General features: G+C 39.1%; 4 protein-coding genes across 6 annotated transcripts; 2 read left to right on the forward strand and 2 right to left on the reverse strand.

The window, feature by feature from the left end:
• Positions 1 to 18281: 18281 nt before the first annotated feature.
• On the reverse strand, positions 18282 to 22226 carry LOC128356256 (keratin, type II cytoskeletal 8-like). Its single transcript, XM_053316745.1, has 9 exons — positions 21787 to 22226; positions 20247 to 20455; positions 20080 to 20140; positions 19894 to 19989; positions 19615 to 19779; positions 19379 to 19504; positions 19059 to 19279; positions 18907 to 18965; positions 18282 to 18809 (listed from the first exon to the last, which is right to left on the reverse strand). The coding sequence occupies exons 1-9, from the start codon at positions 22159 to 22161 to the stop codon at positions 18676 to 18678; spliced, it is 1446 nt and encodes a 481-aa protein (XP_053172720.1). The 5' UTR covers positions 22162 to 22226; the 3' UTR covers positions 18282 to 18675.
• Positions 22227 to 39684: 17458 nt separating this feature from the next.
• Positions 39685 to 45912, reverse strand: LOC128356276 (keratin, type II cytoskeletal 8-like). Its single transcript, XM_053316766.1, has 9 exons — positions 45463 to 45912; positions 43364 to 43572; positions 42918 to 42978; positions 42676 to 42771; positions 42408 to 42572; positions 42106 to 42231; positions 41713 to 41933; positions 41586 to 41626; positions 39685 to 40509 (listed from the first exon to the last, which is right to left on the reverse strand). Exons 1-9 carry the CDS (start codon positions 45910 to 45912, stop codon positions 40187 to 40189), a joined length of 1692 nt encoding a protein of 563 aa, XP_053172741.1. The 3' UTR covers positions 39685 to 40186.
• Positions 45913 to 52552: 6640 nt separating this feature from the next.
• LOC128354981 (keratin, type I cytoskeletal 18-like) lies at positions 52553 to 56298 on the forward strand. The gene is made up of 7 exons (XM_053315111.1): positions 52553 to 53090; positions 54385 to 54467; positions 54723 to 54879; positions 54990 to 55154; positions 55242 to 55367; positions 55578 to 55798; positions 56005 to 56298. Exons 1-7 carry the CDS (start codon positions 52626 to 52628, stop codon positions 56042 to 56044), a joined length of 1257 nt encoding a protein of 418 aa, XP_053171086.1. The 5' UTR covers positions 52553 to 52625; the 3' UTR covers positions 56045 to 56298.
• A 1735-nt stretch (positions 56299 to 58033) lies between these two features.
• On the forward strand, positions 58034 to 70986 carry eif4ba (eukaryotic translation initiation factor 4Ba). Of its 3 annotated transcripts, XM_053315108.1 has the most exons (15): positions 58034 to 58085; positions 60456 to 60593; positions 61737 to 61942; positions 62880 to 62996; positions 63155 to 63209; positions 63344 to 63487; positions 63860 to 63991; positions 64170 to 64328; positions 64867 to 65188; positions 65312 to 65400; positions 65735 to 65996; positions 66125 to 66162; positions 69532 to 69661; positions 70177 to 70249; positions 70554 to 70986. In XM_053315108.1, the coding sequence occupies exons 1-15, from the start codon at positions 58073 to 58075 to the stop codon at positions 70629 to 70631; spliced, it is 1956 nt and encodes a 651-aa protein (XP_053171083.1). In that variant the 5' UTR covers positions 58034 to 58072; the 3' UTR covers positions 70632 to 70986. The 3 variants fall into 3 exon arrangements, with proteins under 3 accessions (XP_053171083.1, XP_053171084.1, XP_053171085.1); XM_053315109.1 differs by lacking the exon at positions 69532 to 69661; XM_053315110.1 differs by lacking the exons at positions 69532 to 69661; positions 70177 to 70249.
• The last annotated feature ends 1103 nt before the right edge of the window (positions 70987 to 72089 follow it).

Consider the following 72089-nt stretch of genomic DNA (forward strand, 5'->3'; position numbering starts at 1 on the left):
CAACTATTGCAAACCTTGAATATAAAATGATCAATATATTATACTAAGAGACTATGAAATAGAAACTTGAGAAGAACTTCAATCAGTAGCTTCTTTACTGTAGACATACAGAGTTCATAATGTTGTTCATCATAATCATTATACAAAACTCTCAAAATGAAATAATCCAACATTTGCTGAAATAGGCCAACTCAACAAAAGTTTAAATATATTTAACAATAGGAAATCATAAGTCTTTGAACTGTAGTTTTACCACCAATTATCAGATTAAAGTAAAAAGTGGTGTGGCGCGCATACACGGAGCAGACCCCTGTTCGAGTCCTGGCCGGCGGACATTCTGCCTGTCACACCCCCTCTTTCTCCTGTAATTTCCTGTCTCTCTACTATCAATTAAAGGCATCTATGCCAGAAATTATCTAAAAAAAAAAAAAAAAAGAAGGAAATTCCATGTGGTGAAACCTTAAAGCTGGATAGTATAACAGTTGTAGTCTGGGTTAAGCTGTTTACTCAATAATAATAATAATAATAATGAACTTCATATTATTATTACATTTATTCCCCAAATCAATGAAATGGTTGATTATGTGTTTAGAAGTATGCTTAGAAGTGAACACATAGATAGCCTCAGTAATATTTCTTTACTTGTTTAATCATAATGTTAACGTAGCTGAGGCTGGTATAAAGTGTAAGGTATAACGTTCATCATATTAACCATATTGTTAAAATGATAATAATTTATTAGTACAATTAGCAATAAACATACAGGACAGCTGAGGCTGGTTTGTATCTCTTCAACAAACTAAATTAAAATTTTGATCTCATTAATGGGCTAGCTAAATGTTTACAATTCATGTACTTATGGGTGCACCACATGTCATAGAAATCTATACAGTACCTATTGATACATTTCAGTAAAACGCTAAAAATGTCAACCTGCTGGTGGCACTGTAAGAAAGGTCAGGTCACACCAAAGTTAGGATCCTTAATGTCTCTACAAAATATCATGTCAAATCAACCAGAACTCCATTAGACCAACATCCCTAGATCCATGTCACTAGCACGGCTAAAAACGGCATTCTTTTGTTAATAGTTTTAATCTTAATTAAGCAAATCAACCAGCCATCAAAGCTATTGTGTATCTTTCTTACCAAATCTTATTCAGCTGCATTCTTGTACATCTCTGTTTCAATCAGCAAATTAAGTAGTCTCAATAAGATGTGATAAAACTCATACATTTTAACAGGTCCACTCAGGCTACCTCTTTTCTCAGCTGACCATCGCCTGTCCAGCCCCATCAAGCGGTGAACAGTCAGACACTGCAGGGTTAATCAGTGTCACTAATGGAGGCCGGGCTTCCTGGAGACAGGGCCATTGCCAGTGGAAGAAGGAATCATGAGGTATGGATTGTAGAGTCAGGAGGAATTTAAATCAGGTATCCATCATGCTTGGAGGACACTGAGAGAATGAAACTATACAGTGTTAAAATCAAACTGGAGAAGCTAATCAAAGAGAGATTATTATAAATGTAGCTTGTGCTGATTTAAAAATGAGTTATACTATGTGTCTACCTCATAGTAGCTACTGTTAGGAGATTTATATACTCATTGTTAATAAAACAATGGTGACATGATGATTCATTTTAAACCCTAACTAAAATGACATTCCTTTTCTATGGTGGCTCTGAAGGGCAAACGACAATGGCAAAAAGGAAAACACAACGACATTAACAAAAACACAACGGAAAAAAGAAAAACACAACGACATTAGGCAAGGCAAGGCAAGGCAGTTTTATTTGTATAGCGCATTTCATACACAATGGCAACTCAATGTGCTTTACATAAAACAGAAAAACATGTAATTTGAGAAACTTAAAACATACAATTAACCCCCACCCCCACCCCCCCCCCATAATAAAAACAAAGTACAGAAAAATAGCAAGACATTAATAAAATGATTGCAGCATAAAATAATAAATTAGCTTTAAAATCATTAAAAGGACATAGAGTGCAAATGAAAGATTAAAATGTAAAGTGCTTTAGAAGAGCTCAATCGTAAGCACAGGAGAAGAGAAATGTTTTTAACCTGGATTTAAAAGTGTTCACAGTTGGGGCTGATTTCAGTTCTGCTGGTAGTTTGTTCCAGTTGTGTGCAGCATAACAGCTAAAAGCTGCTTCACCATGTTTAGTTTGAACTCTGGGCTCAACTATCTGACCTGAGTCAGTAGATCTCAGAGCTCTACTGGGTTTATATTCTACTAACATGTCATTCATGTATTCTGGACCTAAACCATTCAGTGATTTGTAGACCAGTAGCAGAACTTTAAAATCTATTCTTGTGTTATTGTTAAAATCATTAACAATAACACAACACCAAAAAGAAAAACACAATGACATTAACTCCTAACAGAACTTGCTATGACAAGAATCATTGCTGATTGGCCGAAAACATGTCTGTCTTTTTAACAGGTGGGAAAGGCTGCTTGACGCTGTACCTGAGGGCTGTTGCACAAAAGCAGAATTAAGAAATCTGATGAAAAAATGAATGAATGAATGAATGACTTAGAGGGCATGGCCAGGGAAGGTGTCGAAGACGGGCACCGGTTTCAACAGCCTACCCAATCTGAATGTGTACCTTTATTCAGATTTTCAGCATATCTAACTGAATATAAGAACATGCTTCTTATGAAACAACATAGTGATACACAGATCATCTGTAGATGGTGAGTAAAGTGTTTCGCCGCTTGTAAATTTGTTTTTCCGTTTGTAAAAGTGTTTCGTGTCTTGTTAATTTGTTTTCTGAAATGTAAATTTGTTTCAGGACTTGTAAATGTGTTATGGTAATGTCATTTTGTTTTATGATATGTAAAAATGTTTTCCAAAATGTAAATTTGTCTCAAACTTTGTAAAAGTGTTTCACATGTTGTAATCTTGGTTTGCACCTCCCGGCCACCGTAGGTGAGGTGCTGAACTTTAGGACCCAGCAGTCTGCACAGAAAGCTCCTCTCAGTCCAAACACGGGGAAACACTGTCATAAAGAATGAAACACGTGAATGGGAATATTGATGCGGGGCGTATATGAGGCGTAATGCAGCCTTACCCACCTGTTAAAAAGACAGATGTGCTTTCTTCCAATCAGCAGTGATCCTTGTCATAGGAGGTACCTAACCTTTCCATTAGGAGTTAATATCGTTGTGTTTTCCTTTTTGCTGTTGGGTTTTTGTTAATGTCATTGTTTTTTCCTTTATGTCGTTGTGTTTTCCTTTTTGCTGTTGTGTTTTTGTTAATGTTGTTGTGTTTTTCTTTTTGTTGTTGTCATTTGCCCTTCAGGGCCACCGTACTTTTCAGATCTGAAAACCTTTCTGCAGAGTTGGCAGGCGAAGCAAAAGATGTGATTTGGTTTCTTTAAAGGTTTTATATAAATAGTCTTTTTTACTTTGTGTTCTTGTAATGAACAGCAGGTGGCTCAGTGGTTAGTGGTTTGGTTCTCCCTGTGTTTTCAGATGCTCAGTGTCCTTCCACAGTTGACAGACAGCCAGGTTATATGACAAACAGACTCTTAATTGTATGAACCTTAAGCATGTGTGAATCCAGGGTGTACATCACTTGCCACCTAATCTGTGCATAGACTCCAGCTTCTTAAACATGTAAGAACATTTTTTAATGGTCTTATATTGTCTTTTTAAAATTATTTTTGAAGCATTTTGCCTTTATTTGAGTGAGTGAGAGGGGTTTGACATGCAGCAAAGGTCAATGGCCAGAATCAAACTATTGGCATTTGGTTTATGTTGTATCCGCCTTAAGTACAAGTACCTCAAAATTTTACTTGAGTTAATGTTCGTAGTTAATTTCCACCACTGCATTTAAATGATTGAAACCAACCTGAAGCTTTCTAAAGCTGTTTTGCTGTAATAAATGAATCATAATTGTGCATTAAAATTGAGCATTCTAAACTTTGACACTAGGATTTTCACTTTTACTGCAAATGTATATCAGTTCTTAATATCTGCGGTTACTAATAATCGGTATCAGTATTGGCCCTGAAAAAAAACAACTTAAATGATAGTTCCCAGCAGTCAACAAGGGTCCAGTTTTATTGCATTAGTATTCAGGAACAGACGTCAGTAAAGACACCCATCCTCCAGTAATTAAAAGATTTTTTTTTTCAGTTAAAGGTGATTTAAAAGACATACTGTATGCTTTAGGCGCTCTGCATGGACCCTACTAATAAGCCACTGAGATGAGTCCCCATGAAATCCTTTTGTAAGCTATTTGCTGAATACTGAGTGAGCTCTCTGGTTGTCATTGAGATGCAAAGTGGCAGGGAGTGGAACCACTAAAGCGGTGGTCCACTGCTTGCAGCTGCTGTGCAGCGAACGCACCATTAATCTAAATCAGTCAGGGCCAAATTACCTTTACCCTGGCTCACTGGGATAATTAGGTTAGACAGGGGACAGTGATTTGGAACAAAAATGGAGGCAGTTTGTTGTGAAACTCACAGGGTTTTCGGCCAATTGTAGAATTCAACACATTCAAATGTATCGTAGTCCCTATTGTATATTATTATTCATATTCATTATTGTGTTGTGTTTTCTATTCAGTCAGCTCCAACCTAATCTGAACTACAGTATATGTGTCTTTACAAACTTGACTTCAGTTTGGCCTGACTGTGTGTGTGTGTGTGTGTGTGTGTGAACGAGCTTAGAGTTCAATTAGGATTCCTCCAACCTGTCAGATGCAACTCCTTTCACCTGTGATATTGGCATGAGGGTTAATTAAAATGAATTGACGCATGAAATAGGAATGTCCTTCATCACTTTGTGGAGAGAAAGATTATGTGGAGAGTGGAGAGTGAGATGAGGAGATTGTTCTATTGCTCTCCTTACATGTCAGCATGGTATACTACCCTACTGTATGTTGTCAGTGTGCACTCGTTAGCTAATAATGCTGGCTTTATTTTAGCTTTTAACTATAATCAGCAAATACAGGGAATAAACCAAATACAACAGTCATTTAGCCAAGCATTATCTGTGCAATCAAAGTCTGATAGAGCCTTATATGGATTTGGATTAATGTAGTTTATACTGAAACATCTCTGCAACTGTATTTTTAATCTCTGCCAGTGACTTTGTGTTGTGCAGTTATCAATCAATCAATCAATTAATCAGTCTATATTTATATAGTGCCACATAACAACAAAAGTCATCTCAAGGTACTTTACACATAGAGCAGGTCTAAATGGTACTCTTATTATTGTAGTATCGTACTACTTATCACTCAACATGCTCAGGGAGGCATTTCAATTTAGCTTAGAGTATGTCAAGCAAATGCTGGTATTGCTCTTTCATGTGTTTTAATACAATTTGGACAACATTGGAGTGCTACGGCATGAAGGCTTCATACTGACTTTAAACTCAAGAGGAAACTGAATTTTGAAATTTGATAAACACAATCAGTGAATTCAAGCAAGATTGAATAAAAACAAAAAGGAGGTTACGTAGCTGTGAGGTGCTTTCTCTCTGCCAGTGCTGCATTGAGTAGGATACAGTATACCCACCTGCTACCTTCTAGCTGGCATTAATTTTGTTGCTGAACATCAATTTCCGATTTCGATTTTCTAACACAGCTCATAGCTAAAGTCAAGCGTACTCACACACACACACACACTCTCACACACACATAGAACAAGTGTGGATAAAGCGCAATTATTTTTACACATTTCATGGAGTAGAGACCTCAGTGAAAGTTGGCCAGAGGCTGGTGAACTCCTGGTGGACTGGGACTGTCTGTATGACTGATGTTCTGTGGTCGGAGGAGAACAAATGAATTTTCTATATTTGTAGCTGATCACAGAACAGCATTCACAGCACCTCAATGCAGCATCTGTATAGATAGTGTAGAGAAACAGTGTGTTAACAGGAATGCTGTTCAACTGAATGACCTTTAAATCTATCATGTTTTCTCTCTCACTCTGTGATTTTTTCTAAGACATGCAAGTTCAACAATCTAGCAAGAAAAAAATACCATTTACTTAAAGTGAAAACTGCTTATAGTGATCACGTAAAATTGGGTCAAATTGATCACTATAGACGGATAATTATTTTTACCAAATTGTTTTTCTTTTCCACACATGCTAATTACCATCTAATCAGCATTTCTAGATTTATTTCCATATATATACCCTAAATAAACACTGTACGCAGACTACTTGATTAACATAAGAAAATTATTCAAATGGCACTTGTATAGGAATAATTCTGTCCCACACTTTTTGATCCATATAAGTAGTCGATCTCTGTCACCATGATCACTATACGGTTTCCACTGTATTACAAAAGCACATTTTTTCTTGTAAACTAATTGTAAAAACAGTATACTATGATAATAACTAATGAAGTAGTGGATGTAGTATGAAATTATTACACACGCTTAATTTGTGGTCTGGGTTTTACCACACCTGTCCAGTAGGTGTCCTCAGTGATGTTGCCATTGTGATCTTCTTTCTGCCTGCACAGCTGCTGCTCATTGTATACACTATGGTTTCCCCCTAAGGTTTGTTGGATTGTGTATGGTGCCTACAATAGCTTACGAGTTGAAGAATTGTACCTTACCTGCCAATTAATTCATCCTGTTGGTGATGTTGTCCCTTCCTGCTGATTTTGTCCCTCCCTTACTGACTGTCACCCTAACCAATTACCAGAAAACGACATGATTTTGGGTGCAAACTGTTGTGACACATCCACTGAATGTATCATAGGAATGCTGTACATATTGTAACATATTAGCTCCCTAAACTTTGCATATACTTTATCTCAAAAACTGGATCAGTGTGAATGGTGGAGTTTTAAGCTGCACATGTGTTCAAAATGTTAATTCCTCCCTTACTCTCTTCTGTTTTCTCTTCACCAAGGTGCTCATTTCTCTCTGATGGGTGCCAACGTATTGGCTTGTCAGTGCCTCTTTACGCACCCCTCCACCGCTGGCACCTCCCTGCTAGTGACACACTATCATTTTCCCCTCCAGCAGTTTTCAATTTAGATTGTTAAAACCAGCATGTTCTTTATAGACAGCAGGGAAGTAAATCTTGGAAACTGCTGTGAAAGCACAGTGACAGTGTTTCCTGTAAAACTTTTTGGTTTGACCCAGGGTCACGAGCAAGGCTGATCTGATAGAAGCTGACATCCCATTAGTCTTGCATAACCTTACTAACACTAGCCAATTTGATTTGGCTTTCTCTTGTTAGATTTGCTGTCTGATATAAAATAATCCTTTTTAAAGAAAAGTGTGAAGTGTTGGCCTCAAATGGTTTTGTAGCTTTTCAAAAACGATGCAGTTAAAGAGACAATACGTGCATGTAGTACATTGATACACATCAGCAATTGCAAACAAGAGTCTACATATATAGACAGAGCAAATTTAGTGCACCTTAACTGTTTAACTTAATTGTTTTAGTTGATTATGGCCAAATGATGGGTGGTCTGAAACCAGCATTTGAGCCTTGTATTCACACCGAGAAATTAGGATGAAAAATTATTAAAATAGGAATATTTGTTTTGAGAGAAGTCATAATGTAAGAATAATGTTAGTAATGTTCAAACACTAATGTTCATGCAGTTAGTTTACCTTCTGACCACATTTAAAGGCTGCATAAGCTGGAATCAAACTGTTTGAACAGAGCAGCTGCAGTTGATGGGAAGCTGTTGAGAGATCATATCCTTGCAGCAATAGCGATTATCAGTCCAAAATTGGAGCAAAAAAAAGAAGCAAAATAAAAAGATATGCTATAAAAATACTTTAATTATCTAGTTTACAGTTTATACAATTATATATATGAAACTACACATGTTAGTGACACCAAAGCATGTAAGAAAATACTTTGACAACTATAAAAAAGCTATGACAGCATCAATGAGTTTATACTTATTAAGAGAAAAGCAGTAGAAACTTGCTGTTAATGTTGCAAAATGATCTATGAGCAGCACAGTGCCTTGCTGAATGACGTTGTGTTATGTTGGGACAAAAGTTGAGCCCGGTTGAACTGATCTGGCTCTTTCAAATGAAGCCTGGTGAAATGTCAGGTGTTTGTCAGTGGTGTGGAGGTGTATGAAGTGATGACCAGGGGAGATTTTTCCCCTCTGGTGCCATAAAAAAGCTCTACAGGAAAGAGGGCAAAATGAAAACCCAGAACAATTACCCATTCTTCCACTATGGGATATCTATTACCTGATAAGGTCAGCGCTCATTTGTCTCCCTTAAACACCCCCGTCAGCTGCTGGCGAGGGGGCTAGCAGGGAGGTTGTGCTGTTATGATCAGACACTGGGAGGAACTGGACAGATCGCGATCACCGGGGCGCCTTAATGAACAGTGGGACTGTTTTTTATCAGCTCACGCCAGGAGAAATCCTCCATCACCACGACAGTCTGGACTCACCAGGGGCTTAATTGTGAAACGGTTTCTTCCAATTCAGCTAGAGAGCACAAGGAACAGATCCTTCATGTTCTGTTATTTGGTGGTTCTTGGTTCATTATACCTGGAAGGAGAGTTTGTCATTTGAATTTAGGCCAAGGCTGTGAAATTTGTTTAATCTGAGACATCTCTGTGTTACTGTACATAAGGTAAACTATCAAGGGGATTCAAAAGTAGATTATGTCTTAGTTCAATAAAGAGCTTTCTGTTTTTTTTAAATCATGTTGTAGACAAATCTTTAAGATAATACTCAGGAGGAGAATTGGGCTGTGCATAATGAAACCATGACTCAGAACCTATGTTTCAATTCCGATTTGCTCAGGAAATGTATTAAATACTTAAATATTAATATTATCTTGAAATTAATGGCAAAATGTTTCTGAATCCTCACATGATCTTCAGTCTCAAACTGCACTGTGACTCTAAGCATTAATGGCTTTTACACTATACAAAATAGTTTTCAAGTGTTTTACAGAACTTTAAGAAAGGTATGTAGTTCTCGGCTGATTTTAAAAATATTTTAAAACATTGAAAGTGGAGAGGTGACAGGAAACAAAGGCACAGATGGGTTCCCAGCTGTTCTCCAAGTTCTGTAACTTTCACCAAAAAAAAAGCCAAACAGAAGTAGGATCTCATTAAAAGTTAACAATTTAGAATTTCCTTTACGATTGTTTTCCACCAGCTCAGATTTTTATGCATGGTCTGTTGCTCCAGCTGTCGATAGAGATTTTCATGCAATAGATTGCAAAGTCAAAGACACCAATCAACATCAGCAAGCACATTGATTCGTCTGATAATGAGTTCAGATAGCCACATTCCACAGGGTCCCTAGGCATAACACATCAATACACACTTCATTTAAAACTTTTTGTTAAACAAACTTGTATTAAATTGTATCAAATCTAATGCTGGACATATTTAAACCTTTATCAGTTTGTAAATAACACTGTAAAGACTAATGCTGTATGGTTTCAAATGCTTTATCATGTACCTGCTTACAGTACATGACAAAATAAAGGACAATTAATGTTTAAAATGAACATTTTATGGTTTATCACCTTTAATGACAGTTAAGCTGATGTTGCTAAGATGACAGATGTTATAGTTAAAACATCCTTTATTCTAAGCTAAAAGAGCTGCTCATCAGGACTAGTGAAGCTTTGCAGGATACATGCAGTGAAATAATGAACCACTCAATGACAAAAGTGAGTGAGTTAAGCTGGTTGTTTCTGTGAAAAAAATAAGAAATGAGACAATGGTCTTTGTTTGTAGATCAATTGAAATTAAATTAAAATAAAATATATTCATTCAAATGTATTCTTTCACACCAGAAAAAACTGTTCTTGCAAGCTGTTGGGGTACATAATATCCTGCAGCATCATTAGTAAAAAAGATAAGGTACAAGCAGCAGCTAACTACCTAGTCAGCACTGTACAATGCATTTGGCCAATGTCCACTACAGTGTCTGTAGCAGTGCAGCTTTATGCTTCCCAAACAACCTTGCATTTGTGTGATCCAATTAAGTGAATTTGTCTTGTTAGCAGGTCATTGAGCTTGCAGTGTTGCAGTGTGGCACGCTGAGGTATTTCACTGTGGGGTTTTTTCTGAATCGTGCAGTGTAAAGGGTAAATATGAGGCTGCAACACAATCAAGCCTCAAGTTACATTATATCCATGCGTCAAAACTGTGCCAAAAGAGCCAATCTTTTTCTGGAAATGTGTAGATTGTTACTATTTACATCCAATGCAAAGGTGAGTGGCAATGCAGGAAGTAGTGTGTCCTTATGTAGCAGGGCAACAGGGTGTAGCATATTTGACTTTCATGTAGGAGACCAGAGTCCATGTTAAAATTGGCATCTTATTGAAGGTACTTTATCTAATCCTCTAACAGATGTTAGATGTAAGGTTGAGGCACACCTTACTGCACTTTCGTTTGGTATTTAAAAAGCGATAAGCTTTCTGATACCAAACTAAAAGTTATTTCTAGGTAGTGCAGTTCAGTAGTTCACCCAGTGCAGCTTTGACCTGTTGTAACATTTCCTGTCTAGTCCAGCAACTGCATGTGACATCAGGAAAACCTAAGCGACATCTGTGCCACCACCCAACCTGACCCATCACAATGAGCGTCTACTCCCAGCAACCATTCACTCAGTTCAATCAATCATTGACAACCCATCATTATTAAACATTATGCAGCGTGTGGCAATTAAGAGGGCAAGGAAGGTATGGAGACACAGGTGAGTGCAGGTCTTATCTAGACCCTCCAGCTGTGCCCCAGTTACCCATCACCGCCTCTGGTAACAGGAATTTAGTTCACAGAGTTTAAAATTAGCCTCAGCATCTATCATTTTCCACCGGCTGAATAGGTTGGTGTCGGAGCCCTGGCATGGACAATCTGTCTCTTCACGTCTGTCTGTCCCACCTCAAAGCACCATCACTCAAACACACTGCCGTGTCACAGAGGACAAAGACAGTACCTGCAGAGCAGAGAAATAGCCTATCGCTGTAGGACACATAAGCAAACACTCAGGGAGTTAGTTTAACACATGCTCTGGTGAGCGTCAACAATGACAGAGGAACTATCTCTCTTCATGCAATCAAATGAGATTGAAAGGGCAAGATGAGTGTTTTTGTTGTGTCTTTAACATGAAACAAGATGGAAATAAGATTATAAATCACATCTAGAAAAAATAATACTCTAAAAAAGTTCTTTTTACTGAGGCTAAAGCTGCAAGAGCTCAGCTGACATTACTATAAATCTCCCCCCATTTAAGAGCTGGTGACTGAACACGGGACAAGAGCTACAACACATCAGCTGGAGGGTACCGAGCAGCAGCACTAACACAAGGCAGCCTATCAGTCAGCTGCTACCGACTATGTGGGTTAATATACTGTGACATTACAAACAGGCCTCATTTTGCAGTATAGACAATGGAATAACACACCTGAGGCCTGAGATTTTTTAAATGCAGCCCAAAAGCAATTTTCTTTGAAATTACTTCTTTCCCAAAGTGGTTTTTGTTATATTAGCTTTACTCAATTTGCATATTGAAACTACCGTAGCCCTTACTTTTATTATGTGGCTATGTAATGATTTAATTTCTCTTCATTTAGTTTATTTTTGCCTCACTGATACATTCCCCATTTATCTATTTATTTAGGACTCTGCTCTCCCCCACTCTTCTGTATTTCTTTTTTTCTTGTCTAATACTGATAGGGGTAATAATTGACCTTTAGCAACATTTACAGCAAGTATTACACATTATGATGACAAATAGGTTGCAGTCATTGATTCTGTAATTTAATAGTGATTGCATGACCTTGACTGCCACAAATAAGAAAATTCACACACACATTATTATTTGTATGGTTAAAGTAATTACACATCCTCATTAGTGCAGGACAAGCTCATAGCTAACCACAAACTACAGTATACTGTGCTGTACTTGCACATATGAAGACTCAAAATGGTGATAAATAAAAAAAAAACTCTGAACTACATATTTGTTTATTTTTATATTTGATATACAACATTAAACATATTCTTATGCAAAAAGCATTAATAGAATCACATGCAAAAAGTTGATATGGTGCCTGTCAACCAAGTTATTTAGAGACGCTACTCGGCCACACAAGTATTTTCTCTTATCATTCCAGATTAGGTTGCAGACTCAAGATTAGATACTGACAGTGACAGGGGAAGTTGGATTGAGCTATACAGGCAGTTAAAGGCCCTGAACACCCTCACACAGGTGTTTTCAACATCTTCTGGCTTCTGACTTTTGCTGAAGTTGTATAAGGGTGGAGCTATGTTGGAATTTTATGGGTTACTAATCGTCATGAATCAACAAGAATTACAAATGTTTTATCTCTCCCTCCCTAAAAGTTGCAATAAAACTAATTAAAACTAGAGGGTCACGCACGTGTCAATCAAGTAGGTGAAAACACCTGTGTGAGTGTGCAGAGCCTTTAACCAACCTATGAACCTGTAAAAGTAAGAGTGATGATGAATGATGAAGACTGCTGATAATATATATCACCACAATCACTGGATTCCTCTTTATGGAGTTCATCTCTGCAGAGATTTGATAGACTGAAGAGTACCATAGAGAAAGCTTTTTCTATTAGCTGTATTAGATATAGTACTGTGCCATTTTCTGTTGTGAATGAGCACCAACTAAGAATTCCCACTTTGCACGGTGCAATAAAACTATCATGAGAGTGAGAGGAGTGATAATAAACCACACCCTGTATGAGCACACATACAGAAGAGGGCTGTTCAGGCGCAACAAGTGAAAACAGTTGTGAGTTAAACCTTTAATGGTGTCTTCTCTGTGTTCATATCTAAGGACACAGCCTCAGGGAGTAATCAGCTCTCCACTGATACTATTGAGGTCAAGGTCACAGTGGTTGTAATTAAAGTGCACTTGGATTCTTATTTTAATTATGAATCAGAATAAGACATCATTCAGAATAAAGATGCATCATGTTAACACCCGAAAGATTGTTTTTCCCTTTGAAACGTGTTATTCAAGGCCTCCTTCTCCTAACTTTCTGACTGTTATTCTTTTTTATTACACATGATTTTAAAAAAAACACTTTCTTTCCGTTTACTGACTGTGATGAAAGTAAATTGGACGTAATTTATTTAACCATTGTGAGTCATTACCTAAAATCGCCACTGTGCTATATATGAGTTATGAGTATTCTGAAAAGATTTCAATTGCAACACGATGCTCAGTAACTAAAGTATGTCTTTTTTCAACACACATACACACACACATACAGACACACACACACACACATTCACCTTGTTACCACCTGACAAAGACACTAAGTGATTTGACCCTTACCCACTGTACACACTGCTCATCAGTGTTCCCAATTGCGGCTGCTGATATTCACCGGTATCGATCGAGGTGTCGGGGTTTGTGGAAGGTGTAATGTTTATTGATTGTGGTGCTGGGCTTGGGTTAAGGGTAAGGTCAATCTTTCCAATCACTCCTGAGGATTTCTTCCAGTCCTGGGGAAGATCCCCCCCTCAATCAATAGCTCATTATTGTGCTTCTTCATGCGGCAGTATAAGGGCAAAGACAACAAAGGTCATTTTCTATGGCAAGATCAGCCTCTTAATGAACTTTGCTTGCTGTGCAGTGATTGAGATTACATGCCCACAGCTAGTCTGACAATCATAATATAAAAGCTTACACATGTCTAGAATCAATTATTCTTAATTAAATTATCATAATATAAACTATCAGCTGTGTCTATAAGTATCATTTGAAATAAATAGATAACTTATTATAGTTACTTATTCAAAAATGATCATGTGCTGCATTTTAACACATTAACACGTCATGGGTCATGTAACAACAACAGCATTTATCTAGAATAGAGGTTTTCAAAGTGGGATTATCCCCAGGGGGTTCCAAACAATTTTAGGAGAGATTCAGTGAATGGAAGTGAACACATATACATTAGTTATTACATCAGTCATCAAAAGGAGATACAGTATTTTATTGTTTTTCCCACTTTCCCAGGGTCAGAAACTAATACATGCTTTAAGACAGGCTTTCTAAGTATCTGGTGTAGACTAAAGTTATGTCAAACAGCATTATCAGGCTATCTTGGCTCAAATGTTGAGTATCTATGGGATCATGGGCCTGATCCAGAAAGCATAACTTTTTATTGTCCTCAGGTGATCAAATGATTTTCACGCCCATTGTGTAAATAATTACTGTAATTACATAATTATATGTAATCAGACAAATTACATCCTTTTTTTAGAACAGATCATCAGTCATGTCTTATGGTGTCTTGATGTCAGACCAATGCAGCTTGGATCTATATTTCAGTTAGTTGTATGATTTTTCCCCATTTCATCTTTACTGACTCAAAATAGACATGCCTCTTCAAGGTCCAATGTAAAGGATTTAGTGGCTTCTAGCAGTGAGGTTGGAGGTTGAGGTGTTTGTGAAACTTGCAAACTACTGGGCCACTGTAGAAACCTGGTGCTACAACATGTCAGACTCCGTGAATGAGGACCACCTCCCTCTGTATGTTAGGAAAGGTAATGAAAACACAACAATTCTTATTATCAAGGGATTATACACTAATGAAAGTATTTCGTTTATGAATATTATATTCCGTTTCTGTAAGGTCCGCTCTGCTAGATGCCACTCCAACAGTTACTCAAGCAAAGTAGTCTGAGACAAAATCCACCAAAAAAACCTATCAAGAGGCAGCAGGTAGATCTGCTTACAAAATTGAAATTCTGTCTCGTGTTACACTATACAATTTTCCTGATGCAGGTAAATAAAGCACAAAACTTTCTATTTGTCCTCTTTATGGTTTATTTGTGTTATCCTTCAAGTTGACGCTTCAAGCTAAACAGTTCATGAGGGGTCATATGAGTGTTTTTGCTCCACCTGACCATTTTCTTTCTTTTCAAATTTGTCTTTGGGATTATCTTTTAAATCACATAGGTTCACGTCCAACTATTGTATGTTCTGAACTGATATGGCTTTTATGGGCCCAAGCACCTGCTACTGTAACATTCCTTTCTTGTTCTATTTTCTGTCTTTATTTGAGAGGATCTTAATTATACTTGAACATCAGGAAGGTGAAAGAGAGTCACAAAACAAGAAACACAATAAGCCAGTTCATTGTCTCCATTGTAGCAGCATGACTTCTTTATTAGTACTCTCCTAACTGGGGGCACATTACCTGTTGCTGAGATCTATCATCTGGTGTTGCGGACAAAATGGTTAAATGCAGAACAATATGACCAGTGATCTTCTTGAAGGAAAAAACAATTATAGACCATATTATCAGCCTCTTTGGGGTATGTGATGACCAGTGCTTTTCGATTGTTCAGTCCCCCTCTTTGTGCTGTCATGCACAACATTACAGATGTAAGCATACTTTACAACTATTGATCTTTATTGCTCCTCATCAAGGTAATCTTGGATCATGAGAAGCATCAACAGTTACTGGGTTATAGGATTAGGGTTACACTGGTGCACAGCAGAGATTGCACTGCTACTTGGACTAAAGGAAACTGAGTTTGAGCACCTCTATTCTGAATAGCAGCTGAATCACAAACCTCTCAGTGGATGTGTTTTCTGGAGAAGAGGTGGTTGGATTGCTTATTCTTAGCTCTTCTGGCTTGACTGACATATTATAGACATTTCCACTGGCAGGTCTGGATGTACGTATATGCTATGTAATGCACTTACAGGGCTTGTTTGTGTTTTCTAAGATGATTTGTTGACTTGAGAATTGGCAAAGGCACATCCCAAATGTTTGTGCAAGTCAAAAAGAAGAAGACAGAACTTTCAGGCACTTTTGCTTTGCTGATTCACCAGTCGGGATAAATGTGACATTTTTAATATAATTTTGTTGTCTTAATGGGAAAATGATTCATCACTTGTAATTATCCTAGTAGTGATTTAACTGGTTTGGTGAGAAGATAGAACGTTACACTGTTTGTATTTGGCGTGTGCCTCTGCATTATTATTATTATGAATGAAGCTAACTTTAATTCCTCTGGAATGTATAATCAGTGCCAGTACTCTTAGCCTCAAGTGATAATGAAAAACTGACTTTCTTTTTTTTTTTTTTTTTTTGGTAACCTGCCAATACAGAATGTGAGTGCAGGAGGCACATTTAAAAATACACACTTGTGTGTGCAAAACAGAGTGCAGTTCAAATTAACAAAGTGCATTTTTAGTGTGTAGACTTGTATGTGTTGCACATGCATGTTAGCAGCACATGCAGCTTTCACTACCTCACATGTAACTGGTGAGTTGTGCAAGGTAGCAGAGTTTGTCTGCAAGTTGCTGAACCCTCCAGGCATTTTTACACACTTCCCATTCTAATTATTGGGTGTATGGGTGTGATCGGTTTGAGAGAATACAGTATATGTTCACACTTCATTGTTTCTTATTGTACGCTGGGAATAGCCAAGGGTGGAATTCTGCTTATGTGTCGTCTTGGCTGTGTTTGTCTGTGTGGGCTGCTTACAGTAACAACAGACACAAGCTTTACTTGGCCCTGGATGTGAAGTAGTTAGTCTTATGAATTCTGCCCTGCTCCCTGTGATCACTTAGCCTGTCCCTGTCCCTGATTAATGTTTTTTTATGTCAGTCCAGTTCTCCATTTATCATTATTGCTTATTAGTTTAGACACTTGTGTTATTTCTTTTATGAAAGTTTGGATTTAAAAAATATCCTGCAGCCCCTGAACATGTCAAACTTAAAAGAGGAAAAAAGCATTCAGTCAAATTTGTTACTATGATAGTAATGTCTGCACCATCTCCCTCTTCCTCTTCTTTTGTCCCTCCCTCTTCCTACTCTGTGTGTGTCATGTGATTAAAGTTTTTTTCTCCATACATTCAGTCACACCTTACCTGCCCCATAAGAGCTTGCTTCTTGCTTCTGATTAATGTCAGTGGAGTCAAATGAGGTTAGCTGTCTGATTTGCAGACAGTCAGGTCACTGCTGTTGTTTCTCAAACACTGCATGCTCACCAAATATGTACAAAGGGGATGAAACGGTGCCATCTCTACTGATTTACTTTTTCGCTCAGCTGTTCTGTGAGCTTAGAGCAGCTGGAGATCAGCTCTGAGATGTCACGCACAAAGCATATAAAACAGAAACTGCACAATTATCAAGTTTGCAATAAAAAGAAAATCAATTTTGAAGTTAACTTGGTGCATGTGTTGGAGTCAACAGTAACAACCAAACAGCAACTACCAGATTGTATCCCTCCACCGGAGCTTCCTCCTGGCGAAACATAGTTACTACATAGATTGTAACTTTGAAAGATACTGACTCGTTTTAGCTACTAAGACTCTTCATGCTTCATATTAGTTTCAGATTAATTTTGGAATGATTTTTTGCACTGAACCAGGGTGCTCAGTTTTGGCCCCTATCTCTTACAGTGTAATTGCATTCCAGTGTAACACCTTCAGGGTTAGTATGGAGAGTAGGAATTGTTACAGCAATCAAGACCAATTTCCACATACATGATGGCACGTGAGTATTAAGATAGGTTTGAAAAACCGAAACCAATTAATTAATGAGATGTTGGAGGGTTTTCTGTTAGCTCTATTTGTATCTGCTCTTTCTGAGTGGTAATGTAATGTTTTGAGGCTTTAAGACCCTAATAAATTATGATTTTGATAGAAAATGGAAATGTGGAGTCAGACTTACATTAGGTGCATATGTTGAAGACTGAAAACAAGCAGGGAGTGAGTATGTGGAAAAGTGGTACAGCACTGCCCTCATGTGAAATTGTCAGTGTGGAAATTTCATCTCACTGTTAAAACAACTGGAAGGAGGCTTGAAGGAGACAAATTGTGTCATCCTCTTTCTTTCATTTAACACAACAATAATGAGAAAATGATACAATAATTTTGTTCTCAGATTTATTTTATTCAGATTCTTGATGTCATTTGCTGCAACTTCACAAAATAAATCTGGTTTTATCATCAAGGCGGAAATGTGAATCAAAGCAGGGAATCATTTGACAATACAGGAAAAAAAACAAGGCAGTAACCAATCTGTTCAAAGTTTGCACCTTAACTGTAAACATGTAAAAAATCATCATTTGTCTTGTGATCAGATGGTCAATGACTTGCTCTCTTTAGCAGTATCAGCACTCAAATACAGAAATGGAGATGTCAACTCAGAAATAAAAATACACACACTCCACTTGAGCTATAGGATTTTTTTTCAGAGTAGTTAATCAGTGCACTACAGTACAAACAGTATGTAAGTTGACAACATAGAGTACATTTCCAAATGTTTTCCTTGCTTAGTTTTAACACTCCTTAAGGCCTTAAGTGGTTAAGGCCTTTGTTTTTCGTTTTTCTAACTTCTTGGATTGCTCATTTTCTTTCATTGCAGAAAGAAAACACATGTTGTCTTGCTAACTGACCTGGCTCTTGTGTGTTTAAGGCTGTGATTACCTTCAGAAACTCTTGATAAATTATGTGGAACAGTACAGAATAAGAAAAAACACCCAGTGGGTCTTGATAGTGGTGGCAGTGTAACACAATCCAATGGGTATTTAATCAGACATGATTTATGGAATCACAGATTTTTGGGATCTTCAACTCTTGATGAACAACACACTTCATGATATTACATAGCACCATGAAAGGACATATTCAAGAGTTTCTGAGGGGGAAGAGAGACTGTTTTCCTTTTTAATATAATCTCCTTGAGCTGCTGGTTGAGGAGACTGTGGACTTGGTGACAGAGCCGCCATAGCCAGAGCCGCCATAGCCAGAACCACCATAGCCGCCAGAATAGCCCATTCCACCGCTGGAGCTGGTGAATGCTGAAGAAGAGAAGGAAAAAAAAACTTAAATCTTATCATTTATCCATCCATTTGTAAGTGTGATCTGTTAGTGAAGGTACCACTTATAATGACTTACCACCTCCTCCAGAAGTCTGCTGCACATGGACGGTTGCGCTGGAGCCTCCACTGGCCAGTCTAATGGTGGAATAATGTAGAATTAATACCTAATTCAGAATCAGGCTAATGCTGCAGCCATGAAACAACATTAGATATTCAAATGTATCCCACCTGCACTCCTCTCCTTCCAGCAGTTTCCTGTAGGTGGCGATTTCAATGTCCAGGGCCAGCTTGACATTCATCAGCTCCTGGTATTCGCGCACCTGGCGGGCCATATCCTGCTTGGCTCTCTGCAGAGCGTCTTCCAGGTCTTTGATGCGGAGCTTGGCATCCTTCACTGCCAGCTCACCACGCTCCTCAGCCTCTGCAATCTGAGCCTCAAGGCTGGCCCTCTGTGAGAAATGATGTCGCAGATGTTTTAAATTTACACAGACTCTTATGCAGCTTCTTAAATACTAAGATGTCATCCACAAAAAGTTATCGAAATATACCTGTCCCTTGACGGCCTCGATCTCATTCTGAAGACGGGCAATCATGCGATTCAGCTCGGAAATCTCAGCCTTGGTTGAGCGAAGGTCCTCACCATACTGTCCAGCAGAGGTCTGTATCTCCTCATACTGTTGTGAAGAATGCAACAAGTGTTACCAAAAGCATGATCCAGAGGACTGCAAGGTGCTGCAAGTGAAATGTAAAAGATACACAGGATAAAGTCTCTGGTTTTGCTCACCTTCTGTTTGTACCAGGTCTCTGCCTCAGCCTTGCTGCGGTTGGCAATGTCCTCATACTGAGCACGCACTTCAGCCACAATAGAATCCATGTCGAGGTTACGGCTGTTGTCCATCTCCACAATGACAGATGTATCCTTGATCTGGGACTGCAGCTCACGAAGCTCCTACAGAACCAATTGTTGTTGCATATTTATATAATGGCTTGATGACTATCAACTTTAACTAAGTATATACTGGTATATACTGGTAATATGAAGATTATATTAGATGGTACATACAGCCTCATAGACGGCCCTGAGGAAGTTGATCTCATCCTGAAGAGCATCACACCTGGCCTCCAGCTCAACCTTGTTCATGTAGGCAGCATCAACATCCTGGAGAGGAATTGATTTACAAAGAAGTGTTATAACAGGCCACACTGTATTAAAGCCATCATAATGTTTTTTATTTTGATCTATTCGCACCTTCTTTAGGAGGACAAACTCGTTCTCTGCACCTGCACGTTTGTTGATTTCATCTTCGTACCTGTTGGAACACAAGGCAACACATCAGCATGTCCCTTTTTATCTTTTTATTAGCTCACCATGTTGGGTATATGTTATAACTATGACTGTATCATGCTAGCACTCACTTCCTCTTGAAGTCCTCAACCAGTCCCTGCATGTTCCTCAGCTCTCCCTCCAGCTTCATCTTCTCATTGCCCAGTCCGTCGAGCTGTCTGCGCAGGTTGCCGATGTAGGCCTCGAACATGCTGTCGATGTTGGAGCGGGTGGTGGTCTGTTCCTGCAAGAGGCTCCATTTGGTCTCCAGCATCTTGTTCTGCTGCTCAAGGAAACGTACCTGAGGAGACACAAAGTCATGGAAGATTGTCAAAAAATGTTTTGTTTTAAAAAGATTAATTTTAATTTGTTAAACAATATATAAATGTAAAGTAATTCAATTGAATTCTTTTCAGGTATAGTAGAGATAAAAAAAATCTTATCATTCATAAAGGGGTGGATCAGACGGAATGAGTTTGAAGGGTGTGTTGTTTATGGTATACTTTATCAGGTTTAAGTGCCTCACCTTTACCTGCATAACTGAGTAGAGACATACATATCTCAATAGCCACACCCTGTAGTCACATCCGTTGTAACTCATGAACACATATCTTTGCTTGCTCGGCATTCAATCAGTTGTAAAAGTTGCAAAAGTTGTAACAGGGGTCATTTTAAGCCTTTAACACAACTTTTACACACATGTTCCATGGAAGATGTGTTGGGCTACATTTGTAGAGTTTTTTTTACCTATTGTGTCTCTTGTGTTGCTATGACTCATGCTACATACTCTATGCTAAGCTATGAAGGCCACACACTCACTCCAGCCATAAAAAATGTAGGTGTGGCAGATAAACCACAGAAGACAAAGCAGCTGCAGTATTATGGGATGAGTGCTTTGTTTTGTAAGTTTTTGGCCAAGTGCCAATAGATAGTGTTCAAAGAGGCTCACTCTACACACAGGAAGATACTGTGTATATTCAGTAAAAGCATATATGTGGTGATTGTAGCATCAAAATCAAGCAGAAGTTGCTGCTTTTGTGTTGCCCATAACAACCAGATGATAGGTGCAATCTGCAAATAACAGACTTTGGACTCTGTGGCTATTGTGCAGACAGGTCATTTTACTCTCTGCCAGTCTCCCAGGTAGGGGATGGGTGAGTCACAGTAATATAATCCCCACCCATGTTTAGATAGTGGGCAGAGAGGCTGCCACAGGCTATGACAGGTTGACAGGCCAACTTTTTCCAAAGGTAGAATAAGGATGAAGCTGCCACTATAAGAAGGGGTCACGATCATGAACAGACTTTGAGATTTTTATAAGCTTCCCTAATCCCAGAGGCTGTAACTCATTGATGGATACAACACCACAGAGATAAGATTCCAAGCAGTCTTGCTTACTCAGCTTTGTCAGTGAAAGGAGAATGTTTGGATTTAGTGAACAGTGCTCAGCAGTTTCGTTTAAACGTCCAAAAGCAGATTGCTGCTGTCTTTTTTCCAAATTATGCATTAAAGGGCAAAAACAAAACAATTCATTCACAGCTGGAGGTACTCAACACTAAGATAATGAGGCCTGCAGTAAATTACACATTCTGTATAAGACATGACAGATACATAGAGCTCAAAGGAACCCACCTTGTCAATGAAGGAGGCAAATCGGTTGTTGAGGGTCTTGATCTGCTCCTTCTCCTGGGTGCGGACAGCCTGGATGGTGGGGTCAATCTCTAGATTCAGGGGGGCCAGCAGGCTCTGGTTGACTTGGACGGCGGTGATCGGTGCAGCCACGAAACCGCCTGCTCCAGCACCAAAACCACCACCCATGGAAGACATACTATAACCGGAACCTGAGCCATAACCAGCACCAGCACCAAAACCAGCACCGCCAGCACCTGAACCAACACCGTAACTGGTTCTAGTTTTGATGGAGTAGCTGCTTCCTGGTCCAGCAAGGGACCTCCTGGTGCTGCCGCCAGAGCTTGATACTGAGTATGCCTTCCTGGATGTCATCATTTTTGCGGTGGTATTGGTGGTCAACTTTGAGCAGAGAATTGAAGATGAGCAGGCTTCAAAGGAGAGTCAAGTCCCTCTGTGTGTCTGACTGCGGTCTGTGCCTGCTTTTATGGCTATAGCGAGTCAGTGGGAGGATCCTCCTCAGTCACTTCAACCTGGGTTATCACTTTTACTGTCCAGCCTCCCATCCACCCAGCCTCCACGCCTCTGGCTCTGAATGACAGGAGTGGCCAATCCTGTAAAACAGGTAGGGAGGAATTGTTACCAGGTTAGCTGTGACACACCCTGCTCTTGGACACACTGAAAGGGAAAAGACAGAGAGGGGGAAAGTAGTAGAGTGAAAATGTGGTTATGTAATGAAACAAAGCCTCTTTAAATGCTGCAAACTTAAATTTGATTATTTTCTGTTTGTTTCATACCCTTCTCCTGTGGTATAAGATAAATTGACAGTACTTTAAAAACAGAAAAATACATTAACAGACAAGATTCCTTACCAGTGCCTGACATGTGGGTGATGAAAGTCCAACATTGCACTTTCCTCAACTGCAGTTCACATGGAAACATTGCACTATAGTGTTATCTTTTGGATTGAATTCTTTATCCAAAACATATTTAATTTCAGTCAACTTACAGCAATAATATGTATTACTATAAATTCAGTACCTAATAATATTTATATTCTCTTTAGCAATAATATTAAAATAAGCATCATGCTGGAACTGTATGGTGTATATATAGCTGCTGTAAACCAGCACTCCTAGGAGAAAATATAACTTAATCAGCTGCTTTTTTTTTTTTTAAAAGTTCATTTTAAGTTTAGCAAACACATAACTTGCTTCACAAACATTTAAGGCCAAACAAGGCATCCATAGACAAGTGGAACAATAATGCACACAGTAACCCATCCTGCTTGACTCCAATTCTGATATGAAAAGAGACAGATATGCACTATCCCGTCTACTCTGTATGGTCTGATAGCCATAAACAATACACAAAAATCCCAAGAAGAGATTTGCTTTTAACCAAACTATGTGTTATTTTAGTAGATTAAAAAAATCCACCAGCAGTCTCTCTGTCATATTTTGAGGGAATAGTAGCAGGGCTATACTGTGTAGTTGACATTTTTTATGACTGGAACTAATGCTGACATGATGCGGTCAGCCAGAACACTGCAAACTCAAAATCTAGTCAAATAAATCCCAAGAAGGGAATGTTTCTTTGTGTCAATATTAGTCAATACTCTCAATTTCAATACTGTTGCTGAGTTTTAACAACTGAAACTGCTTATGTAGTTTGCTTGTCTTGGATGGCTTCCTGGTTCAAAGAAAACAACAATGACTGGCAGCAGGAGGCAGGAGGTGTACACACACTTGGTAAACCTATTCTTCCACCCTCACGCCCCCTCCGTAACTTAAACTTCTTCTACTTCTTGCTTGAATGTAAACATATGATGTTTTAAGCCATTTGACCACATGACCAATGCTGTTAATTATCTTGAACCAACAGCCACATTTATGAAAGTCTCTGCCCTTCAGAATTGTATTTGTTATTTGTTGTTTTTATTTAGCACAACAAGCTACATTTTACTGGTAGGTTGTTAACAATGTATATTTTATAAAAAAGCTAATTCAATTTGCAACTGTAGTTGCATGTACATGTAGGGGAGTAAAAATAGAATATTTCATTCTGAAATGTAGCATCAATTAACAAAGACATACTGGAGTAGAGAACCTCAAATGTCTACTTAAGTACAGTGCTTGAGTAAACATACTCACTTACTTTCCCATTGCTGAGTGCTTGCTTCAACATTTGCCTTTGCAAACATTTGGGCTGTAACTTCTGCTCTTTCTGATCAGCTGATCATTTTAAGCCGTGTGCATTAGTAGGTTTACATTTCTAGTAATCATAAGACAGCAAAGCATGGATGAATATAAAGAGTAGGCTACACTGTAAGTGTTGCATATAATTAAAGTTTATTTAACCAAATGCCTGAGGCAGAGTTTGTCTCATTAATGTTTTATTAAAGAGAGAGAAAAACAAATGTCTTGTGCGGCTTATCATAAAATGCATTTTGTTTTGTTTTTATTAAGACATCATCTTTCTGCTGAGAACTATCTTTGGCAGGAATCAGTGATGTGTACTAGAGATTTGATTGTAATGCTTGATACTAGATTTCACCACACCCAGTATTTCCATTCTTAAACCGCTGCCACGCTTGTTTCTTCCTTTTGCACCTTTGCTGTAGGTGAGGCCTGCATTCTTTTTCATTCTTACCCAACTTTTCACATGCACCTGCCTTTAATTTCTACCATGGTGTGGAACTTTACTCTAAAGCTCAAATCTCTGCTGTCCGACAGCTATTTGGAGAAAATTTATGTGCTGGTTTGTCTTAGTCGGCTTGAACATATACACAGAGCCCGACGAGAGACTGGGGTTCAATTTTGAAACCATTTATTTATTGATAACTATGTATGTAGACTGTTGCATCTCTCTCACTGTTTTTTCCTGTTTTGACACATCTTAAATGACACATGTACATATCTGAGTGACACATGATGCTAATAAATCACACCAACACAAAGGCTGACCTGAACAGTACCGTCATGAGAAGAAGTTTGAAGTTTGATAAGCATGAATTAAGAGTGGCAAGGTTTCACTGGAACAGTAAAGACACCAATGAATTCATGTTGATTATTTAACCTAAAGAGAAGGTCGACAATAGATAACAATCATTAAGAGCTTTGTCTGAGCTTGAATTGGTCTGTGTCATTGGTCATGACTGTCGTAAGCTAAGCTTTCAAGTCTGGTCAAGCCTGGCTCATCTGCAATGACTTCACATGTAAAACCTCATACACAATTACACAAGTTAAATGTTCCAGATGTGTTCGATGATGACGTGTATATTTTTGGAAAGGTGTATTGTATTAGTCTTAACTTTTAACGTGTTCTTGTATCTCTGTAAGGGGAAGTGCAGCGTGAGGGTTGTAAGTTCATGCAGTGTGTAACAATGCTGCATCTATCTGTTAATATGTGTGCATTATTTGTTATGGGAATGTGAATTGTCTTAAAGCAGTTGTCCAGCATTTAAGAAAAAAAAAGGTTACACGCCTTATCATAGCTAATTTGTTATGTTAATTTTGGCACACAAGTAAATTGCACAATATTAGTCTCAGAAATCTAGATGAATCATTTTCTCAAGAACACCTTTCAAAGGAAATTCAGTGTCATTACTGTCCCATCCTCCACTAACATTTTTCGTCATTCCTTCAATGATTATTTTATAGGCTCTAACTTCTCTATACCTGATTTGCATATAACATCATCAAAGCATTGCGCCAGTAATTATTTTTATTCAGAAACTTTAAAAGAACCGACGAGACTACAAACTTAGTTTAATTAAGTGATAACATGTAGGTAATGGTCTCCACTAGAATGTGTTACATATAAACTTTGCTGTAAGACTTGTGAGTTGATTTAATTTCTTAGCTTAAAAACAAGCCATTTATTGAAATCTATGTAGTAGACTTTCACTGGGTGTGAGCAATTTACTATATCTGAGGTGTCATTTAGCAGTTTTTGCTTCTTCATACTGAATACTCCATATGAAAGAGCCAGCCAAAAACAAAAAAAAAGCAAATGATATAGATGGAGATTTTTCAGTTTGAATGAAATCATGTCCATTCTGTGACAGGGAATACCTGCATCACGTCTGTTGTATGTATTTTATAACTAGTATGTATAGTAAGTCATGTAAGGAAACAATTATGACATTCTTTCTACAGTTAAGATACAAATTGAATGATTATGTTCAGTATAAAGTTGCATATTTGAAAGCCAGGTCAGGTGAAAGGTCAAGGAGGTGCAGATAGCACTTCAGTGTGTTATTCATGTGGCATAAATGTGCCTTAGTGTTTGCCATGTAAAATAATACTGTTCACACTTAAGCACATTTTTATGAGGTGCAGATTAAGCGATGAAGGATTTTGTCATCCTTGCAACATCTCAATATTTGTATATATGACAACACGTGGAGGTGTTTGTCATATCTTCTAGCTCTCCACACCTGCTTATAGTACACACTATTAAAGCACATTAATATTCTGCTATTATTCTGAATATGAAAATAATCTGAATTTGAAACAGGGCATGCAAACAGCATATTCCGTTTGTATATTCTGAATTAAGCCTTATATTGAATGTGGTATTTTCCGATTAAGGCCTGTGGGACATGACATTATTCAGGTTATAGGATAGCATACTTTGGGCGTGTTTGAACTGCATTTAAAATATGCATCCAAGTTGCAGTTTTCAACACCATTTGTGACACATGGCCTTTTGACATGACAAACCAACTAGCCAGCAGTTTGCGAGGCAGAGGTAAAGATGCATGCCCAAAAGAAAAGCTCAAATTTCAAGCTGGAAGGAGAAACACATCAATTTTTAAACATTTCTGAAAGATTTGCACCACCAACCGTTTCAAGAAGTTGGTTAAACAAACAAGCAAATAAAAGACGGAGGCTGTGTTCGCATTGTCAAACAAGTCTGTCACCAGTGGAAAACTTGGAAAAAAATCCTATATATGCATGGCTGCATATATACATTCGTTAGTCATGTAAACAGTTTGGTGGGAATATGTCCTTTTTAAAATAAGGGCAAAAACAGGAATATTTTGTGCATGTAAACGCTGACACTGGCAATTTTCATCCCCTTCTGTTGACTATACAATCATGCATATCACAAAATATCCAGTTAATTATAATACTGTAGGATGTTGGATCAACAATAGCTATTGTGTCATTTTCAAGATAAAAGTGAAGCGTTTCTCTAACCACCTCATTTTTTGTACCCTTGATAGATATCAGTTCTCAAACATTTTGATACTGGTTTGTTTTGCTACAGCAATAATCGCTGTTCTCTCAAGTATGCATTTTTGTGAAAACTCAAATCCAGTCTCTAGTTTTGAGTGGAAAGTGTGTAGTAAACATGAAAAATGAAAGTGTTTTACAAGACCCTTTTCTGGTTTTAGGCGCTGTAATATAACTTTGTTTGGCTGTTTTAACAGCTTTGCCTCTGGATGCTGAAACCTGTTGAACAGCTTCAGCCTTCCCTGTCTTGAGGTGATTTACTTTTGTTTCTCTGTTTGTTTAAATTCAATCGTTTAGTTTATATGCTTGACATAAAACATTACATCTGTAGTTGTTAATTCCGCCTGAGTTGTTAATACAGAAGAATGGGCTGAGACCATTATCCACAGCTATTTCTATTACAAATGAAATACTATCACTGTGATTACTATTGTTACTACTAAAATGAATGCATAAATGAAAACACAAATAGCATATGTGTCAAACATTTTAAATTTACAGAGAACACATTTTTTGCAGGTCCTAGACTTGCAAAAACTGTCACCTCACCTCAATATCTGATATGGATCATCTCTGGGTGGAGCACATTCTTGTAAAAATAAACAAGTTGTGAAATCTGGCAGTTATGAATCTTTGCATCATGAGATAGTGACTGAGAGTAAAATGGTGGTAAAGGATTTGAAGTTGTGTTTGCTTGTACAAAGGTCCTATCAAAACCCTTCAGGGATGGCCCATTCAGTTGTTCAGTAATATCTAATGGAAGTAGCCTAATATTTTCTCTGTGTCTCTCTGAAACACACCCGCACTGGGCATGGTCACTTGAGCTCAGTAGTGAGATCCAGAGGAGAATCAAGTTTGTTCATGTCTTCTTCAACCCTCATTCAGTGTTTCAATCAAACATATCCTTTTTCCACAACACAGCATATTACAAACCTTGGCTTGTTGTGCCATGTCTATTTCAACTGTAACATCACAGAAGGGGGTTACGGCACTGTGTTCAGTGGAGTTCCATTACAGCAAAGTTCAGGAAAGTAAGAAGGCCATGAATCCTGTGGGGCCTGGGTATAATCAAACAATTCATTGACTGTAAAAGAATAATGAACATACACAAAAGAGAAAATCTGAAGCCTTTGGACACACAAACACACCCCTTTGTGCTTGTTTTGGCATCCTCATAAGGCTGTGGGTGTGTTCATGAGGGAGTGTTGTTGGATTGGATATTAATCTGGGCCTCACCTGAAAAAAGTACACACCCTTAAAATACAGCAGCCGCGAGTCATGCATAGAAAGATCTTGTGGAGAAGTGAAGAGTATTTACCTGAAAAGATGTTGTAGAATAAATATTGGTTAAAACAACGAGCATATCATAAAACTCGGAGAAAACAAAAACCAAAAATCTCAGCTGCATTGTTGAGTTTCCAGTATTTAGTTGTAAAGTAAATAGTTTGTTGGCATGCAAACATATTTCCAAACACATGTACACGGATTGCTTAAAAATCATCATAAGATATTACTTTACAATTGTGGACTTTAACACCTTGCTTATAGCCCACATGTTTCACCACATTACTGTAACTGTGGGAAGAATCAGCCACGGGAACTCTGCAGTCTTACTGGATGACTCACTCAGTGAAGATTGTGTAGCTGTCTAGACAAATAAAAACCTAGCAACAGAAGGTTTGTTTGTGTGAGTGTTCATTTGAAAACACCTGCATTTGAATGAGGTCACACTGGTATTGTACAGTGTTACTTTAATGTTTTGTATAAACAGTTACGATAGATTAATCATCCCCAATTTTGTCTGTAGTAATGGATGTCAGTTTTATTAGCTCAATAATGCTAGCAAACTGTTGTCTTTTCATTGATAAAACCAGGAGCTTGTCTGTCAGTTTTTGGCACGCAAGCGTTACAGCTATGGATGGCAATCATAGCAGACATCCCAACTCTCCCGGAAGTGAGTGTCCCACATATTGATAGCGGCTCTGACCAATCTCCCAGAATCTGGAGCAAGCGAGCAAGAGTGCCCGCTAGAGAGTGACTGCGTGTGCATGAGTTTGTGTGACTATCAATGCAGCGTGTGTAAGAGCAAATTGCCTGATAGCTCTGTGTCGCTGCTTATTAGACCAGAGCATCCCCCCCGCCCCGCCTCAGTTACCACCGTGCATTTACAGTCCATGGTTACTGTGATAATGCTAATGCCACTTCTAACTTTCACCAGTGAAAAACAAGCTTAAAACAAAATGTACTTACCTCTGGGGTTACACCATGGTTACATTAATCAACTAATCAACGTTAATCACAACGTAGCCATGCCCTAAAGCATACCCTGCTACCCAAATTCAAATTAAATGGGACCATAATTTACTGAATTTGGCTGTATTGAAAAAGACTTGAACATAGCGATTTAGACCATAAAGTCATCAAGAAACTGTTACTGGGGTAATAAATCAAGTGAAGAGTAGGGTCATTTTCTTATAGACTTCTACATAATTGGAATTCTTTTTTGAGCGAGTGGTGCAAGAGATTCCAGGTTTAAGGCACTTCTGAACTGGTTTCACTTTTATTACCAGCCTTAGGCCTATGGCAATGTCTATGGTCACTGAAATACCTCAAAAAAATCAATCAATCAGTCTCAATCAATCTTTATTTGTATAGTGTCAAATCACAACAAAGTCATCTCAAGGCACTTTACACATAGAGCAGGTTCTAAACCGAACTGTTCAGGTTTTAATGTTAAAGACACCCAACATTCTCACATGAGCAAGCCCTTGGCAACAGTGGTATGAAAAAACTCCCTTTTAACAGGAAGAAACCTCAGGCAGAACCAGGCTCAAAGTGGGTGGCCATCTGCTTCGACCGGTTGGGGTAGGGAGGAGAGAGAGGAAAGATAGGAGAGAGAAGCACAATGAAAATCAACAATGAAGCTAATAGGTCCGGGACTGGAATCTGTCATCCGCACGTCTACAGGCATCAGATGGCTAGCCATAACATTTTGTACACAGGTCCCCAGAGGATGAATCTCACTGACTTTAGTGAGTCAGGAATAACTTCAGAACTAATGGTTGTTGTGAATTTTCTACCAATATTCCAGGTCCCTAGAAGATAAATTGTAATCACTTTAGTGGTCTCAGCTTTTCATTTAGCACTTAAAACAGGCCAATGTTTAGAATTAACAGTATTATTTATTTCATTAACCTTCTTTCTGTTTGGTGCCTCTAAGCACACTTCTAGTAAACTAAGAAGTGAACCTGCTAAATATAACCTGCTAAGCAGTAGCACTGTAAGCATACTGTATTAGCATGCTAATTACAGCATTTAGCTTATAGCACTGCTGTGCCTAACCACAGCCTCGCAGAGCTGCTCACATGGCTGAAGACTCCTAGTGTTGTTGGAACAACAGTGACACACAAACTCCAAGTAAGCATGATATTATTTTTATATTTATTATTTTCAGTCACAATGATTTCACGGCGGGTGCACCTCACAGACCCCAGTGACCTCTGAGGATGCTGAGGTCTTCTGGACTTTCCATTGACATTCCTCTTCACCACAGAACAACACTTTCTCAACATTCCTGGATATTTGTGGCACTGCAATGGCCAGAGCAACACACATTACAGCATAGTTTATACACCATTTATATATTTATGTGGCAATGTTTTATTAATTTCCTCTGTGAATATATTATTAGCCTTTACCATTTCTAACAATCTATACAAATGCAATTAGCCCATTTTATCATGACTATGACAGTTACAATTAAAAATAAGCAATCCACAAAAGTACAATACAGAATAACAATAAATAGTAAAAACAGAAAAGGCAAAAAGTGACCACAGAATTCCCATAATCTATATTAGAAATCCAGTTTCTTTCAGTGCACAGTTCATGCACTGAATGCTGGGCAGTCACATTGACACAGAGACAACTTGTCGAAGCAGGTCTGTCTTTTTTTTTTGCCTGCAGTAAACACATTCCTATGAGACAACCCACCGAATCACTTGTCTCACAGTCACTCAGCATATCTTACTATAGAAGGCATTCACTTTCAATAGAAATTACTAGTATATGCTCTTTACATCCACTCAAACCTGTAGGATCGGTCTACAAATGAAGTCTTAAAGGGTGTGTCTGCTCAGGAGCTGCTCAGTCAACACAACCATGGGTTAAAATGCCCCTACAGGGTGTAAAACCTGTTAGTGTTGCATCTAGGCTTACTATACATAAGATTTCAGAGTTGCATGCATGCATGATAACACAGTAACATGTTGGTTTAAAATTTAGTTTTTGTAGCCATAGATTTCAGGGAAACAGTTAAGAGTTGTTATTTTCTTAGATTATAATTTTCTAATAGAAATGTTAAGCAGAAATATTACTTTTGTGTAAAGAAGCCTAAATGGAACAATGCCTAAAGATGCAAATAACTTATGAATCTGCTGATATCAGACAGACTAAATTCTCTTCCCACAAGTCATTAAGACTGATGTGTAGCTACCCCCTGTTATTGTTGCTGCATCACCTAGCAACCACTGTCATGTCATCATACTCTCCCATCATATAAGTGTGTGTGTGTGGCTGTGTGTGTGTGTGTGTGTGTGTGGGTGTGTGTGTGTGTGTGAGAGAGAGAGAGAGAGAGAGAGAGAGAGAGAGAGAGAGAGAGAGAGAGAGAGAGAGAGAGAGAGAGAGAGAGAGAGAGTGACTTTGTGAAATTGTGCAACAAAAATGTACATTTGATTTATGTCTGTGGAAATGTTACATCAGAGAACAAGTACAGTAGAAAAATGTAGACTTTAACAGCACACTACTTGGCACATACTTGCATGCTTGCATGTTTAAACAAGGGAAAGAAAACTGAGAACATGTCATCAAGCCACCCCACCCTGTTAACCTCACACGTCCTGAACGGCACTTTTAATAGTAGGAAATTATTAACTTGTGCTCATAAACCACACTCTGCTAACAGGATGCCAGACATTTGGTGCTTAAGAACTTATCACCACTAAAGTTGGCATAACACTAGACTCAAAGCCTAAAAACATTAGGAGAGCTAAGATCACCTTTAAACTTGAAACAGTATGATAGGGTTAAAGTGAAGAAAGCACAGTACATGAGGGGAAGAACAGGCATTTTATGCTCTTTATTTAAGACTGTGGCATTACATGAGTAAACGAGAACTGTAGCCACAGTAACATGCCCCTAACAATGTCAGAGATTAACAAGATTTTTAATGTAATGTATTTGTTAAGGTAGGCGTGGACCAGGTTTAAGCTATAATAAAAACATGCAAAGCCCTTCAGAGGGTGATTGCCTTCACAATTAGAACATTTCGGATGGTTCATAGATCCAGTAGAGGGGATTAACATGTAAAAACCTTTTTTAACCTTTTCTTATCAGAGGAGGGTAATGGGGTCACTAAAATCAAAATCCTACATATAAACCATATCCACTGTACCTGTGATTAACATGCACTTGAATTTGAAATCTATTAATTAAAGTACTTTGTATTTTTTTTGTGTCAAGTCAAGTCAAAGTGTATTTATGTAGCACATTTGAAACAAGTACTGTACAAGCTGAAGACACAAGATAAAATAAAAGAACAATTATAAGAATGATAAACTATAAAAACACAATAAATAAAACTATAAAAACATGTTTATAAAAACACAATAGATAAAAGCGAATGTGAAGATGCCAAGCTCAACTAATTAAAGTACTTTGTATTTTGTTAGTGGTGGAGAAGGTACTTACAGGCAAAGTTGACAAAATAAGAACACATTATGAAATATAACAAAGCAGCAATTTAGACACTCATCATTACAATGGGACATTGTGTAAGAAAAAAAATCTTAATTCTAACTAAACCTGCCTGAAGTATTGTGCCATTCTCAAGTGTATGTGGGGTCAGGAGTATTTTACTGGGCACACCCATACATTCTTCATAGTGAAAGTGACATGTAAGAAACAGAAGCCAAAGACACTGTGTGTTTGTGCACACCCAGGTGCATTTCTATCAGGGTTAGACATCAGTGATTAGCTTGCAGAACAGCCCCACACCATGAGTTTTATGCAGACTCTTACAACTTAAACCCTGAGCAGCTTGCCACACACCTTTTAAAGTATACTCTGTATATGTCTTCAGAACTGTGTGTAACACCAAGACATTCATCCATATGATGATAGATTGGACTGCATTGCACAATGTCAACAAATCTTTTGTCATTGCAACACCTAGCTTTTGTTGAGAGAGTGTTTTCTGTTTATGTATCCTTTATCAACCAGAATACCAGAAAGCAGAAAGTTCCCATTGAGATGTAATATATCCTCTTTTAGGGAGTCCTGCTCAAGATGGCAGCAGAAAAAAGTAAAACAGTCTCATATAAAAGAAATGTTGACATTAAACTGAGCTCCACACAGAAATCTGAGAAAAATATTTGACATTGCAATCAGTGTGCTCTCCTGCTACTCACAAAATGATTGAAAACCACATTAAGATGATACACTACAACCAAGAAGAAATATTTTCACAGTGTTACTACAAAAACAAATTGGAAAAGAAAATATATGATATTTTGTTGTGAAACAAAACCTTTGCTCTTATAATTAGCAAACAACTGTGCAACTGTGCTGTTATCATATCTGTGTGGTAAATATTTCTCTATATGCTCTAAATATGTTTGATTATCATTCTGTTGAATCTAGGTAAGACTGGACATATCTGCTGACTTGGGATAGCATCTACTACTTAAAGCTACACACCCAGGCGTTGCCCTCTAGGCAGGGCTGCTTAGATCTGTCAGATCATAGCTTAGATACATAGCTGAAACCCAAACTGGTCGATCTTTCAGGTTGGTCCAGCTGTCGGGTGCCCCAAAGTTATGCAGCAATTTAACCAATGTGCATTTTTCCATTCCTGCTTTTAAGACATGTCTCGCAGGGACTTGTGTCAGTGTCAATCAGTGTCAGTGGAAAATGCATAGATCATGATGTGTGAATACCAGGTTTTGAACTTATTTAGATGTAGGCCCCATGTTGACATTAAACTGAACTACACACAGAATTCTGAGAAAAATATTTGACATTGCAATCAGTATGCTCTCCTGCTACCCACACAAATGATTGAAAACCACATCAAGATGATACATTACAACCAAGAAGAAATTTTCACAGTGATACTACAAAAACGAATGTTTCACCACTGAAATCAGTGACAAGAAAATATATGACATTTTGTTTTGAAACAAAGCCTTTTCTCTTATAATTATCAAACACCTATGGGTTGAAATATGTGCCACCAGAAACTGAATTTGAATCATTTATATTTGAATTGTTCAATTTGAATCATTGCATTGAAAAACTGAATCTGAATTGTATAATTTGAAATTGAATTTATTAGTTTGCAACTGAACATTAAGGGCCCCATTTTAACGATCTATAGCGCATGGCGTGAAGCGCGTGGTGCAAGTGCCTTTGGGGCGGTTCCAAATCCACTTTTACTATTTTAACGGCGAAAAATGGTCACTGCTCCAGGCTCATGGTCTAAAAGGGTTGGACTTAAGTTCCCATATTAAATCATAGGCGTGTTTTGGGCGTAACACGCAGTAAACCAATCAGAGTGTCATCTCCCATTCCCTTTAATATCCAGGAGCGCTGTCACTTTGGCGGATTGTTATTATAACGGCGCATTTACCCAGCAATGTGTTTCAATAGTATAACATGAGTTACTTTTGCTGAAAAGAAAGTTGGCTGATGAGCTGCTAACCTGTGTACATGAATACTCAAAATACTTACTAAAAGGGACAGCCCATGTCTGGCAGCTAACTTACTCTGAGTTTTCCACATAACCTGCTTTCTGTATTACCCCCCAGGCAGAGCTGCTTAGTTCAGATCAAAGCTTAGATGCATAGCTGAAACCCAAACTGGTCGATCTTTCAGGTTGGTCAAGCTGTCGGGCGCAGAAATTTAACCAAAGTGTATTTTTCCATTCCTGCTGACATGTGAGGTACAGACATACTGTACCTCACAGAGATTTGTAGCTGCTGTTTAGCTTTAATTAACCCATCCACCACCCCCACATCCATCTGTGGGCTTTAGAGTATAATCACCTAAAGATATCCACTATTATCAATATTTGATATTAAACGACTTTCTATACTTCTGCAGTCTGTGTAACCTCAAATATATAGTTGTCGAAGAAATATAGTTTAGGTTTTCCTTTTGACTCTGTAAACATGCAGTCTAGACAAGACAGGAGGATGTATGGATCAACAACTGGCTCCTGCTGAGGATGAAGGATTTCCTCTTTCTCAACGACAGCAGGTAAAGGATCTGAAGAGAACCTACTGAACGATGATGTATGATGTTGACAAAAAAATGAATGTCATCTTTCATTTGATTTTTAGATTTAAATATATAAATATATAAATATATATATATATATATTTTGCCAATGTCGCTGTATTTTGAATTTGATTTGAACACCTGGGGCCTGTTTCAGGAAGCAGGTTTAACTAACTCTGAGTTAAGACCATAGCACAGGTTGACCAACTCTCAGTTTGACAGCTCAGAGTTTTCACTAAACCTGCTTTCTGAAACAGGCCCCTGGAGTGTTCCACGCCACCACAGGAATTCAGACCTGTTACACATGCTAAGGGAACTTATCTTTGATTAAAACACTCACACTTTTTATATCAAGGTCTGTAAAGACAAAGAACCGCCTGGTTCTCATAACAAAGTTTGTTTAGGAAATTTTGTCTCCCATGAGCTGATGCACTGACTCACTGCCGACTCAGGTGTTCCCACATGTAAAGTGTTTTTGTAATCATACTTACACACTTATACTACATGTTTCTGTGCTGTTGGCTGGTTCCTGTATTGTAAATGTGACATAAGCACTGTCGAGAGACTTTCCAAAGAAATGTTAACTCTGTTAACTAGATTTGTTGTTTACAGACCTTCGTACAGCAGTTTAAGTATGCAGTATTTTAAAGATGACCATGAACACTTTGACAAACAACCTACAGCAAACACTAATGGCTTTTCTTCCTGAGGTGCTGCATTGCAATGTTTGCCTGCAGGCAGGTGGATGAAGCAATGAGAAAAACCTAAAAAAAAATTCTTATTGAGGTGTGACCGAATGTACTTTGCAGACAGCCATGAGGAATCTTATCTTACTGTAGTACACAAAGGCATATTGTAGGTGGTGTGGGCTGCACGTCAATCATATTTTACTCTTGTCACCTTGCAGTCTCACCCCACACACATATATATTTGGAAAATCTTCTTTGCAGCATTTGTGCGTGAGGAGTAACAACTGTTTTTTTCATTGATGTAGATTTGGAAAGGGTGAAGTAGCAAAAATAGCATCAAGGTAGGTTGGTATCATATTCAATTAAACACAGTGGTCTGCAGCATGTGTCAGTCCTTCCTGCTAAAACAAGAACAGCACACTTTACTTAGCTCAGCTGTACTGATGAAAGGAGGAGACTAAATGATCCCAGTTCAGTAGAATAATGCCATGCCTCCAAGGGGGCAGATCTGACAAGTGTTAGTGAATGAATAAATGCTGCAGTGTTTAAACAAACAGATGCATCAATGAATTTAATCAATGAAATGGTATTCTGGATCTAGTAAGTGTCTTGCATCTAGTAGACTTGTTATGAAACCAACATGCCAACCAGCAGAAACTGGGTTACAGTACATCTGTGTAGCAGAGGCTGTCAAAGCAGATTCTTCTGCAGGGAAAAGGAACAAACCAGCTGTCTGAATGCTCAAAGGTTCAAACCTCAATTACTAACAAACTTAAAATAAACTTAAATTAAATATGTTCTCAACAAAGAAAGGTACATTTTACAGCACGCACCTACATGCCAAATCATATATTTTTTAAACTTAAATGATAATATAATATCCCGTGTACACAATAGGTAACCATGCATTTCATAACTTTTACCCAAAAATAGAATTCCAGTGTAGGTATCTGCACTGATTATCAGATGACAGGGTGGAGGAGCTCACAGTGTGAAACGGATCATGCAGAGGTGAACAATAAGTAGGTTCTCTCAACAGCAGTACTTTTGTTTATTTATTTGGATCTCCATTACCTGTTTTCAGCTCAACACCTACTTTTAATGGGGTCCACAGGAAACATTACTATAGCAATTCATTTAATTATATAAAGTAAGAGAGAAAGTTATGTTACAGTACATCCATGCACATACATACACATGTTTTTAGATATAAAGCAGAAAACAGGGAATGAAATAACATAAATCAAAGTACAGTACTGGTTTGTAATATAATCACCAGTATCAGCATATGAAATGTCCAGTGTACTGGTGATTTACTTAGGTATCTAAAGTCTGTGCAACTAATACTAATACTAGTACTGTAGCTGTAGTGATGAGTTACTTCACAGAAAAATACATGCAGATTACATGATAGGTTCATAAAATATGATGCACTGTGAATAAACCTATTGTATATAAGATCTGATCCACATAATAACACATAATACCCACATGCACTGATTCAAGTTTGCATTTTATATTTCCTGAAGGCAGTCTAATCCACCACGGCTTTTAATTTTGGCACGGTTTATGTCATTAGAAAAACTAGACCTGAGCAGGAGTAGTCGGCTTCTGCTCTCATTTCAGGTGTCAGACTTTACAACTGTTGTTGTAAACATATTTGTGTAACAGATATATATATATATACAGTATATATATATATTTACTTGTCAGGCCGTTAAAACTGAAAATGTCCGAGTTGTCCCCTGTGCATACCCGCAGTCACAGTTCTGATAAAAGCAATGAACAATGAGTGGGATTTGTTTTTTGTCTCTAACTTCATGAGAGTTTGCAGAGCTTTTGGGTGTGGCACCACCGCCTAGAATTCATGCTCAAACCTGCTCCCCTGGAGCTGAAAAAGCTTCTTAAGTAATCCTTCACCATGACAAAGAAAATACCCTCCTTCTTTGATAAATGTGTGTGACTTACAATACACTCACACATACTTTTTGCATGGGTTACTCTGTTGTATTCCTCAATACAACTCTCAGATTGTATGTTATATTTTCTATATTAAAAGTGCTAGGAATATGACATCTGCTGTATGACAACCAATCCACTTCATCAAAGAGAAATATGGACAAAGGCTAGCAGGGACTTGTCAGGTGTTCCAGATAAAAGACTGATTGTGTCGAGTAGCTTCACTTCTGTTATTGTCTATGTTAAACATAAGTGCAACTTGTGTTTGTCTATGTATATGTGTGTGTGTGTGTGTGTGTGTGTGTGTGTGTGTGTGTGTGTGTGTGTGTGTGTGTGTGTGTGTGTGTGTGTGTGAACATATCTGGACTTGAATATTAGCAAATAGAAACTCCCTTAAGGCTAATTACAAATATTTTCAAGCAGCTCTGTTTTTCTTTGCATCTTGAAATGTTTCCTTTGATATATTTTTCATCATTAAGTGCATTTGTAATGTTGTTTTCAGGTCTTCCATGTGTTAGTACTGAAAGTCTCACATTGTTCAAAATTCTGCAAAATGAATCATAACTAAAACAAGAAAATTTGGCCATATTACACCAATTATAGCCTTGATTGATAGGCTTCCTACCTATTATTAGATCAGACTTAAAGGTGCTTCTGCTGACTTGTAAAATATTAAATGGACATGCTCCATCAAACCTGTCTGATCCCCTGTTAATTCCATGTAGGTTCTCCATTCTTAAAATGACAGGCTCCCATGTGTACCCAAACTTAAAAAGTATTCAACAGGTAACAGGGCCTTTTCCTATTGGGTCCTGTTACCTTCATGCTGATCTGCACAGCTGACAAAATTATTGATTATTGCAACCGTTCTTACAACCATAGCATGTCTCTAACCTTTTGCTTGTTTGCTCCACAAGTACACAAACATCCAGCCTATGTGCCCCTCCCTCTCTCTCCATATGTTGTCCTTTCCTCTTTTGTCTCTCAGGCAAATCTTGCTGGAGCAGCACCCACCCATCTTCGAACCAATCAGTTTCTATGGCTGACCTCATGCCTCTCTTTTTTAATGATGTCTTTATCATTCTCTCTCTTCTTTGTGAATAATGTCTTTTCTCGTCTCTTCTCCTGTGTATGTGAATGGTGTGATGTGAGTCTCCCCTGTGTGAATGTGTAGTCATGTAGCTCAGATTATATTCTGTTCTGGTGGTACCTAGAAACTGTTGTGCTTCCTCTTCATCACATTATTCATATATATTTTAAATCTGTTGCAATTGTCTTATCCTGTTCAATGCTCTATTCTGTAATGTGTGTTATATTCTGTGAACACAATCTATCTATTGCACATCTGTCCTTCCTGGGACAGGGATCCATCCGCTGTTTCACTTCCTGAGTTCTCTTTTCTTTTTTCTCTTTAGGTCTAATGTCTAAGGACAGAATATGTTGTATTGCTCTATACAGACTGTAAATCCCCCTGAGGTAAATTTGTGATTTGTCATATTGGGTTTTTCAAATAAAATTGATTTGACTTGATATTGTTCCCATAGAGGAAGTGTTTTCTTTGGCTGAAAAGTGTTTACAAAATTAAGATATTCAATGCAGTTAATTGAAACTTGACAATACAACATTTGGCATTAAAAGAAAAACATAACACCAAGTAAATTTCTGTTTGGAGGTTTAATGCTGGAGGATTTCAGGTGTTGTAAACAGCAGCACACCGAAAAAGCTTTCTCTCCGCAGAAGTCAGGAAGATTTCACTGTTCAGGCACAGTAGGTTCACAGAAGAAGTTTAGCACAGATTATTTATCCCCAAATTACTCCCATTACAAGTATATTACTGAGCCCAAAGGACAAGACGGAGTAGCATGGGAAAACATGTACTATAGTGCCGCCTGGTGGATAAATAACTGTGGTGCAGTGACTGAGACTACAGTTGACAGTAATAAGTATTCTAATCTAAAAGAGTTTTCAGAAAAGACTAATCCATGAGTGCCTCTTCACTGAGAATATCTGAAAGAAAAGTTCCTTTGTGACTGTGTATGCACCTCTTACAGCAGAAACAAGCCCTTTATTTGGTGATGATGAATCATTAAAGAACTGAACAATAAACAGGGTAGGTGTGTTTTTTCTTAATCTTCAATACTAAAATCATGAATCCAGCATAACAGGAAGGAAACATCACTCCTCAGACACAGCTTCAGCCTCCACCTGCTCCTGCTCCTTCTCTTGCTCCTTCTCCTTCTTCTCCACCTCCACAACAGCTGGCTCCTCGACTGCTACCTGCTCCTCGACTGCTACCTGCTGCTGCTGCTGCTGCTGCTGCTCCTCCTTCTCCTCACTCTTGATAACCACAGTTTCTGTCTTGGTGACTGTGGTGCTCTTCACTGTTGCTCCCCCAATGGCAGAGATAGATCCGCTGCTGGCCTTGATTCCACCAAATGAAGAGCTCATGTAGGACGGAGTGCGGGAGCTCTCCAGGCCATAGGCGTTGTAGTTCATAGCTACACAATTAGAAATAAAAGGCATTCATTAATAGAAAACATGGAGGGAAAGGTGAATTCATGAACATATGACTTTTACTGTATTTTATATCTGTTTTATTTATTGAGCGAAAGTCTCACACCACCAGATGCACTATCTGGAAAAGTATTCCATATTGACTTTAAATGTTATAATTTTATCTTTTATTCAGCAACAATTGTACACCTATAATGATACCATAAAGAGATTTATTCTGTCATATCTGCAAAAAGTCTTTCCTTTTCTTCTTAGAGCTCTGTGTCAGGTACAGAAGAACGTGACATGATTTTGGCATTTATACAAAACTTGGGTTACAGTAACTTAACTTCACTTGACTTAACTGTTCCAGCAGTCAACAGTGAGATGATGCACAAATAAAATGTTATGCCTTTAGTTTTTTCTTTGAACTGATATTCTTAATAGGATAAGTCATTTAGAGAATAAAAGGCTGTGCTTGGCATTATCTGTATATAACATACTGATTGATTAATAGATTCATCCAGTGATCAAGTCCCCAAAGATAACTTTTCCAGCTTCTGACATGTCTTCATAAGTAAGACTGTCATTTTCCAACTTCCAGGAAGTTTCCTGCAAATAATTATGCAATTTGATACTAATTAAATGGAAAATAGACTGTGTAATTGATAGTGCAACCCACAAAGTCTTTTAGTTGTTGCACAGCAGTTCAATGGAACATAAAAAAGCTTTTTTTTAAATGTTCATGAAGACTAAAGTTTCAATAATAAATGAGTAATGATGAACATTTACCTGATTTTGAATTGAGCTTTTCTAATAATTATTGACAAAGTATGTCTTATTTCTATTAGGAAAACTTCCTGGGAAATTAAGGTCACCTTTAGGAAAATACAGACTTGTTAAATTAAGCATTACCTAATGATTTGCTTATTCTGTTGTTTTGTGATCACTTGAGTTTTTGTTGGTTGGACAAAACAAGCTGTTTGAATAAGTCAGCTTTGGCATTATCAGTGTTTTCTGATATTTTGTAAAACTGTTAATTCAGTGATGAAAATAATAATTAGTTAGATTGGATACTTACACGTCTGCTTGGATATACTGGTCTTGATTCCAGTCGCCAACCTACAGAAATAAAAGGATCACATAAGAAATACACAAATACTATTACAAGCTGTCGCACAAGTGCTGCTCTCACAGAAACATCTTACCTGTCCTCCTCTCCCTCAAGAAGTTTCCTGTAGGTGGCAATCTCAATGTCCAGTGCAAGCTTCACATTCATCAGTTCCTGGTACTGGCGGACTTGAAGGGCCATGTCCTGCTTGGCTCTTTGAAGAGCTTCCTCCAGTTCCCTGACACGGAGTTTAGCATCCTTCACTGCCAGCTCACCACGCTCCTCAGCCTCTGCAATCTGAGCCTCCAGATTGTTTCTCTAAGAATGGAGAAAGAAAAGCTGAGTGAAGTTCAGACCAAACACTGAATAGTCTTTATCAGGCTAACTAGACAGTATTGGTTTCAATAGCCCTAAATGATCAAATCAAGAAAATAAAAGACAAAATCATTATAGTAAAATCTGATTAAATATGATTAACTGTTATTCTTACCTGTGCTTTGACCATGTCAATTTCAGACTGGAGCCTCATTATCCTACGGTTCATGTCAGCCATCTCAGCCTTGGTTGATTTCAAGTCGTCACTATATCCAGCAGCTGACTGCTGCATCTCTGCATACTATTTAAAAGTCACACAAACACATCAAAATGTAATGTAAAAAACCACCAGAGCTGCAACAATGAGTTGATTCATCAATTAATTGATTGACCAGAAAATGTATCACCTACAGTTTTGATAATCGATTCACTTTGAGACATTTTTTAAAAAGAAAATAATTCTCTGTGTGGACCCACCTTGCTCTGGTACCATGTCTCAGCCTCGGCTCTACTGCGGTTTGCGATGTCTTCATACTGGGCACGCACTTCAGCAACGATGGCATCCATGTCAAGATTGCGGCTGTTGTCCATCTCCACCACAACAGATGTGTCCTTGATCTGGCTCTGCAGCTCACTGATTTCCTAAATAGGAATATGTAGAGTAGAGGAGAAAATTATTTTAGTAGTACCTTTTGTTTTAAGATGTAATATAGCTTAATGAAACTATATAAAATAAGGTTATTACAGCATCATATATCTGCCTCAGGAACTCAATCTCATCAGAAAGTCCATCCAGTTTGGCCTCCAGATCCACTTTGATCATGTAGGCTGCATCTGTGTCCTGCATGAGAACAAACAGCACTGACAACATTCATTGTTGTATATCACGCCAGCTCTGAGGTACATAGAGCCATTGTTTGAGTTCATTGTGCTTTAACCTTAATTATACCTTCAAGATCCAGAATTTGTTAGAAAACCCAAACATACCTTCTTTATGAGGACAAAGTTGTTCTCGCACTCGTTGCGCTTGTTGATCTCGTCCTCATACCTGTGAAAATAGTGAATTTTAGTTTTTCAGTGTGCCCTTAAAATGAATCTTTTGACCTACGTATGACAGGATATAATTACAAAGACCAGACCGACGGATGGCATCTCAAATTTGAATATAACATATCATATAATGTTCAGATATAGAATATAATCATAGAATATAATAACATGAATGATGATTAACATCTAAATGTATGGCTTCTTAAGCTATGACACTTTTTATCGTAGATTATTCATGCAAATTACTCCATATTTGGTATCTTTTGAAACTTTGGGATCCTCAGTAGAAATTAAGTTCTGTGGGTTTGAACAGAACATGTTTGGGGAAAATGGACCCACTGGCAGGTACTGAAAAGCAGTTCAAAAACCCTAACTTTACTTACTTGTTTTTGAAGTCTTCCACCAGGCCTGTCATTTGATGCAAGTCAGACTCCAGTTTGACCTTTTCATGACCCAAGCTGTCCAGCTGCTTACGCAGGTTGGCGATGTAAGCTTCAAACATGGCATCAACGTTGGAGCGAGATGTGGTCTGTTCTTGGAGAAGTTTCCATTTGGTCTCAAGCATTTTGTTCTGCTGCTCTAGGAAGCGCACCTGCAGAAAGAAAAGTTAATGAATGAGTTAATGAACTTGAGACTTCATGAATTAATGAATGGATGGATGGACCTCACCAGGCTGGACACAACTGAATAAAAGAGTTGATGGAAATTTAACAATTCTGATCATTCTTCAAAGGTTCCCTAACAAATTCAGAATCAAATTCAAAGTTCTTGTGATCTCCTACAGAGCTCTGCATGTTCATGCTTCTACCTACATTAGAGATCTACTGCAGCCCTGTGTTACCAGCAGGTCTCTATGGTCTTCTGATGAGAGTTTGCTGGTTGTTCCTCAATCTGGTCTCAAAACTAACGGAGACTGTGCTTTTGAGATTGTGCCTCTAAACTTCTGAACTTTTTGTTTTTTATTGTATTTTATGTCTATTTTATGTTGTGTTTTTGCTTTATTTCCTTTGTGAATCACTTTGTCACGTTTCTATTGAAATGTAGATAAAGTTTCTTACGTCTTATTTCTATCTGTTTCAAATAAAACACATAACTGCATAGAGTGTGGAGGGAATGGTCATTGAGGCATACAGTGTGTGCTGTGTACAGAGAAAGAATGCATGTAAAGTGAGGATGAGAGTGAATGGGTTCACTGTGTTTGCTGATGGACAAAGAAAAACATGACGATTGACTGAAAGAAAATGACTAATTGAACTTCTCCCACGCCCAACACACTCCAAATGTCACATCAATTACCCTTGACTCACTTCCAACCCAAAATGCAACATTTCAACACAAAGTGGCACTGTTTCCCCATTGTGACACAGCTCGCCCCTTTACAGCTTTTCTTTTCAGAGTCCTGACCCTGGGTGGGGTCCTGCTACCACTCAGCAAACATGACGAGCGGCACACAGCTCTGCATGTGTGTGCCATATCACAATGGTATGTAGAGGAGAGGTAGAGGATCTTGTTTTATGATCTATACAAGTGATTGATTTACAAGTTAATTTATATCCTACATTACTTCTGAGTGCCTCCTTGAACAAGAGAACCCATTTATGAATGACAGTGGCAGATACCTGAAGAATCTGATCAATCTCAGGTAGAGAACAGTGCATGCTCCTGTCTGTTCACTGATAACACAGCTGTTTGTGACATCTCACTGATCTCTGTTTGATCACCAATGCTTAACAGTGATTTATATTTCTGTCAAAAAATGGCATTCCTGACCATTACATAGCCTATAAAGTGGGTAAGTTTCAGACACTGATAGTCTTATATACTTTCAGTGTTTACTCCAGTCAGTGCATAATAAGTTTGCAAAACCTTCATGCAAACCTTTTCACTGCCACTCCCATTCAACTGTGAATATTGGAGTGTGCCTGTGAAAAAACACAATAGATAAGATTATGCATAACCAGAAGGCAAGAATGGACTCAAGGTAAGAATAGAATAAGACACCTGGCACTATACTTTCATAACCACTAAATCTCTTTTTGCAGGATATTGCTTACATGAGGACACACCCCTTCAAGCTGAATTGTTCTGCTCCTCATCCCAGCACTGTACTGCACTCTGTACCCTCACATCTGAGCTCTATGATCTCAGTATGTGAGGAGGCTAAGCCAGTATCCCCCACAGAGTCACTATGCCTGGCTTTTAGGAGAATTCATACTGTTATATACACAGTTGTACTGGGATTGTCTCAAGGACCATCTCCATCATGACATCTTTCATTCAGGAATTGAATAGTCTTATCCCAATATTCAAGGACAATAACAGAACATGGAAGAATAAAAGCAAAGCTACAATCCCACATACAGTATGTGCTGTATATTGCTACTATTGCAATTTTCACATGTGTATTTTATGTCACAAAAGACCAAATTTCCTGCTGAGATACTGAAGTTTATCTTTAAAATCTCATTTTAAACTGACTGACCTTGTCAATGAAGGAAACAAAGCGGTTGTTCAGGGTCTTGATCTGCTCCTTCTCCTGGGTGCGGATGGCTTGGATGGTGGGGTCAATCTCCAGGTTCAGGGGGGCCAGCAAGCTCCTGTTCACAGTCACTGCTGTGATGGGGGCCACCATTTCATTGGCAATGCCACCCCCTACACCTCCACCGAAACCCACATAACCAAACTCCATTCCACCTCCTCTTTGTGCAGAACCCCCAGCAACATACCCACCGGCCATCTTAAACCCTCCAGCACCCAGAGCAGCACCACTGCTGCCTACTCCCCCATAGGAGCTGCGGACAGCATAGCTCTGTCTGCCACTACCCACACTACGGCCACCGTAGCCAGAGAAGGACCGGCTGCTGAAGCCCTGTGGGCCTCTGGATGAGGACGTTGTGGAGAAGGTGGTGGTCTTCACAGCTCTGACAGACATGGTTACAGAGGGGAGTCTGTAGCACTAAGGTGGTTGTAGGAGGAGGCTGAGAAACTCTGCAGAGGGAAGGAGAATCAGGCTGATAGACCCTCCCTGGTCCCTGGTGCTATTTATGAGAGCAGGGGAGGGACCCTGCTTAGGTGTGATTGGCTGGTGTCCTCAGCAGGGGAGTGTAGGATGGAGGGAGAGAGGGTGAGACATGAGGGAAGAAAATCACATCTTATTACACATTTACAGCACAAAAAGTGTGCTGGAGAGAGCACAAGAATTACATAATAGTCAGTGTGCCAGTTTCTATAAAACTACTGCAGACACACTGAAAAAGCCCTTTTAGTTTGTCCACCTTGAGACATTTATGAAAGAGCATTTTCCATAATTGAAACATTACATTGCTTTCCATCAGTGACAATACTCCTGGCCTATTTTGAATAAATAAAAAATCCTGCACTTTAAACAGTGGACATCTTTGTTGCATCCTCTGTGTGTGAACATGAACATGTACACACACAGCACCAGAATATAAAATCAAACCTTGGCTATAATGAACAGGCGCATCATTTTATGACCTCCTCCTTTACAACACTTCTCATAGATGTGACATATTGCGAAGTAAATTGTAGTTGCTCAGTGTGATGTGCATTACGTGTTTGTGGGCAGTGACCATATATCTCATAATTGTGAGACATCCACATTTATCCATTGAATATGTTCCACTATCTTTGCATCATTATTAGTGTATGAGTAGGTATGTTGCAAAAAACCTTTATGTCAATTGTTTATTAACAAAAGTTATTGAAAAAGCTCAAATAAAAAGTTAAGCCAACTTAAGGGGGCACCATATAAAACTGAACAAATATGCATGCGAGTACATACAATTATTATAAAGCACAATGTGCAAAATGTTACGAGTATATGCTTTGATCAATGAACCACACACACACACACACACACACACACACACACACACACACACCGGACAATTGACGAACATTCCTTCCATATCAGCCGGGTGAAGAGCAAACAGAGTTTGTCTTTTTTGTTCATTCTCAACCCCACCTTAGTCTTAAAAAGCTTGTCTATCCTAGATAGACATAGACATACATACATACATACATACATACATACAGACATACATACATGCAGATGGGTGACAAATTAATGGAATAACCAACATGAATATACTTATACTTATACTTATACTTATACTTATACTTCAACTTATATACTCAGTCTCAGTGCTCCTTGCCAGGTCTGTGGAGCTCTACTGGAGTAATGAACACCATTCCTCCACAAAATATTCCTTCATTTATATATACACCCTTCATTTAATCAAGTCATCTCATTGAGATCAAGATATCTTCTGCAAGAGAGGCTGGAGTACAAATAGAAAGCAGATAAAAGGAAAAAACAAAACATAGCCAGTCATAATGAAAGAACATATAGCGAGATAATCACAGAAATAACTAAATAGATTTGAAGATGATAGTTTATGTTACATCATTTGGTCTTATGGAGATGTTGGTGGAAAGCATTGTGTTAAATGTTTGTCTAAAATCTTCCAGGTGTTCAACTGGGTTAGAGCTCTAGTGACTATACAGGCCTCTGTATTTTATTCACAATCATTTTCATACTTACCAATGAGCAATGGTGCACAGAAGCATCTGTGTTTTATGTTTCCCCACTCTTTTATTCAGGTTTTTTTCTTGTCTATATCTGTAGACTGTGGACATGGTTTATCGTTTTGTGACAGTTTTATGTAAAGCATGAACCTCAACCATCATCTCAAACTGTGGAAATCATGATTCATTGGTCTTTCTGCAGATTTATGACACAATCTTTTCTGAGTGATTCGATGAACTGTTGCCTAATTTGTACCAGAACAAACCCCCAGCTCACTCAACCAGCGTTCGTACCACACCCTTACTCCTTTGTTTTCAAGATTTTATATGTTTAACAAAATAATCACTACGATTTACCAGCTAATGAAAAAAAACAAATCCCTAGATATTCTGCCGTGTGGAAACTAATTGTGAAAAGGTAGAGGGGGCATTGTTGTGGAAAGTACATCTTAACAACCTGAAAGGGACTTCCAGGCTTTGGACCACTCAAAAAGTGCATGTTTTGCTTGGCTATTCTCAAACAGTGACGTGACTCTTCACAATGGAGCTGCTGTGCTAAACTTGGAGGCAACCATATATGTCCAAATTAACCTTTTTTTGTTGTTGTTTCATAAGCTCTGCCTCTCAGACAAATACTGTAACTGATTACCAGAGCTGCATTTGTCATGTTTGATGGCTTAAACGTGAACAAACTTATTCTCATTTCTCCAGATAAGAGAATTCCTCATTCTTTCTGTGTGAGGAAAGTAAGATGGCAATTTAAGATGCTCACCCCCTGACCTTAAGTCTCTTAAGAGGACAGTGGTGTTTTGGTTTGTGTGAAGCTGCTATATGACAGACCAAGTCAGGAATGTGCTGAGAGAGACACGTACATGCTACATGTCGGAGAGAAGGGGTGGAGACCAGATGAGCGAGTGAGGGATATGAAAAGACAATTAGCAAAGATAAGAAACAAACTATCCATGGCAAACTATTTCACAACCACGTATAGATGGACTGAGATCTTCAGGAGGAACAGATGGGATACATTATGGTGCACAGTAACCTAAAGCAGATTGAACACTATAGAATCTGTGATGACTTTCCTCCAGCATGCATGTTCACATTATAATATATATAATTATAATGAACTCAATGCACCATAACTCAACATAACATAACTCAATTAGTACTTTATTAGCAATTTAAACAATAAAACAGTTTACTCAGGTTAGAGTGCAGAAATGCAGAAAACATTGAAAAGACAAATGCTATAAAAGCTCATTTGTAACAATACATTTTAAAGCAATAATGTTTATTTAAGTTTTGTGCTAGAGGCTGGACTTTGTAGTTTTCAGGAGAGTCCTGCCAAGCCTTCAGAGTTATCAGTAAAAATCTGTTATAAAACTCCTTCTTCCTGCTTTGCCCTGTGTTGCCTGTTCAGACAGAGAGGCTCCAGCAAAGACATGAAGGTTAAATAATAGAAATACACATGTACTCACTACAACAAAGATACTAAACTGTGTGTGGACAGCCTCACACTCCCCTCACACAGCAGAAGGCTTGTTTGCTTTGAGAGTTATGCCCCCTAGTGGTGGAAGAGGATGTTTTCAGTCCAGGAAGCTGCACAGGAGGAGTGGCCATATGGTATCATTACTGTTTCTCATTAAACATGAAACTTGATCCATATTAAAGGATGTTGTGTATTTGTTTAAGTGCCCCTCTCATCAAAAATGTGTTTTCTACTGTTTCTTCAGTTGGACATTTGAGCTTCACTGTACAGAATGATGTTTTTGCAGAGTTTGACACCAGATAGCTGTTTTCACATTGATCTGCTGAGGCTGGAAAGTTTTTCCTGGGGTATTCCTATAAGTGTGACTTTGGGACAACTCAACTGACAAGCCATCCACAGAAAAGCAGTGGAAAGATCTCCAAGATACAGCTACAAGAGACCTGCCAAAAACTGTGTACAGGGAGAACTGGTGCTGTTTTAATGGCAAGGCATGTGCGCAACATAAATGGATTTGATTTGGGTGTCTTCTTCTTACTGAACTATGTAGGACATTCATTGATAAAAGCTATTCATGGCATTATTTTTGAAAGTCTCCTCACTACTTTTAGTGCCTAAAACTTTTGCCAAGTAATGCAAATCTGATATTATAGATATTTAGAAGACAGAAGAAGAGATATTTTTATTTCATGGATTCATCAGAGTTGCGTGTGTCATAGCAAAAAGCAGAGACAATGAGCAGTCTGGACATCTGGTAAACTAACTTTTTTCTGACTGGTTTGTTTGTTTTGGGGGGGGGAGGGGGGTTTGGTTTTAAACTTGAAGACTTTGTGAATTTGTCAAACTCCGCACAGCTCCCTAATTTTTTACACACCAGGTAGTAATACTCTCCGAAACAGCAAAAAGATAAGTAGGGTGGAGTTCCCATTTAAGAGACAGTTTCATTTCCTGAAATGAAACTAGTCATATATTTCCACATGAAAAATGGGAGGATAGGTGACTCTTTGCTTACTCACCTCTCCTTTTATGTCCTTCTGTGAAATGTCTTTGCTTCAGAAATGGACATGGCATCCCACAGAGAAAATGTCTCTTAGTCGACACATTTCACAGCCTTTGATGTGTGACCCCTGCACTGTGTTGATAGTCTTGGCCATAGAAGTTGAATATAGCTCAACATGAAAAAAAATGTATAAAATGAGCTCTTTTGTTGCCCTTTGAACATCTTGGGCAAATGGATGAGAGTGTGATCAAGAGAGGTAGGGAAGATGTAAGAAAGTGTGTAAGACTGTATCACACTCACATGCATTCATGCATTCCTATTTGTATCTGTCGGGGTGCAAGCAATCACATGCATAAATATGCATATGCATCTATGCAAATAGATACTTTTAACCTGTATATAAGTGTGTGAGAGTGCTCATTCGTGAGGCTGGGTGAAAGGAACTCACAGAGAAAGAGGGAGGGAAAGGGAAGTTCATTCAAGGCCACACCAGGCTGAGAGTGGTTGTCCAAGATTTGTGAAGCACATAATCTCCTGTAGTTGTTTCCAGATTCCTGCTGTGTATTATATAACTAAGAGACCCCAGCTACTCACAGTTTTCCCACTCATTTTCCTGTCTTGTCTGGGAAAGAGCTGTGAAATTGAAAAGTAGAAAAATAAATATGGGTGAAAAAAGTAAACCAAACAAAAACAAAAAATATTTTAATAAGCAAACATGATCTGAACAGGAATCCAAAGCTATCTACCATAAATATGTCTGGTCAGTGTAAAGACCTGTTTCTATTAGTCAGTTTCTTGTTTTTTGGTCTCGGTAGGTGAGGCATGGATGTTGTCAACACACTTGCAAACAAACAAGACAGTAGCAACACTGTCATGAGGTATGAGTCACACTGATTTAATTCACCGTTCCTCTTTATGTCTCCCTGTCCTCGTCAAAAGCCAGCCTCATTAGTGTTTGGTTTGCTCTCTCTTTGCTATTTGCTACTCTTTTGCAATACTATTGAGTATTCCTGGAAGAATGTAGATTATAAAAGCACAGTTGGGGTTTGGAGAAAGGCTGTGTGAGAATCAGTGAAAGTTGACGTAATATCAGAGAAGAAAAGGCTGTATGAGAGCTCAGGAGAGAATTAGAGCCTCTGCCAATGTCCCCCAAGTGGTTTATATGACTTTGTTAGCTACTTTTCTGGAGCTCTGTGTAAAATTCCTCTCTGATCACAACTTCAGCCTCAATTAAACCAGTATGAACCTTTCCAAAGTCATGCCAGAATATATATATTAGCTTGTTGTGCTCATGATGCCGTTACTTTCTTGTTTTTAGGAGCAGAAAGCACCACTTATATGCAAAAAAACACCATTCTGAGACAAGTAAAAGTAATATTTTTCCTGATAGAATGTTAACCACAGTTTCATGAGTTGTTGTATGTTTTCTGTGGTTCATATATGATCACTGGGGAGAAAAGATTACTTTTCATACAAGAATATCAATGGCGGTTCTCATGACAGGTAACACGGATAAGCCTTTTAAGGTAATTGTTCAAAACAGACCTGATGTGCACAGATAATCAGCTATAATATGATCAGTTAATGAGGGCAGCTATTCTCTCACTGTTGATTGTACTCTGAGCATGATATCAGCTAACGTTTGTTCTTTATGCATCTCATCTCTCGTAGGGTCTCCTGGGTATATCCGCAGCTCTGATGTCCTTGGGTTACCTTTTAAACATGGCAGGTTTCATTGTTAATACTGTTACCCTGTTGACTGTGTTGAAAGTGTGATTGCCATTTACGGTTTATCAGTAATTCACTTTAGTGTTCTATGGTTACAGCTTTCTTATCGCAGCTTCTGCGATAAAATTCAATGTCATGCTGAAGATATTACCTAATTCATTTAGCACTTCATAGCATGAACTAGTAAAAAAACTCCACTTTTCTTTATGTTTTGGCTAAAACAAAAATAATCAGTGCTGCGCCCACTCCCGTTTTCAGTTTAGTCTAGATATGAAGGTTTGCAAAATCAGTTTATTTTGGGGCCTGGCTGACCACAAACTTAGAGACTGCAGCAAATGGTAGACATTAAGCCTTTTATGGGCAAACCAAAAGAATTTTGTTGCATAAGGTAAATCTTTTGCCAAAATGTTCTACCCTTTAACTTTTTTGTTGTATTTCTATTTCAGCTTTGTCTGTTGAAGCATGTTTTTTAATATATTGGACAACTTCTCTGCTAAACTTCTTACTTGCCTTCTTTCATTTGTTGTGACCTCTGTTGCTTGGTAAAATAAATATGCACTGGTCAGTGTTTTTATGTGTTTACACAATATACTCTATACATCTCCTTGGACACGGAAAATATGCTGTAGGTTTAAGAAAAAAGGGAACATGTGGATGAATGAGAGCATGAGAAAGCAGGGAGGGGAGCAGGAAAGGAAAAATGGGGCGATGCTGAAGTGGGCAGGGTCTAAAAGACCAGCTGTGATTGAGGGAGAGAAGCAGGAGGAGTATAAGTTCCCCACTTCCCTCTGCCAGCGTCTCTTTCTAAGCCGGCCAGTAGTGAGCTCCCACATCTCATTTTTCACTTTGTTCTCTGTCGTGCCTGAACTTTAACAAAATGAGCTACAGACGATCCAACTTTCAGCAGATACCTTCTGCCCACATCTCCTTGACCCGCTCCACACCCCAGTACCGTGCTGCCAGCATTTATGGCGGTGCTGGTGGACATGGTGCCCGCATCTCCTCTGTCTCCACATCTTCTCTGCGCTCTGGTGCCCCAATGACCTCCTCCTCAACTGCCTTCAAGCTGAGCAGTGGAATGGGTGGTGGTATGGGAGCAGGTTTTGGAGGTGGTGCATCTATGGCAGCAAGTGGCAGTGCCGGTGGTGGGATCACGGGCAACGAGAAAGGAGCCATGCAGAACCTGAATGACCGTTTGTCCAACTACATTCAGACTGTGAGGAGCCTGGAGCAGACCAACAAGGAGCTGGAGATGAAGATCAGGGATGCCCTAGAGAAGGGGGGGCCCGACATGAGAGACTACAGCAAGTATGAGCCCATCATAGATGACCTACGCAGACAGGTAAGCATGACAAAAAAATGAATAGTCATTCAAATGAACAGGTGGATGTTGATAGTAAACTCTTAAAGTGGGAAGCTGTGTTTGATGATAGAAGTCAACAGGCCTTTGATGCAGCTGTAGGTGAGAGATTTAAATGTTTGAATGCTTTTGTTAGATGCTTGCTGAGGCCTCTGATATGAATCAATGAGTGCATCACAGACAGTTGAATGAATGTATTAATTATCTCCATGTATTCCTTGAGCCTCATGTTGAAAATTAACCTTGAGAATGTTTCTGCTGAAATGGGCAGTACTTCGGTAATCAAATTTCAAACAGTTGGTTATCAAATTTCTTGCAAGAGAATGAAGGGTGTGGTTGCTGAGCTATGACCCCCTCCCCCCGTAAAACTCCACGAACTTCCTCTGGTGAATCACCAACATGAAGTTACTATCATGAGAGACTCAGAAGCTTTCCAACCGCCAACAAACAACCTTCAACGGACAGGCAAAAGCATTTTCAAGTGGTATTGCTAGAACAGTGATTCTACAAGCATTATGTGGTGTAGGAGGGCCTCAATGTGAAACAGATGTGGTACACAATGCCAGTGTGAGTGTGTGTGCGCACAGATGTGAGTGAATTCACTGGTTGTATAACAATCAGCCCCAGTCAGCGGAGTCAAATGTCACATTCTTCTAGTTCCAGTTTTCAATGCCACATAATGACACATTAAGGGTGGCACATTTGTTTTCCCTCAACACATAAAGGGACTTTCTTCTGATACAGGATGCCACGGATGCAATAAAAAAAAATCACCAACACACTCAGGCAAAAAGAATGTGCAATCTCTGCCCATATAAACACTTATGGTCATATATACAAAGAGAGCGACAGACAGGCAGAAAAAAGTACAGCTGCATGAAAATTGGAGAGAGAGAAAAAAACGGACAGGAAACCCTTTTTTTTCCAACAATGCTAAAACAAACCAGATTCTGTTCTGGCACCAGACCATCCATTCTTCCTGTTCTTCAGTTTCTGGTTCCCCCTTTTTAACTGAATACTGGATTCAAAAAGTAATGTGACTCTGGGGTTGCTATTGTTACATAAGGGAAAGAAATAGTGACTCAGATTAGATGTTTATTTCTGTACATCTGTTAAACATCACTGTCTCACAGCAACAGAGCAGACCACAAGTTTATGCATGTAACCAGTAAAATTAGATTAAACAAATTTAATCTTCAGACACCCACTGGCCAAAGAATGTCAACTAATTAAAGTCATATTCACGTTTTCTGTCTTTTCTGTCTTTTCTGTCCAGATCTTTGACAAGATAGCGGAAAATGCTCGGTTTGTGCTCCAGATTGACAATGCCCGTCTGGCTGCTGATGACTTCAAAGTGAAGTATGTTGTTCTATATATTCAGTTTATATGATAATAAGCTCACTTTCCACAATGCAGTACAAACATAGTTGTGCATTAGTGTACAGAGATTGTACAGTGCATGTCATCTGATATCTAGAATTCCAAATAGTAATTTTTTTCAACATTTTCCTTGGAACCTCAGCTATGTAATTTCATGACTTTATGCACAGCACAGTGGGAATTTGAAGTCTTTGTTGCGTCTGTAATAGAGTTTGGGTCTGTGCATTCATACAGGTTTGAGAATGAGATGACAATCCGCCAGTCTGTGGAGGCCGACATTGCCGGGCTGAAGAAAGTCATCGATGACACCAACATGAGCAGAATGAACATCGAGAGTGAGATTGAAGCTGTGAAGGAAGAGCTGCTGTTCCTAAAGAAGAACCATGAGAATGTGAGTTTACACTAATGTCAAGATTAATCATTACACTTCAGTATCAGTGACTTCCAAATTAAGTCTGTGAATGTTTTAAGTTAATCTCTCTCTTTCTGTCTGTCCTGTAGGAGGTGATGGAGCTGAGGAATCAGATTTCCCACTCAGGCGTGCAAGTGGATGTTGACGCTCCCAAAGGTCATGACCTGGCTCAGATCATGGATGACGTGAGGGTCAACTATGAGAAGATTGCTGTGAAGAATGCAGAAGATCTCAAACGGTGGCATGAAAATCAGGTAATGCAGTGATAGAAAGGGATCATCAAGAATAAATACACTCATGATCTTTTTTGGTTGACAAATGTTTCCTCATCTCTTTGTCAGACGGCAGATGTACAGGCGCAGGTATCACAGAACACAGAAGCTCTCCAGGGGGCCCAGATGGAGAAGGGTGACTTAGGCAGACAGATACAGACCCTGGAAATTGAACTTGCATCTCAACAGAGCTTAGTAAGTATCATTACATTCAAATTTGAATGTATAATCCATTTTACATTATCTTGCTTCAAAAATTTGAATCATTTTCAAAAATATCTTAATAATTTTATAACACCCAAAATGAAAAATAAACTTTTTACATAAAGGTTGAAACTTTCTCATGTTCTCCAAAATTTGACTTGCTTGCTTAAAACCCCCTCTCATTCCTCAATCCATTATCAGAAAGCCTCTTTAGAAGACACACTACACAACACAGAGCAGCGTAACAATATGGAAATGGAGAAGTACAACACCGTTATTATCCGCCTGGAGGAGGAGCTCACACACTTGCGTGCAAACATCCAGCAACAGACCCAGGAGTATGAGGCGTTGCTCAATCTAAAGATGAAACTGGAGGCAGAGATCAGCACCTACAAGACACTGTTGGATGGTGGAGACTTCAAGTAAGAGTTATAAAGAGATGGAGGAGAAAAAAAAGATGAAGGCAAGTTGATGGTGTTGGTGGAAGTGAATACTGAAGTTAATTGTTATCGTGGTTTGCATGGTCAAGTATAACCACAATCACAATTGAGGCAGTAGTTCCAATTGGCAACAGTCACATGACCAGTTCAACATGAGAGTTAAAATGTTTCATTTGTGTTTTGTTCAGGTTCCAGGATGCAGTGGATGAGCTAGAGGCCCTGGGCTAATTTGGAACAATGGATCTGGGACCATCACAACAATGGAAGCAGAGCAACCCACAACAGTCCGTAATGGACAGAAGTCTCGCTGATCCAGTCCACTAAAGGCATTTATTTTAACCATGACCACTTTAGTCGCACCACATAAATGATTTAAGCAATTCAGAATGAAGGCATTCAACCAAACCTCAGTGAAACTGGCAGGGATATTTTGACACGAACCATTCCCTGTCCTGGCAGCAAAATAAAAGTGAATAAAACCATTTGTTGACCCACAGTCACGGCTCTTCTGCATTTGTTATTATAACAGAATATAATATACATATAATATATGTTGTGTATTGTGATATGTTGTTCTCATTATAGCCTTCGCTGATTTACAAAAAAGTGAGGAAAATTTATAAAGGAATTACAGATGTTGAGCATTCAATAATTTATGTTGACAAATAAAGGGCTGGTTGACAAATTACATGATTTTATAGTTTGCCCAATTATGAAAAGTAAGTATTATTGTGTGTTGAGTTTATAAAGTTGAAAGAAGAACATAAACTTGCTGGGAAAATGCAAATGTTTATTACATTTACAGCTCACGTACAAAACTGGACTGAACCATTTGGAGTTATTTGTATTTTCATTTTATCCTACTCACTACATCTATTCCATCAGATTTCAGGAGAAAATTTGCTGTTTTTTTGTTTTTTTTACTCCACTACATTATGATGGCTTAAGTTATTATTTTTGCATGACATTATATGTAGATTTTATATGAAAACACACAATGATCTTACAAAATATGATGCATTTAAAAGAAAATGAAACATTAGTCATTGGTAGAGCAGAAGAAGGAAGAAGAAGAAGAAAAAGTGACGAAAATGGATAGAGGAATATGGAGGTGGATGAGTTTGAAAGAAGCAGTGGAAAGACAGCAGGGTGTAAAAAGAAGGAAAGAAGAATCTTCAAGTTACAGTGATGATAGTGAGAATAAAAGAGAAATCCATTTGGTTGGAATAAAACAGACTGGGAAGGAGGTGGTGAATTGGATTAAGGACAAACTTGGCAATATCAACTTAATAAATGGATTACTCATTGTTGGATGTGTGTCACAGAAGCAACTGTAGCAGGTACTGGAAAAATCTGAGTTAAATGGTTACCAAGTGTCATGTTTCCCACTTCATAAAATAGTCCCAGTAAAGGGCATTGTTGATGGAATACCACATGTAGTAGATACAACTATATTTAAAGATGTAACAGAGTTATTGACAGTTATAGACTAATCACGATGTATGACAGTAAAATGTATGAAACAAGATGTTATTTATGTTGCATTTTGAATCAGCAATCCTGCCTGATATGTTTGCCATGTCTGATCTGTCGAGGCATGGCAAACAGATGTCCAAAGGGAGGGAAAGAGATGAAAATCATGAGGATCAGGTCCAAGAGAAGGCTAAACCATGAGGAAGAAGCTAGGAATGGAAAGATTCAAGAAATAAAGGAACAAATCAGTTATAGCAAGCATATTGTTTTTGTCAGGACCAGGTTATGTTCTTTGCATTTCTGGCCATGGAGAGTAACTGTGCTGCTAAGGCAGAAAGGAGATCTGAGAGAATAGAGATAGTTGTTGATTGATGCAGCGAGAATTTGAGATATTGTGAAAATTACTGGGAAAGAAGTGCAAGGGCTGTTGAGAGAGGCTCTCAGACCCTCTCATATTCTAAATGAATAGGTTATATTAGAGAATGGGATGAGGGGTGGGGGAGAACATAATTTATTTATTTTCATTTTCTTCTTCTTAGATTAGATTAAACATGATAATTTAATCGCATTTCTCAATGCAGTATAGAAGGCGGTAATGCAACATTTTTGGATGCAAAACCATCTTTTAAAAAAAAAACAACGAAGAAGAAGAGGCTGATGGAGCGGAAGATGTGGGTCAGTAAGCAAACAAGGGAGGAGGCAGGTCGTGCACGCTAATGCGCGTTCCCGACAATAAACCTCTGACGCCTTCATCCGGGAACTACTACGAACTCGCTCTCCAACATGGCGGCGTCAGGTGAGGTTTATGTGGGTGATCGATCAGGGTCGGTTGGGGGGAATTTCAGAGGGTTATACCTGGATATAATTAAGCACAAGGTATCTGGAGATTGTTAATATGTTGCCTTATTGATCCTCGTCGTTGTCCTGTGCGTAGAAATCGGTTTGTCGCTTGTTTTGGCAATGTAAAGACGCAACTGCTGGAGAGAAGCAAATGAACGAAGCAGCGACTTTACATTTTTACTTACAGATAACTGCGCGGTCTTTTCATGACAAAATGGCTATCGCCTTGTTCAGGGTGTCTAGATTTTGATTTAATATAGTGTTATAAGTGCTGGCGAGTGTATGACGTGTTGTGAAATGTCTGTAGCTGCGTGCGGAGCTGGCACTTTGCATGTCCGTAGCGGAGCTAGCCGTGGCGCTCAGAGCACCGGGCGCAAGCGCGTTTCGTGGAGGAGGGGTCGGGCCGAGTAGTCTGGGCTACCCGAGGAGGCTCTCCACGTGTGCAGCCTGACTGCCTGGTGTCGGTGTTTGATTAAACGGGGCAGCTGGGGCTCTTTGGTCGCATCATACACAACACTTCCCCGGCAGCTTCACAACTTAAAAGTGTCCCGTCCCTCCCGGCCAAGTCTTGCTCCGTTTATGGCGCACTTGGATCCTGGCGCTGCGACGTGCACTAGGCCCTAAAACCTAGCCAGCTAAGCAGGGATACTTACCCCGTCAGCAGTCCGTCGATGACTAAGTCCGCATACGCATAAAGACAAAAACGACCTAGGCAGGATAATTGGCAGGCAAATAAACCGTACCTTTAGTCTCACAGTTTAGAGTTGGCCCTTACAGATGTTTACGCCATTGTAGCTTTGGAAGAAGTCAGCACAGGTAGCTCTTAGCTTGCTAATGTCACATCAGTGCGAACGAATGTAAACGTTACCAAACAGCCAATATATTGTTAGCTAGCATTGGAGGGTTCATGTGGCCGAGGTCAGTTAGGTAGGCCCCAGTAATTGTAAACAATGACTTTGCATTAGTGGCAGTCTTGTCGGTATGGCTGCATGTGCGCAGCTTTTATAACTCTTTCTTTGAGCATGTGCAGGTTTGGCAACTGCTGCTCCTGCATGTATGCAGGTTTGGTAACTGCTGCTCCTGCATGTATGCAGGTTTGGTAACTGTTTCTCTCTGAAAGTGTGCAGGTTTTGTTACTGTTTTGCTCTCTGCATGCGTGCAGGTTTTGTTACTGTTTTGCTCTCTGCATGCGTGCAGGTTTTGTTACTGTGAGTAAAGAATGTCATGACAGCTGGGATTTTCACAATGAAGCTCACAGCCAGCTTTGTCACTCCCTCTTTTTCTGCCTCCAGACCAAAACAAATCAGACCTGCTCTATGAGATGAGCTGTGTGAAGCCCCAATGGTGGGCTGCAGCCGTTTTCATTCAGTGACCGTATGAGGAATGTTCTGCAGTGGATACATGACTCTGGTTCTGACTCCACATTACGTTCCTCCAAACATGCAGCGGACACGCAACTTGGTGTTTTTTAACACATCACAATTATTGTGCTAGAATCCTTGAGCTGACCAAATAGAGGCGAAAGAAAGTTTGAGACACATAAAGTGAGGGAATTGTGTAAATACATACAAGTACACAAGTCACTGCACAGTGACAGTTGGAAAGCATGACCACTCCCTATGTGTTTACTTTCTAATAGAAAAGTCAGTCTTTGTATTTGTTATCACTACCACATTGCAGTCAGCTTATCTGTCTCGTTACTCAACATTACAAATGGTGGTTGTCTATGCAAAGATGCAGCTGTCCACAAGAGTGGAGCCGTACACACAAGTCTACTGAAAACCAGACTGATCAGCTGCAGTTTCAAGAATGAGTCTTTCAGTACATTTAACGTCATTCACTGTATTTTGTATTTTTTTACTGTGAAAAATACTGAAAAAGGCCAGTTATAATTTCCCAGAGTGGACGGGGGTCTTCTTCACATGTGTTGTTTTGTTTGACCAGTAGCCCAAAATCAAAAGATAATAAGTTTACAATCATGTTTGACAAAGAAAATCTTTACATTTCTAACATTGAAGAAGCTGAAACCAGCTTATGTTCAGCATTTTGCTTAAAAATTATTCAATTATCCAAATAGTCCCTGATAAATTCAACTAATGGAGTAATGGACTAATCATTGCAGCTCATGTTCTAATATTCCAAAAAACAATTACAATTTCAAATCAAGCTAAATTTTATAGCTCCATAAATGTATATGACCACACTGTCTTTGTCATTGAGGAACTAGTCAGTTGACAATGAAGGCTTAAGCTTTTTAAGTTTTTAACAAACATCTATATGTTTCTTGTAAGTCTGATTATCTCCTCTCTGGTCATCTTCCCTCTAGCTAAGAAGAAGAATAAGAAGGGGAAGACCCTCACCCTGACTGACTTCTTGGCAGAGGACAGTGGAGGCACCCCAGCCCCAAGCTACCCAGCCAAGTCCACTAGCTGGGCTGATGAGACTGACGACCTGGATGGAGATGGTGAGTGCAGTCTTTATTTTGCATCTGTCTTGCATTATTTTTCATCCAGTGATAGTATAATCAATATCATCTCTGATGCTCAGGCTCGGAGGACATTGAAAATGCGTTTAAGAATGCAATTGATTGGTTGCACCATCAACACTTAAGCGTAAAATGAGCAACTGCATATTTGGATGTGTAAATGTGTTGTGACAGAGCAGCAGTAAGAAAAGGTCAGGCATCATATAGAGGAGACGGCATAGCACTGCTTTTTAAGATATCACAGAATGACAGATGATACCAACTAATTCTCTGAGTCATTTAAATACATGTTGCCCAAGATAGTTGTATATAACTATGATAAATTGTTCAATTCATAAGGCGATTATATACTTCTAAATGACAGCATTTTGTAATACAGCTGCTTTTTTACTTTTAAACTGTTCAGCCTTTATGCAATTGTCTGCAGTTTTCTGTCAGCCAGTAATGACATTGGACACACATTGAAGCCATATGTCGACTGTAAACTCATTGCTGCTTTGTTTTCCTAGTATTATGAAAGTAATTCACCAACTGGCTTCTGTTACATTTCATGGTATGGATTGAGGCTGTTTAGATTTTGCCTTTGCTGCCAGCAATGTTCTTTGCCCTCCTGCCCATTTTTATTCCTGGCTTACACAACTTAGTCTTATCCCCCCCCTTTTTTTTTTTTAAAGGCGAGTAACACGTCGATCTGACCATCACATGTTATCGCATGATGTAGCTAGTTCTCTTTACAGTATACAACATGTTGCCACAACTCACAACATTTCAGATTATTTTTGTCAGTAGTTTATATTGAATTATTCCTTCTGTTTTGTTCCAATTTCAAATCCTGTTTTGGGGTATTGAACCAAAACCGATACTGATTTTTGGTTCAGCTATTTTGTCACAATGATGCTTTTTTTCCCCACAAGGATTAGGGTTTACATTAGGGTTATTTTTCCAACATGATTCATTGTGAAGTCTTGGATCAACTTTCTGTTGTCTGTTTGTTGGTTTTAGAAATACAAGAACTCCAGGAATAACAGGACGTATATCAAAGAGAAAATGATCTGGTTAGTAACTGACAGTGAATTTGAGATTAGCAATTGCATTAAATTTTCCCTCTACTCATCTCTCCAGTCTCGACTTCGTGGCACACGGAGGAGGATACGTACCGAGCACCGCCCATTGACCGCTCCATCCTGCCCACAGCACCACGCTCAGCCCGTGAACCCAATATCGACCGGTCCCGACTGCCCCGTAGCCCACCTTACACGGCGTTCCTGGGCAACCTGCCCTATGATGTCACTGAGGAATCGATCAAAGACTTCTTCCGTGGTTTGGCAGTAGGTTTAGCAAACGCACAAATACAGTATGGGTTATATAATGTAATTGCACTTGGTTACAATTTCTGCAACTCTTTGATATGCAAAGTAGCACAAGAGTTTTCAGTTGAAGTTAGGTGGCAGGGGGAATTTTTGGGAATCTCATTCAATTCCTGTTCTTTGATGTTCAATTCTCAAGTTCAGTTCTCAATTGTATGAAAAGAAAAGGGGGCACAATTTTCAGTCTGTTGTTCCAGTATACTGTGTTGCAAACCGTTCACTGGTGTCCTTATTCCACTGAAATATAATATGAAACATAACTGGCAATTCAGATAAATGGTCATTTAATGGTTTCATTTAAAAAAGTTAACTGCAATTATTAATTAATTAATTATTTACGTAGTACATACAATTAGTGTGTGTTGGTCTCATTTGTTACTGTTGATCAGTGCTCCACTCCACTAATGCCTAGTCTCTGAGTGAGGATCAGTTTTGATGAAGTCTCAGTTTTTTTAATAGGAGTTGTAAACACGGAGTTTGTCCGTCTCATCTATATTCAACACCATGTTTTCTGTAAATTAAATCTTCCATATAGTCCTCTAATGCCTACCTGTGGGTCATTCAGTCATAGCTGAGTAGGACCCATTGCTTAAAATGGTTATAACTGTGCAAAGCAACTAATGTTGATCAGATAACTTTCCTAATTTGTACTAAAGTTACCTGCAACTGTGCCAGTTCTGAGCAGAATAATTGCACAGAAATTCTTGCTATTTATGTTTCACCGGGTCATGTTTTTTTTTTGGCCATGTTTTCATTTTCATAGTGCCATGTATTTTTCCTCATTTTGTCCGGTGTACTGCACACTGTTTGACTTGAAGGCAGAAACTTGTGTTTATGTGAGCACAGATCAGTGCATTCTCAGTTTCATCTGTTATTCTGTCTCTGTCTTTGTCTTCAGATCAGTGCAGTGCGTCTGCCTCGAGAGCCCAGTAACCCAGAGAGGCTGAAGGGCTTTGGTTATGCTGAATTTGATGATGTTGACTCCCTCCTGAGGGCCTTGAGTCTCAATGAGGAGGTGAGAGCATATAGTTTGGTTTATATTTTTGCATTTTTATTTTTTATACCTGGAACTGTACACACAGTTTTATTTTACAGTAAAATACCTGGGTTGATGTTATGCATTAGGTTCATCACTAAAAAGAAGATGTCATAAAAATCTGTTCATGCCAACAGAACCTGGGCAACCGCAGAATCCGTGTGGATATTGCAGACCAGTCTAATGATAAAGGTACAATGCAAATTGTGACTTTTTCTGTCCCGTAGTTTCCTCTCTGTGTCTCAAACAGCAGTATGTCCTTCAGTCTTCAAATTTAAGTCTGTGCGTTATGCAATAAAACATAACATCTCTTCTTCACACGCTAGAGAGAGACGGACTTATGGGAGGCCGTGACAGGGGTGGACGAATGTCGGACATGGGTCCTGACAAGACAGACAGTGACTGGAGGGCTCGACCCAGTGCAGATGCTGACGATGGACCTCCCAAAAGAGATGATGCTTTCGGAGAGAGTAAGTCAGAACAGTCTTTGTGTATGTTTTATAACCTAGTATACATTTTACACATAATCCAAGGACCATTCCTAGTAGCTGTTTTGGGGACCGATTCTTTATCTCTGGTGTCAATCCCAATTTTACAGGAGTCCTATAAGAGTATTAGTTTGTTAACATAGACTGAGTTGAAAGTGATTGAACTTTCTGTCTTTTCACAAGGGAGGTTCTCCAGACATTACTTCATGATTATGATAATGTTAGCAATTTAGTAAATGTTCAAGTGTTGTCTTTTCTGCAAAAAAGGGTGAATTTTTTCCTTCAGCTGGAACCCAGTCATTAGCAGAGAATCGGCTCGTGTCAAAAACATTATTGTTCTTATGATGCTTACAGGATCTCGAGACCGTTATGAGTCAGATCGTTATAGAGATGGGCCACGGCGGGACAATGATCGTTATGACAGTGGAAGAGATCGCTACCGGGATCGCTATGATGACAGAGACCGCAGAGACTACGATAGAGGAGGTGAGTATCTCTGCTTTGTTCGGGTCCTGTGTTGGATGTCAAAGGTGCATGGGATTCAAATCCACCCAGCTGTATCAGCAGTTGTTGTATTATTTTAAAACATACTACATATGTAATAACATCTTCCAGCATCACACTCTTCACACGCTGTTCTACCCTAACCCTGCTATCTGTCTAGGTTTTGACTCTCGTGGTGGTGGGGGAGGTCGCCGTGCCTTTGGCAGTGGCTTCCGCCGTGATTACGATGACAGTCGGGGTAGCAGTGACCGTTATGGGGACAGGGATCGTTATGGCGACCGTGATGGTGGTGACCGGTATGAGCGGCGCGACGACAGAGGTGAGCGAAAAGTTTGGTATATAAATAATGTTTGATTTGTTTTTGTCTATGATTGTTGCATAATCTCATATAAGGTTGCTTCACTGTTGGTGTGGTTTTTTGTAGTTACATTTGTTGGCATTCAAGTCCTTTTAATGCTCATATCAAGTCAGACACAATACTTGCATTTATCCAAAAAACAAAGGTGCCTTGTGCACTCAAGCTACAACCTGAAAATGAAATGTATAACCTCAACCTAAAAAAAACATCACTGTCTGTCTAATATTGAGAAGCTTCTCTGTGATACAACTACTTTAAAGTATGAGGTGCTCAGCTCCAAAAACAATATTCAGGATCAAATCTAGAGATCAATAATTATTTATCATAAATTCACACAATATATTAGAAATGAAAATGTGTGCATTTATGAATTGCATTGTATTTTCACACTCTTGTCAGAGTTTGTAATCAAGCTGCTCTGTAGTGAATTCAGGGATTGTTAATAATGCTCATAGCAGGAGCACTCTGTATTAACAGCCTTTCGTTTTGTTCACTCTAGCTCCCCAGCAGAGACCCAAGTTGAACCTGAAGCCCCGTAGTGTGCCCAAGGAGGATGAAAGTAGTGGTGGCGGCGGCGGCGGCGGCAGTGGCGGCGGCAGCGGTGGTGGTGGCGGTAGTGGCGGTAGTGGTGGTGGTAGTTCCACAGCTGCAGCTCCGACCTCTGGCAGCAGGGCCTCATCCATCTTTGGTGCTGCCAAGCCAGTTGACACAGCAGCCAAGGAGAGGGAGGTAGAGGAGAGGCTGAAGAAGGAGGAGGAGAGGCTGCAGAGGCAGCTGGAGGAAGACAAGGGTCGAGGACCAGACAGAAAGATGCGAGACAGGTCAGAGGCTCATTTTGAATAAAAGTACAGTTTCTATATGAATATTCAGTGTTATAGGAGGAGCACAGGTTACTTGCACTTCAATATATTTGTGTTTTGCTAAGCTTTTCTTTTTGTTTTCAGGGACCCAAGCTGGCGCAATGAGGAAACTCATACTGAGCGATCTCGCACAGCAAGTGAGTCTTCACAGCCAGGAAGCACTTCTGGAAGAGGTGAGATACCCCTGCGTTTCATTTTGTTATAGTTTGACTTCAGGAATCTCGTTTCTCCTCGCAAACCTGAAGGGGCAGGATATCACTTGTAGGTGACTGTGCATCCAGTTGTTTCCTTCATTATAAAACTTTGAACCAATGTATAGTTTTCATGATGGGGCTTTTTTTCTATCTCTTACACCCTAATATTGCAGCCCATAAACCACTGAAGCTCCTGTCTGTAGTCTGTTTGTTGAAACAGAAATCAAAGTTTCATATCGGAGTATTTGGGGAAAAAAACAAATTGTACCGGAAATCTCCTTTTTTAAACATCTCATCTCCTTTCATCTGCCAGCTTCACGGTGTCGAGACAGCGAGCGCTCTGGGGAGAATGAGGTTTTCAGTGGGAGAGAAGATGAACCCTCATCCCCTGGGGCCTCCCCACGGCCTTCCTCTACCAGCTCCTCCAAGGAGCCGCTGAAGGTTATGCCTGCACCCCCTCCCAAGGAGAATGCCTGGGCCAAGAGAAGTGCGGCCAGCACAGGATCCAGCGAGGGTGATAGGCGACCCCCAGTCTCCCCTGTCTCCCCAAGTGGTTCAACTCCTCCCAAGCTCAGGTAAGAATACGACCAGCACATATGTTAGGAAGCCTTTCAGAAATGTGCTGTCGAGAGTGCAATCGTAAAAAGTTACTTTCATTTCAGTGTTTTGTACATTTTCCTGATTGTGCTTACTTTCTCTTTAGCTCCTCAAGTTCTGCAGATGAAAGAGGATCTGGAAAGGGTAAGGCTTACTGATAAGGGCTCAACACTGGTGATTTTACCATTACTAAACCTCTGTGTTGACTAATAAGAATACAACTTAAGAGTCAGTGTGACACATGAACATTTATTTGGCCTTTCTAATCAAAAAATGACTTACCAAAAAAAAAGAAAACAAGAAGGAAGATATTTATGGGGGAAAAAGGCAATTTGCTGATGCATCAGCAATCTCAAAAGTCAGCTGTCACAACATTACAGACTTTTATCAGGTATTGTCAGACTGGCTCAGCTTTTGCTCGCCTATGCTGCACTTCATCAGCTTCAATTGTATTTGCTCATCTGTGCTTTGAGCTAAAAGCTGTATTCAATGTTTGAATGCTAACAGGAAGTATGTTGGTATGATAATAATGGGAATTCAATCTTTTAGTTATAGTGATGAGATCTATATGAACTCTACACAGAGATCTTTGACCAGAAACAAAACCAAAGTTTGTCACTAAACAAAGTAATTTTGGGTTCATCCCTCGAGACCATGAATGTCTCTACCTAATTTCATGGCAGTCCATCGTGATTTTGCAACCACAGTAATTAATGCAAATTTAACCACTGTAATATTTGCAAGTGTCTATAATTTTGGAAAAAGGTTTGCAATTTCTCTGCATTAGATGTGCTACCAGGAAGGTTTTGACATCAACCTATCATCGTAAATGTAATGCCTATTCCTGGCAATGAGAATGAAAGACAATTGCAATAAATTATGTCCCCTGTTTTGTATAGCGCGTTCAGGTGAAATTATACACTAAGGAACGTAAACCCCCTTTATTATATGAAAATAACAATCTTTTGATTATATATGACTATGAATAATTGCATTTTTTTTTTTTATTCACTTGCAACTTCCCATAACTTCAAAAATAACATTGCAGTTTGCAGAAAATGTGCCACAAAATCAAGCATTTATGATCACAACAGTCACAAAAAACAAACTCCTGGATGGACTGACTAGATCTTATTTTACAGCATTGTCATCTCTAGGACTTCAATCTTATCCCGACTAAATGTTATGTAGGCTGTTTCTGAAAGAGTAATACTTTTCAAACATCTGACAGCACTTGTACAATTGGATTTGGGACTGTGGTCTGCAATCTACAGTGTCCTTGTACCTTTTCCTTATTGAAGGACTAAGTGTGGACTTGCTTGCTTCACAGCTTTACTTAAGCGTGGCTGTTGCAGAAAGTTACTAGCTTTTGTAAAGATTTATTTTTGAAACTATTAATGATGAAATGCTTTTTAAAGGACCAAAGTGTAGGTTTAGTGGCATTTAGTGTATAATCAGGTGATAATACTAATTAAAACATACTTGAATATTGTATTCTATTTCTGCTAAGTCCGTTCGTCTAGATGCCACTAATTTCTACACAATGCACCTCTTTAGAAATGACTTGCAAGCACTGCCTACAAACAGGTTACAAATGGTGGTAGCATCATATCTCGCAAGTAACTAGATCGCAAATTGCAGATAAATCTGAGTCGTAAAGGACTCTCACATTCTCATGCATGGGTGGCAAATATGGAGTTTGTTTTGATTGATTAAACGTGTCAAAATCAGCAAACGGGAAATGATCTCATCTTGAAAATTTGGTCATACAGACCCCAAAATGGCTTAGGAAAACAGGGGTCTGGGCTCAAGTTCATTCAGTGGAGTAAGCCACCATGCCTGACTCACTTCTATGAAGGGGGTGTCACACTATATAATATTTCAGTCTATCATAAAGAGAAAATGTCTGACTGGAACAGGCCATGAGCTCATATTCATGCTGAGAATACACCGATCAGCCACAACTTTAAAACCACTGACAGGTGAAGGGAATAACATTGACTATCTCATTACGACAGCACCTGTCAAAGGGTGGGGTCTATCAGGCAGTGAGTGAACTGCCAGTTCTTGAAGTCGACGGAAGCAGGAAAAACAGGGAGGCGTGAGGATCTGAGCAACTTAGACAGGGGACAATTTTTGATGGCTAGGCAACTGGGTCAGAACCTGTCAAACTGCAGGTCTTGTGGGATGTTCCCAGTATGCAGTGGTCAGCACCAACTTAAAATGACAGGAAGGACAACCGGTGCACAAGGCTCACTAATCCACATGGGGAGTGAAGGCTAGCCCATCTGGTTCAATCCCTCAGAAGAGCTACTGTAGCACAAATAGCTGAAAAAGTTAAAGCTGGCTATGATAAACAGGTGTCAGAACACAATGTGAAGCTGCATAGCCGCATAGCCGAGTGGTGATGCTGACCCCTGTGTAACGCCAAAAGTGCTTACAATGGGCATGTGATCATCAGGACTGGACCATGGAGCAATAGAAGAAGTGATCTGGTCAGATGAATTGTTTTCTTGCATTTATCTGGGGAAGACATGGCACTAGGATGCACTATGGAATGAAGGCAAGCCAGAGGAGGCAGTGTGATGTTCTACTGGGAAACTTTGGGTCCTGGCTTTCATCTGAACTTCATGTTACTTTGATGTGTACTATTGTTGCCGAACAAGTACACCACATCTTTTATTTGCTGACGGCCTCTTTCAGCAGGATAATGCACACTGAAAAAAATGTCCGGGAATGCATTGAGGAACATGATAAAGAGTTCAAGGTGTTGCCTTGTCCTCAAAATTTCCCAGATCATCATATGTGACATATGCTAGAAAAATGAGTCAGATCTGTGGAGGCCTGACCTTGCAGCTTACAGGTCTTTAAAGGATCTGCTGCTAACATCTTGGTGCCAGAAGAAACCTTCAGAGGTCTTGTGGAGTCCATGCCTCGTTGGGCCAGAGCTGTTTTGGAGACCCTGTATAATATTAGGCAGGTGGTTTTAACGCTGTGGCTGATGAGTGTATATTCATTACAAGGGGAGCACAAAAACATGTCTCAAGTTAAGCTTGTGTGGTTGAACAACCATCCTCATGAGAAATATAGAGTAAAGCTTTACTGATGTAGCAAAACTCTGTGCTCTCAGACGTAATTGGTGCTCATTGTGGAGAGAATTATGGCAACGAATTCTCAAACTGTCACAATGCGTGTAGAATGATATGAAATTGAAATCTCAAGTTCATACCCAAGGAGTTAAGCTAGGTGTGAGGACTTTGAATATCTGCAGTGCTGAATAGGGCTTTTTTGCTTAATTTCTTTGAAATCTTCATCACAACTTTGCAGCTAATATCAAATTTAAAGAAATCAGCTCGGCTTGCATTCAAGCAATTGTGCACATCTTATTTGGCCCCACATTGGTGACTGACACTATTTGGATCCAACCCAGTGGCTTTTGATGCTGCAGTGTGTTGTGAGTGTAGTCTATTGTATCACCCTCCCTTCACTCAACTGTCTGGCTTCTCCTTTAAGATGAGAACAAGGCTGACGGTGTGCGTCGGGACCGGGGTCCCCCACGGGCAAGAGGGGGGCCTGCAGGGCCTGGAGCAGGGCGGGGCCGAGGAGATGGTCCCAACAGAGACCGAAGAAAGGAGGCAGACAGGTCAGCCATCCAAAGCTAGCAACTCCAAAGTTCTACATTAGACATGGAGGAATTAATCAGGGCATCTGTAAAGAGTGGCCTATGCTCAGCTACACAACTGATGATGCATTCATCGTTCTAGTGTTGTGGACACCAGGATTTTGGATGTGCACATTTAACACTTTTGCTACTACAAATGGTTACAGTCCTCATAATGTAGTACAATTTCAGCACTTAATGCATCACCAGTACAGCATAAATTAGAAGTGAGATTTAGGACATCACTGAATTGTAATTGTTGAGGTTTTCCTCCTCTTTTCTGAAATGAGGACTGAGCACTTGGTGAGCATTTTGTGAACTGGATGCCAAGCAGCTCGTATGTAAATTGTTCAAATGATCAAAGTGAGCATCATTTGTGATCTTGTAGTGTTTTGTCTTTTAGATCTGTGCGTGTTTGAGTATTCACAGCAAGGGTAATCTTTCCGCTGGTGAGCCCTGCCAATAAATTTTAACCTCAGGGTTCGTTCTGATTGTAGAAAGGATAACAGAAGAGACCGAGACTCCAGACCACCACCAGAGCCAAAGAAATACGAAGAAACCCCAACCCCTGTAAGTCCTTTACTGGGCATCAAAGTCTGACTGAATAAGTGCAAGGTTTTATTCTTCAGTGAAGAGTTTCCTTGAAGCCTTGAGTTGTTTTGACCAGAGCTCCCCTTGTAGTTTATTTCCAGTGGATGAACAGCCCATCAACCCTAAAATCATTTCCCTGGATGTTGTTGCACGTTAGCTTGATTTATGTAAAGATCCTTGAAAAAGTTTGACATCTTTTTCTTGCATATGCTGTATTCACATAGCATCCAAAGCAACTGTGTTGATTGTTTTTGCTGTTTTGCTCCGTTTTGTTTTCTTCCAGAAGTTCAGCTCAGCCAGTAAATACGCCGCTTTGCTAATGGATGGAGACCAAGGAGACGATGCTGAGGATGTCGAATAGAAAGAAAATAACAAGAAGAGACCCAAGAGAGCAAAAAGAGGAGAAAAATGACGAACGCCTGGAAAAAAAAAATAATCTCACATACATAGCTTATGAAAAATCTCCTCACATGGAAGAGGCTCCCGGGAGGACATCACTCCCTCCCTCCTTTCCTTCTTCAAACCTATCCTTTACTTTCAAACCTCCCACCCATCCTCCTTTCTCTGCCCCAACTTCAGGACTTTTCAGGTTCTAAAGAATAATAGTCACATACTGGACTTGTTTTAAATGGAAAAAAGGAGTAGCTGACACATGGAAAAGTGATGATAACATTGAATTAATTGTAATAAATAAATGGAAAAAGTGAGGAAAAAAATGAATTTGTATATTTGTGGATCACAGGTGTGGTAAGATTGGATTTGACAACAGAAGATGTACTTACAAAATTTTATCAATCTTTGACTTATTAACTTGCGTAATTAATAGTTAAAATACACCATGCCTATTCATTAGAAGCCATTTTATTAGTCATTTTATAGTAGCAATCCTGAACAAAAAAGATTGGTCAAGAATATTGTCTTCCAGTACTAACAGTTATGAATGCTGAAACTGGGTACTGATTTAAAAACATTTTTCAATCATGTATGCAACATTTAAACAAATCATTGAATCATTGGATCATTGAATTTGTTCTGAGCTGAACTGATTCACACAGTATTATACCCAGCTATTGTGTAATTCATTCAGGAGACTTGCAAGAGTGACTTATATATCAGAAAGAAAAACAGCCACCCCACGATTCTCACTCTTGGGAATGAATCAAGTGCCATTACTGTTATCTCTAATCATTGTATGGATGTGTCTCTATTTCCACATCTTCTGATGAAATAATCATATCAATTAAAGCCTCATATGGTCTCCTGTGGTTTCCAGCCATCTTAAAACTCTCTGCAGCTGTCTAAATCATTCACTCTTCCTGAAGTGAGGAATACAAATATTTGGGGAAAGTCTGGAGATGTTAATGGTAGGTTGTGAGGAGTTTCATGACATAAGAATTTGTCTTCCAGTTTGCAATAAATTGGGGTCATTATGTACATTCAAATAGTATGTGGTCATTGTATATGTCTGCGTTGCTGAAGGTATTACAGCCAAGTGTGTAAAATACAAATTTAAAACATACTTACATGTCAAGCAGCTCTTCTGTATGTCTTATTAACAACATACTTGAATGCACCATTTAAAATGAATCATAAAACCATGTTAGTGGCAGCATGGCATTCTGCATCATCAGACACATTACTTTAAGTGCAACAACAAAGTATTTTCCTCCACTGACTGCTCTCCTGGTGTGGTCTGTGAGGCAGAACATTTTCCAGGGTGTTTCTTCAGTCCTGGCCCCCTGCTGAGGGCAGGAATCCTGGTGGCAGCTGGTTAGGATCCTGCTGGGCTTCAGTTCCCACACACACACACACACACAGG

The sequence above is a fragment of the Scomber japonicus genome, chromosome 3 (assembly GCF_027409825.1).
Source record: "Scomber japonicus isolate fScoJap1 chromosome 3, fScoJap1.pri, whole genome shotgun sequence".
Lineage (NCBI taxonomy): Eukaryota > Metazoa > Chordata > Actinopteri > Scombriformes > Scombridae > Scomber > Scomber japonicus.

Excerpts from the sequence above, each read along its gene's own strand:
- LOC128356276 (XM_053316766.1), bottom strand. The coding sequence starts at position 45,912 with ATGTCTGTCAGAGCTGTGAAGACCACCACCTTCTCCACAACGTCCTCA. Across the intron at positions 42,979-43,363 it reads GTGGAAGACTTCAAAAACAA|GTATGAGGACGAGATCAACA; the intron begins GTAAGTAAAGTT and ends CTATTTTCACAG. Across the intron at positions 42,232-42,407 it reads AGACATGGTACCAGAGCAAG|TATGCAGAGATGCAGCAGTC; the intron begins GTGGGTCCACAC and ends ACTTTTAAATAG.
- LOC128354981 (XM_053315111.1), top strand. The coding sequence starts at position 52,626 with ATGAGCTACAGACGATCCAACTTTCAGCAGATACCTTCTGCCCACATC. Across the intron at positions 54,468-54,722 it reads GCTGATGACTTCAAAGTGAA|GTTTGAGAATGAGATGACAA; the intron begins GTATGTTGTTCT and ends GCATTCATACAG. Across the intron at positions 54,880-54,989 it reads TAAAGAAGAACCATGAGAAT|GAGGTGATGGAGCTGAGGAA; the intron begins GTGAGTTTACAC and ends TCTGTCCTGTAG.
- LOC128356256 (XM_053316745.1), bottom strand. The coding sequence starts at position 22,161 with ATGATGACATCCAGGAAGGCATACTCAGTATCAAGCTCTGGCGGCAGC. Across the intron at positions 20,141-20,246 it reads GTTGAGGACTTCAAGAGGAA|GTACGAAGATGAAATCAACA; the intron begins GTGAGTGCTAGC and ends GTGTTCCAACAG. Across the intron at positions 19,780-19,893 it reads TCAGGGCCGTCTATGAGGCT|GAGCTTCGTGAGCTGCAGTC; the intron begins GTATGTACCATC and ends TTGGTTCTGTAG.
- eif4ba (XM_053315108.1), top strand. Across the intron at positions 62,997-63,154 it reads CCTTGAGTCTCAATGAGGAG|AACCTGGGCAACCGCAGAAT; the intron begins GTGAGAGCATAT and ends TCATGCCAACAG. Across the intron at positions 69,662-70,176 it reads CGAAGAAAGGAGGCAGACAG|AAAGGATAACAGAAGAGACC; the intron begins GTCAGCCATCCA and ends TTCTGATTGTAG.